The following is a 72,089-nucleotide window of genomic DNA, read 5'->3' as shown; positions in this document are numbered from 1 at the left end:
ACCATCACTGTCATTTGGAGTGCCTTCTTGCCAGTCTTTTTAGATTGGCTTATTGCTATTCTCAAGATGCAAAAAGCCATTAGGGCAGTACCAAATTGGCAACAGAAATTTGAATGCATCTGTCAGCCATGTAGGCATCCAGGACAATAGATGACTCAACCAGCTATCGTCCTCAGTGTCATTTACTTCCTTCTCCATTTTAACATACAGCTCCTTTAAGGTCCCATTCTCCTCCTGTGTGGGTACATATGCCACCCCAGTTGGGTGGAAGCTGCATATACGCTCTCATACCAGAAGCCCAGTAATGGTCCATTAGTACAGCTTTACCGACTTTCATACCTCGCAAATCCATAATGCGTTTGCACCCTTCACTGTCACCAAGCTTTACTGAAACATTATTTCTGAAGCATAATGTTGGTGCTTGCAGTTTGGCTATGGGTAGTGATCCTGCTTCATCTTCCACCCATGTTAAAAATTTTGCAGTTTCTTTTCATTCCTCACGGCACACTCTGTCCGCGTTTTCTAACACTTCTATTGGTGCAATCCATACTGCCTCTGCTTTGCGTCCCATTATTCCATCAACCCATCCGCCTGAGGAATATACTTTCCCTTTTATTTCTAATTGTGGTCTGTCGGCACAATGAGGTATTAAATAAAATTGGGCATCTGTACACCTTAATATTTGGTGATCCACTACTTCAACATCTCCTCTTTTTGGACCTTATAGTATGTTCTTGAGTATCTTACTTTTCATTCTTATGCTCTTCATCATGTGTGCTTCTTTTACATAATTGTCTACGTATGGGAATTCTGATCCTGGGACATACTTTATCATGGCCCATTGTCCCTGAAATTGTCATTTGGTCTGACATACTTGTCGAAATCGAAATAATATTATACCTCCTATCGCATTGTTTGAATGTATGTTGGCCTACGCCAAGTTGTATAAAAACATTGTGTAAATAGATTCCGCTGCAAGGTCTTGACCTTAATGTATTGTGTAAATCGCCATCTTGGATTTAGCCGCCATTTTAGGTTCTCTTGTAGTGTGGAAGTCACCCTGAACAACAAAATGGAGGCCGAATGACATTTCGAGTGGGATTCTGGCCGTTGTGACCTCCGCACACATGAATAAATAATATGCCCGCAGACCACTTGTTAGGGTCGCGAACTGAGACCTTGTCCTATCCCTGACCTATGTGTAAATGAACAACTGTATCAGCGGAACTGATAAAAAATACATACATTATAGGATTGACCTGGCAACAAACTCTAGGCATGGTTCTAAGAATGGTTAACCCGCGAGGGGGTTGGCCAGAGCTGGATAAAAAGTATAAAAACCCGAGTATCCCAATGTACGGTCTCTCACACTAACACGGCGAACTACCGTTGATAGTTCGTTCTGTTACTCTGAGGGCCGAATAGCTATCCGTTTGTCAATTGTCTTTTGAATAAAGCTCTTTGTATGTTCTTTGTAACCTGTGTTGGTGTGTTTCCTTTGGGCTTCCCGGCCTCATATCATTTTCTCTGTTTCCACAGTTGGCGCCCGAATAGGGTCCCTCAAGATTGATGCCGGATCATTGAAGGTTGACGCAGACTATCGAACCGGGATCGGACGGTGTGATTCTGCTGGCCCGACCGATCGAGACGCGATACCTCGGCAGCGCTGCACGATCCGATCCTTGGACGATAGTCGTGTGGTCTGACACGGCATCTTGACGAGGGTCCAATTCTGAGGCGGGCAGATTTTCCGAAACCACCAAACACAAGGTAAAATTCGTTAGGTAAGTTCTTTGGTAAACCGTACGGTCCTCCTTAGGTTTGGTCAGGTGCAGTCGTGACCCGGCTCTTAATTTAACCCTGACAATTTGAATTTGGCGTATTGTATCTGCACACACAATTATTGAACCAGGTAACACCAATTTTTTGTGAAATGCCTGGGAAATTGTCTAGCTGTTTTAGGGCTCTGTTCCGCAGCGATCGACAATCCTTGGAATTTAGCCGCCCGGCACCACAGGAGGGGTCGCCGGCGTGTACTATGTACTGTAAGTATGGCATTGGAAGTATAGTATTTAATGATATTTGGCACAGACAGACCAGACATGCCTCCGAATTTCAGTGGCCAATCAACGGTAGTTTTGAGATCCCCCGTATTGAATACTTAGAATCGATCTTGTTAAAGAAAAAGGCTACACCAGCAGCCTTTGATGTGTTACAGAATTGGAAGAAAGAAGCATTACAGCAGCTTAAAAGTAGGGATAAACATGCACGTCGTCATAAAACAAACGCTGAAAAAGCATTATTATATGATAAAGAAAAGCGGTCAGAATCAGTTAAAAATATGGATAGAGCCTTTTCACTCGGGATCCAGAAAATGTACCCCTCTAAAGATTTCCACGTTTCTGAGGAATTTATTGAGAAGTTATTAAATGAACGCAGGCCCGATGCCTCAGCGCCACCTCTGTATGCCCCTATTTTGGGCGCTCTTCCTATTCCTGTTGTTGCGCCTGTTGTTACTCCTGTTCCCCCTGTACAGCCTATTGTTCCTAGTCCTTTGGTTGTTGTTCCTCCGCCTATCGCACCGCCCCTTCCCCCTGCACCGATAGTTGCACCTTTGTTAAATTGACCTATACCTCTGCTCCCGAGTGGCCCCGTATTGATTGAAGTCGATCCAGGTGCAGGGTCAAAGATTGTGACTCATAGTACTGTTTCTGCAGATAAGAAACAGGAATTGTTTGCATGGGCTAAGCATTGCATGGAGAAAGGTGATCAAGCTAATGTTTTTTCCACATTATCTAATTTGAATAGTTTTCCCGAGAAAAATGTTTTTATCGAAGGTTTGGGGACTCATTTGTGTGTGATGTGGGGTAGATTACGAAATTCGGATCTTCCACAAGGGGTGAGAGATCTGAATGCTTTGGCACTTTCGAGGGACACAGAGCAGAAAGTATATGGACATGTTGAAAGATTGTTTGAGTTTAGGAAAGACTTTGAAAAATCACGAGATGAGGATGATGAAGATGATAGAATATATGTACAGACACGGTTCCTCCCGTGCCGTAGAGCGACACCTGAGGAAGTACGAATTTGTACTAAAGATGCGGTTCGATGGATCTCGGATTCATCGATACCACCAGACGAAGTGTATGACACGTATAGTCAGTATACAGTAGAAATGCAAAGAAAGGTAATTCAGGTGATGGTACAGCACCTGCAAGAGGAATGTGTAAGGAAGAGGGTTAGTTGCCCCATAGAATTATTGGGGATTTGTAAAAGGGCTTTTTCGCCCGACACTTCTACAGCTGCGTTAGCGCTCGACCTGGCTCTATTGCTTAGTAAGCGGCCGGAGGTACCTATATCTCAGTTGCCTATGAGAGAGGTTCCTCCGACCTTTGTCCCAAAAGTTGAGATCCCCGCCAACGCTGGGACTGGTGCCCCCGCTGTGTATATCCCTGCACATTATGTATCGCAATTTGTTCACGTCCCGTTTTCATGTCAGGAAGTGAACACAATTAGACAATCAGTTCCCGATATCAGGAAAAACCCGACGGGGTTTTACAAAGAAATAGAGTCCGTTTTACGGTCCTCTGTGTTCACCTTGAGTGACATTGACTTGTTATTCCCTGTACTCCTACCCGTAGATGTATGGAAACAGGTTCGGACAATAGATGATGTGCCGGGGTTGGGAGATACTTGGGCAAATATGATTAGAATTGATGGAGAAAGACCAGCTGGTGAGAAACCGCCACAGGTAATACTTACTTTACCTGATAGGATTGTCGCTAAACTAAAAACTATAATTCCAGAGAAAAGGATTATTTGGGACAAGCTTACGGCCTGTGTCCAAGGGAAAACTGAAGGCCCCACCGAATTTTTTAATAGATTCGAGCAGGTATTTTCTGACTTCAGTGGACAGGATTTAGGTACAGAGTCGGGGAAGAGGTTGTTCGTGGACAAATTTGTACGTGGATTGTTACCTGACATCCAGTCACAAATTATGTCCTCTGAGAGCGCTTGGCAGGCAAAATCTCAATCTGAGGTTTTGCAGATGGCTCAGTATTATGAGAACCGTGTTAATAATGAGAAGGAAAAAATTGAAAAGAGAAAGGGAGATTTGAAAACCAAAGTATTATCACAGCAAATTGTTAGAAACCCCAGAGGAGGTACGACACAGACTAGAAGTCAGTACGTCCCAAAAGGAAATACTCCTTTGAGTCCTGTGAATATTAATCAATGTGCTTATTGCCGCCAGGAAGGTCATTGGCGAGCACAGTGCCCTGTCCTTCGCCAGAGGTCAAGCAGTGCGTTTGGGGGTATGGGTAGACGACCTAGGGGCCGCCCTGGAGCAGGGGGGCCTGATAGAGGTCAGCTCCTACAAGATTCTCAGCAACCTTTTTCACAGGAAAATCAGACCTCGAGTATGGACTCGAGGAACATATTTGATCACCCTTCTGCTGCCTACCTTTCTGAAGAGATTCCTTCTGATGAGGCTCTATTTCATTAGGATTGCCCGAAACAGGGTTTGAAACCTTCGCCTATTCCCGTTAATCAGAAAGGCCCCTATGTTGAATTATTAGTAGGGAATAGGAAACACCAGTTTTTGATTGACACTGGAGCACAGAAGTGCTCCATTGATCATTCTCTGGTTCCAAACATCCCACTGTCAGGGCAAACAAATGATTCCGTAGGGTTCTCTGGGGTACCAACTGTCTGTCCGGTTTCTGCGCCGGTATCCGTTTCTTTGGGTCCTTTCACGGACCATTGTCCTTTTCTTCTCACTTCGAACTGTGCAGTAATTCATTGTTCTTCGGATGGAGTACGGCTAACGGTTTCACCACAGCAACTTCCTAATTCCCAGTTCTTGATTCGACCTTTACCTCCCGAGTTCAGCATTGTCCCGGAATGTTTGTGGGCGGTGGACGACAATGATGTTGGAGTGTTACAGATTGAGCCCGTTAAAATAGTTCTGAAACATGGGGTGAAACTGCCACGCATCCCGCAGTATAAAATATCAGTCGAAGGCGAACGTGCTTTGAAATGCATTGTCTCCAATTTTGTACATCGTGGGGTGATCGAGGAGATTACAGGTAGTTTGTGTAACAGTCCGATCTTACCCGTATATAAGAAAGGCGACAATGCAATTCCATACCGGTTTATAATTGATCTTCGTGCTATTAACCGAGTGGTCGCCCCACAATTTCCAATTGTGCCTGATGTGACGACGATATCAACAATGATCCCTGCTACGGCTACGCACTTCAGGGTTGTGGATCTAAAAAACGCTTTCTTTAGTATCCCTATACATAAAGAAAGCAGATATCTGTTTGTGTTCACCTTGGGGGGACGCTCATTTACATTTACAAGGGCACCTCAAGGGTATACTGAAAGTCCTAGTATTTATAGTAGAGCCTTGAAAGAGCAGCTCGACACCCTTGAATTGCCACCTACTTGCACGCTGCTTCAATATGTTGACGATTTACTTTTGGCTGCAGACTCTGAGAGTGCCTGTAAAGAAGGCACTGTACTGTTGCTTGTTCATCTAGCTAAAAATGGTCACAAAGCTTCGCTAAAGAAATTTCAATATTGTTGTCAGGAGGTTGCCTATCTAGGCTACCTCCTGTCAAAGGAGGGGAGAAGATTGACACCTGAAAGAATAAAACATATTTCTGGCATGTCTGTTCCAAATACACAGAAGGAAGTCAGAGCCCTGATAGGTATGGCTTCTTACTGTAGGTTGTGGATCCCGAATTCCGCACTAGTGATAAAACCGATGTTGGCTTTGACGAAGAAGGGCATTTCTCTGCCACTGCCATGGGAATCGATCAACAATCATTTGAGCTTCCCAAAACCGCGCTATGTTCGGCACCGGTTCTGGGTACTCCAAATTATGACAAGGCCTTTGTGTTGTTTGTGCATGAATGTGATGGATGTGCTTTGGCTGTGTTAACACAGGAACACGGAGGGAAGAATAGGCCGTGCGGCTACTACTCCTCCGCCCTTGATCCTGTTGCATGCGCTTTGCCAAGATGTTTGCACGCTGTCGCTGCTGCTGCCGCGTCTGTAAAACAGAGTGAGTGAATGGTCCTAGGCCATGATTTAATTTTGATTTTACCTCACTATGTTGATATTCTATTGAACAAAACTCAAACGCAACACCTCACCTCAGCACGGTTATCAAGGTATGAACTAATTCTGTTTGCCCCTCATATTCAAATTAAGAGGTGTTGTGTTCTTAATCCGGCTGAACTCTTACCTTTCCCGCAAAACGCTGTTTGCGGTGACGAAGAATTACATGACTGCCTGTATACCACTGAACAAGAAACGAAGGGCAGGATAGATCTCATAGATACTCCTTTGGATAATGCAGAAGGGGAGCTGTTTTGCGATGGCTCCTGCTTCAAACTTTCGAATGGTACATCTACAGCTGCTTATGCAGTTACTACATTGAGTAAAGTTGTCGAAACTAAGAGAATTTCGCATAACTCCATGCAGGCCGCAGAGATTATAGCGTTGACCCGAGCTTGTGAACTTTCCCAGGGGCATAGAGTCAATATATATACTGATAGCCAGTACGCATTTGGGGTGGCTCACAACTTTGGAAAGCTTTGGTCGGAAAGAGGGTTCCTGACCTCACATGGGACCAAGATTCAGCATGGCCCCTTGATAGTGCAATTACTTTCGGCACTCTCACTCCCTAAACAGTTAGCAATCATGAAATGTGCAGCACATCGCAAGGTCATAGATGATGTGGGAAAAGGGACGCTTTTGCGGATTTGATAGCCAGACAAACGGCCACAGACCTTAGCACGGACATGCATGCCTCGAGGGAAATGAGAGATGCTTGCATAATGGATGAAGGTATTGGGTCTGTGCGAGATATTCAAACTGATGCCACAATGGAAGAATCTAAAAAGTGGGCTGAAGGAATGGGGAAACTGGATGACGAAGGGTGTTGGGTGGATACATCCGAAGGGAAATGGTTGCTTCCTGATTCTTATGTATTGGCAATGGTTACGATGGCACACGGTCCTACGCATGTGTGTGCCCAGCAGATCACGATAATGTTAGAACAGGTTTGGGTAAATGACAAGATTCTGGAAACTGCAAAGAGGCACGTCCAGAACTGTATGATCTGCCTACAGCACAATGTGGGTAAGGGGACAGTGACTCCAAGGGGAAGCTTTGGGCCCCCTTCTGTTCCCTTTGAGGTCATCCACTTTGATTTTATTGCGATGGAACGATGTAATAATCTAAAATATGTTCTTGTAATTATTTGTGCCTTCAGTAAATGGGTCGAGGATTTCCCCGTCAAAGATGCTACCGCCATGACCACTGCAAAGATTATGGTAAAAGAATTCTTTCCTCGATTTGGGCTCCCGAGGATAATCTGGTCGGATAATGGTCCTCACTTTATCGCAGCAGTAATTTTGCAAATATGTGCAGCCCTATGTATTGAGAAACGATTTCATTCAGCTAGGCATCCTCAAAGTGCTGGGCTGGTAGAAAGACACAACAGTATTTTAAAGAATAAACTTGCAAAAACATGCGCTGATACCAAACTAAAATGGCCAGATGCTTTGCCTATTGTGTTATTAGCTATGCGTACCACACCTCAGACTAGAACTGGGCTTTCTCCATTTGAAGTAGTAATGGGGAGACCTGCTAACATTTGGGGTCTCCCGAAACCTAAAGCCCTGAGGGAGGTGGAAAATGTATTGCTTGTAGACTACTGTAACCAGTTAACTAAAAACCTGTATTTCATTTATCACCAGGTGTATTCTGCTTTACCTGCACGGTTCACGGGCCTAGGACACGATATACAGCCTGGAAGTTGGGTCCTCGTGAAGGCCTACGAGAGGTCTTCCTGTCTCGCGCCTCGCTGGCGGGGACCCCATCAGGTGTTATTGGTCACCAGGACAGCAGTGCGGGTGGCTGGAAAGAAGAACTGGATTCACGCGACGCACGTCAAGAAACTTCCTCACCCGACGCCACACGTTACAGAAGAATCAGAACCCCTCGCTGATGCTACAGTCTCTGATCTTGGAGTAGCAAACAGCGCTGTGAGTGCGTCGGAGAAGTTCTCTGAGCCTGAGGAGCTTGGGGAACAGTCCATTTCGTCTCCGCACTCTCTTGAAAAATCACTTCCGGAAAACACTGTTTCGAGCTCTGCGACTTCCGTCGCCACCGACACGTCGCTTCCCTCAGGAAGTGACGATACTTTGCTTCCGGACCAGACAATTTTGGGTACCATCAGGTACAACCTTCGACCAAGGAAATAGAACTACGGCACGAATTTCGTGCATCTGGAAAAAGGAAGTGATTGGAAAATTGTCTTGTTATGAGAAAGTTTTGTTGAACAAAAAGGGATTCTGCTGGCTAGGGTTGGGAAGGACTAAGAAATCACGCGACCGTAGTGTCGCCAGCAACGAACATTGGGGCCGTCGATTGAGAAATTACGATGCCTGCCACCTTCACTGCTGCTCCCGGTACTGAACCTGTAAATAAGGGGGTGACCAAATCGAACAATGAACAATGTGCCTGGGCCCCAAAAACGTACTGTTGTGTTTTGATAATGATTATTGTTATTTTTGCAACTGCTGCTATAGGACTTTGGTATTTCGAAGAAATCTATCCTTTGAAACCTTTATTACCGACCGAGATCGTACTCCCTCTGTACACCTTCACACTCTGTCCCCTAGAGACTCCCAACATAGACAAAAGTATCATAATAACACTCTGATGATAGTAATGAATGCCACTCATGCCATTTTTAATAAGAGTAATTGTTGGATTTGTACTCATTTACCGCAACATGGGAATAAGGGACTGGGATTGTATATACATCCTCTACCTTTAACGACTGCCTGCTATGCCTCTCTTAGAGCACTATTCTTTGGCCGATGGAATGATAGCATCTCAGGGAACTTTGATGGAACTAATTTAAATGATTTCGAGAAACGTGAATTGACTCCCCTGGGATGCTCGCTTTTCGCAAATTGAAGTAAACCTAACGTCGCTTCTATTAGGCCGTCTGACAAACTATCTCTTCCTTTTCAAACTCTGATTTCCTATAAAATGGCTCCGATAGGCAATAAGGACGCTGTACCTCCTTCTTATTCTATAAATCATAGTCCTGACTCAGTTCCCTTCTGTGTACAGAGAAATGGCACTAGGCCAATGGGAGATTTTGAAGCTTGTAAAAACATTGTAAATTTGACTGGGGAAAACAGGCCTCTGTATGTAGGGGGGCCTGTTTATTTTGTTTGTGGTAGTTTAGCATTTCCCTGTCTGCCCAAGGATTGGCAGGGAACTTGTTATTTAGGAATATTGTTACCCGGGGTATTTGTAGCTAGTACATTGGAGGTTTCTAAGGCTCGCCCACGGCGAGACAACAACGGAGATACCCCTGGGCAAGTATTGGGAGACATAGTTAAATCGGTTGTGCCCTTTTGGGGACAAATAGCAAACTCAGAGAACATTAGGGGATTAGCAAGGGTACTGGAGAGAACGATCAACCGGACCACGGACATACTCTACAATATGACCTTAGAGCAAAAGGCGATAAGATTGGTAGCACTTCAAAATCGGATGGCATTAGATGTCATCTTGGCAGAACGAGGTGGAGTATGCAAATTAGTGGGGTCCGCTTGTTGTGTTTTCGTACCAGACTCCTCGCCAACAATTTTTAAAGCAATTCAGAACTTGCATACTCTCAGTTCTGAAGTCCATATCCCTGTAGGAGACTGGAACCTTAGTACTTGGTTCTGGGATTCTTTGCGATCTTGGGGTTGGAAGGTGCTTTCCGTTATTCTGGTTATTTTAGGGATTCTGTTATTCCTTTGTTGCTGTTTTCAATGCCTCCCAAGTATATGTGGAATGATAGGGGGGTGTTGTGCTCAAGCAGTGAGCGCAATAGGGCATAAAATATATACCCCAGATACAGCATCTAAAGAATTCATGTTACAAGAGGTTCTTATGAACGACCTTATGGCTATAGACATTACAGACAATAATGCGGAAGGAGGGTCTGTCGAAATCGAAATAATATTATACCTCCTATCGCATTGTTTGAATGTATGTTGGCCTACGCCAAGTTGTCTAAAAACATTGTGTAAATAGATTCCGCGGCAAGGTCTTGACCTTAATGTATTTTGTAAATCGCCATCTTGGATTTAGCCGCCATTTTAGGTTCTCTTGTAGTGTGGAAGTCACCCTGAACAACAAAATGGAGGCCGAATGACATTTCGAGTGGGATTCTGGCCGTTGTGACCTCCGCACACATGAATAAATAATATGCCCGCAGGCCACTTGTTGGGGTCGCGAACTGAGACCTTGTCCTATCCCTGACCTATGTGTAAATGAACAACTGTATCAGCGGAACTGATCAAAAATACATACATTATGGGATTGACCTGGCAACGAACTCTAGGCCTGGTTCTAAGAATGGTTAACCCGCGAGGGGGTTGGCCAGGGCTGGATAAAAAGTATAAAAACCGGAGTATCCCAATGTAGGTCTCTCACACTAACACGGCGAACTACCGTTGATAGTTCGTTCTGTTACTCTGAGGGCCGAATAGCTATCCGTTTGTCAATTGACTTTTGGTAATTGTTGTATCTTTTGAATAAAGCGCTTTGTATGTTCTTTGTAACCTGTGTTGGTGTGTTTCCTTTGGGCTTCCCGGCCTCATATCAATTTCTCTGTTTCCACATACTGGGAGATGTACCAAGCAGTGTGCTCTGTACTCAGGTACTTCTTGAGGTATGCATACTTGAGAGGCTGTCATGGCATAGGGGATACGTGAGCAAACAAAACAGCTTCTCCTTGATCTTCTCTCTCTTTCCCCACCTTCTCCATTGACCTACACCATGAGTTTCGTTCATATTTATAGAATTATCAAAATAACTTCTCATGAAATACTCATCATCTGTAATACTTCTCCTAGCCCTTACTTTCTTCACAACTGGGTGGAATACCATTTCCTGCTCTAACTGGAAATCTACTTGTTTTCTAACTACTTTACTAACAGTATGCCATAGGGACACATTTATCTTATCAGTTAAATGTAACAGGATATAAAATAAGAAATAAAACATCAAAAGAGAAGGGAAAACAGAAGTACTGCAATAGCCATGATGTCAATTGTTTGAAGAGGGTGTCCTGCAGTGTATTGCTGGGGGTGTTATGGAGATACCAGGAGTATAAGAATATGAAAACATTTGCACAGTTTGCTTAGTATGGGGCAATAGTGAATTAGTATATTTGAAAGTGAGTGAGGTGAGCTGTACATACCTATTTTCAAAACATTTTGCATCCAATGACAATAATAAAATATTTGTTTGAGGATTTTCAAACCACTTTCACTCTTATGTGGTTCATTGAAAAATATAAAAATATAAAAATAGTGCTGATAAAAAACATAAAAATATAACAAATGTGCAAAATAGAAATAGTCCCAATAAAAAATGTGAAGATAAAAAGTAGGAAAAGATGTTGTTATAGATCTATGCTCTTGTGTAAAATAGTATAAAAAATAGTCCCAATAAAATGTAGAGATAGGAAAGTAGGGAAAATAGTGTTATAGATTATTGTCCTTGTGAAAAATAGTCCTCAGCATCAGCAGAAATACCATGTGGGTGATGTATTCAAAATGTCCTCAGCATACTGTCGCCTAGATGTGGCTTGCCGCTTTGTTCCTTTGGGATATAAGCATTAGGAACCTTTAATCAACTTACAGCACCAACTCCTCTCTTATTGTTCTAGTGAAAGTTCAGCTTCAAAGTTCAGCGTCAGTGTTCCTAAAGTGGTGCAATGTGATGCATATGCTCTTTACTCTCAAGTTCCTTATTCCTTTAATCTTCTTTCTCAGCATGCACTTGAGCTCTTGTCCTGGGTCTGGTTTCGTTCTCTTCTCCCTTGGGATCCTGGTAGCTGGGCAGGGAGGCGGCACTCTTTTATCGTATTCATGTTGCTTATGTTTACCCATAGAAACAAAGAAAAATGTTGACAACTGCAGTAGTATTTATTTCTATTTCATCTTTTTCTGTGCCTTTTGCGATACCTCCCAGCCGTTCCTTTCCTGTTAAGAACCGAAAGAGAAAGGTATGATATGATATGATATGACATTTATAACGCGCCTATACACAAGTGTTTCAATGCGCGATGAGGCAAGGGAGGGTAACAGAGGGAAGACAGAGACAGCAATCTTACTAGGCCAGGTGACATTGGGATTGTGCAATTGCAGGGCAACGGGTAAGGGGAAAAGTGCAAGGTTGAGCGGAAGTGCAGTACATAGCATAAACAGTAAATAAATAAGAACAATAAATAAGAACAATAAATAAGAAGTGCGGCCAGCTGGTGGCAGGTGCAAAGCTAAGTGTAGACATCAGGTGTTGAGTGCTGGTAGGGGCTGAAGGGATGCAGAAACAGCCTCAGAATGCAAGGGTTGCCAGGACAGCAGTGCAGGTGTGCAGCTGGCTGGGAGGGGACCTGGGCCCGAGAACAGAGGGTAGCCAGGTGACCAGTGCAGTTTCAGTTTCAGCCAGGAGTTCAGCAGGGGAGAGGAGGAGAATAAGCAGAAGCAAAGAGCAAGGTCTTGAGGTGCTTCCGGAACCGGAGATGGTTCTCCTCAGTTTTCAGAGAGGCAGGAAGGCTGTTCCAGAAGGAGGCCCCAGCTGAAGAAAGAGATCTACCATCAACTTGTTGCTTGGAGAAGCGACTGACCCTGAGGGATTTGGAGGCGGGTGAGCAAATAGCTCGAGGGGAATATTTAGGAAGAGAGTTGAATGTATTGAGGCCCCAGGCCCCAGAAAGCCTTGTGGACAATTCAGAGGGTTTTGAACTTAATCCGCGCCGCCACTGGGAGCCAATGCAGAGTTGTCAGACCTGGAGAGATATGATCCCTGGGTTTGAGGCCAAAGACAAGTCTCGCAGTCCTGTTTTGGATGAGTTGCAGACAGAGGAGAGTAGAGGCAGGCATATTTAGAAAGAGGCTATTGCAGTAGTCCAGTCTAGCGAGAACCAGAGCTCTGAAGACAGTGAGCTTCTGGGGGAAGGAGAGGAAAGGAAGAATACCTCTGAGGAGGTGCAACTGGTAGTGTGACTTCTTTGAGACATCAGAGATGTGAGGAGAGAAGGAGAGTGTAGAGTCGAAGATGACCCCGAGGTTTTTAGCCTCACAGGTGGGAGCAGGAAGAGGGCCCAGAGAGTGACAGGAAAGGAGGGAGCGGGTGTGCAGATGTGGAGAATCTCTGTCTTACTGGCATTAAGGCAGGGATCATTGGTGGCACACCACTCCTGGATAGCAGACAGACAGTCAGAGATGAGAGAGGGAGAAGAGGTGGCCGAAGGGAGCCTGAAAATGAGATCAGTGTCATCCGCATAGAACTGAAAGTTGGGGCAGAGAGCGGCAATGCAGCGGGCAAGAAGTGCCAGGTATTGGTTGAAAAGCCAGGGAGAGATGTTAGACCCCTGGGGAACACCACAGGTAGGGATAGAGACAGAGGAGAGGAAGAACCCAAGTTGGACCTGGCAAGGTCGATCGGAGAGGAAAGAATTCAGCCAAGCCAGGGCCTGATCGGTGATACCAGGTTCTCACGGAGATGGTTTAGCAGGATGGCATGGTTGACCATGTCAAAGGCGGAAGAGATCAAGTAAGATAAGGACACAAGGGGTGTTGGAATCAAGGTTGGAGAGCAGGTCTTCACGGATGTTCAGCAGAGCAGCTTCTGTGCATCTGGCAGCTCTGAAGCCAGACTGATGGTCATGAAGACAACCAACAGATTCAGTGTGGAGATTAAGCTGAGAGATGGCTAGCTTTTCCAGGAGTTTGCCCATGAAAGGGGTGATGGAGATTGACCAACAGTTAGCCAGGCAGGACGGGTCGGCAGATGGTTTTTTAAGAAGAGGGTGCACAAGGGAGTGCTTCAGGGTGGAAGGGAAGACTCCACTCGCGAAGGAGTGGTTGAAGAATTCAGCCAGAGCAGGAGCCAGAGTGTCAATGTGGTCCTTGATGGTTTTGTAGGAACAGAGGTGAACCTGTTTTGATGAGACTTTCATAGATCAGAATGAGAAGGAGGCAGGAGAGGTGGCTGAAGAAGGGCCAGAGGAAGAGCAGGGAGTAGGGGGAGAGGAAGAGACAGAGGACAGGATGACCTGAGTTTAGAGATGAAATGAGAAGCCAGAGCCATGCAGAGGGCCTGGGAGGGACAGGTGAGGTAGAGCCTGCAGCAGGATTGGCCAGTTCCTTGCAGATTTTAAAGAGTTTGGCGAAGTTGTTAGATGCCGCAGAGACACGGGCTTTGATGTAAGCTCTCTTCTTGGAGCGGCCAGAGAGCTGCTATTGCCTTTGGAGCAGACAGCAGGCCAGTTTGTCGGAGGATGTACCGGAAGCACGCCATTTCCTCTCAGCCGCCCTTCCACTTGCGTTTGAGGGGTACGAGATCAGAGTCATACCAGGAGTTGCACTTGGCTTTGGGCTCCAGGCAGATCCTCATGACAGGGGCAAGAACATCAAGAGTATCAGATATAGCATAGTGGAGCATGGAAAGGGCTGTCTCTGGGTGTTAGTCAGCGAAAGCGGCAGGGGGGGAAGTACCGGCGAAAGCCTCAGATGACACACGCTTCATGAGTCGGATAACCGAGAAGGTGGGTGGCAGTGCTGGAGGTGGCTTGGCCAGAGGGGCAGAGAGGGTGAGCTGGGAGAAAAGGAAAAAGTGATCACTCCAGGAGAGAGGAGTGGTGAGAGGGATAGAAAGGGCAAGGTCTGAAGAGATCAGAACATCCAGAGTGTGCCCTGCAAAGTGAGTTGGGCCAGAGGGGAGAATAGAGATTGAGAGAGAGTCACAGAGGTCACAAAAGAGTCCAGAGGACGGAAGGAAGCATCCAGGTGGATGTTAAAGTCTCCAAGAAGGAGGAGTTGAGTGGTCGAGGCCAGGAGGGAAGAGGAGAGGTCAGCCCACTCAGAGAGGAAGGAGGAGATCTGACCGGGTGTCCGATAGATGGTAGCCTCGGTAAGGGAATGGCCAGGAGAGAGAGAGAGCCTTCAGCAGAGGCATTCGAAAGAAGCGCAGGTCTGCGTAGGAATGACAGAGGCAGGGATACTCTCAGGGAAGATCACGGCTACACCCCCTCCAGAATGGTTCGATCTGGGCACGGAGAAGATCTTGTAGCCATCAGGGAGTAGAGGGTCAAAGCTCATGACAGAACTGGCTGTGAAACATGTCTCAGTGAGACCAAGGACATCAAGGTCAAGTTCTTCCAGGAGGTGGCAGATGTCAGAGGAGTGTTTGACAGCAGAGCGAGAGTTGAGAGGCAATATGTAGAAGGTTGCCATCCTTGAAAGACTTCCGGCGAGGGGGACAAATCAGAAGTATGCTCTGCAGAGGTGTAGAAGAAATCCGAGGGGGGAGGAGAGGGCAAGGTAGCCAAGGAGGAGACAGCTGGTGGAGGCAAGGAAGCCGTGGGGGCAAGAGAGGGGACAGTAGGAGAGGAGAGGAAATTGATGAGGCGTGGGAAGCGTCTATTAAAAGAGGAGAAGTTTGGCCTGAGGGCCTTGGACCTCAGGGCCTTGGACCAAGATAGTACCATTCAGGTAGACATTAATGATGACCTTAAAGGAGTGGAAGGTGGATAGGAGGGCCTCCCACCGGGTGCCACCATTAATGAGAGAAGAAGAGAAAGCACAGAGACCATATGAAGAGTCCATAGGTCTGGCGCGGGAATGTCCAAGAGGATGTTGCTGAGGGTTTGCCTGGAGGAAGCACTGGTATAGGTAGCAGCGATAGGGTGGCCTGGGATTGAGACCAGGATGTCCTTTTTAAACTTCTTCCTGCAAGATTCAGTGAGGAGAGTAGGATAGTCAATAGAGAAGTAGTTAGAAAAGATAGGAGAGACAGAGAGCACCATAGATTAGGTAGGTAGACGAGAGAAGGGGAAGGGGGTGGGAGGAGGGGAGACACACTAGGTAAGGACACAAGCAGAAGTGACAGATAGAGACGAGACAATGGTAGACAATTGGACAAGACGACAGGAGCTCAGATAATGGTAGAAAGGTTTGCTAGATGAATGCTTTGCTAGCAGGCAAAAACTTTGGGACGGTGCTACTTACCAATGCAATTTAAATAATGGAGGAAAAACAAACCTAAGTCTGAGAGTCCTGTAAGTGGGGAAAAGGCCTAGGTTTCACAATTCAGTTTTAAATACTTTCAAAATGCAATTTAAATAACGGAGGAAAAACACACCTAAGTCTGAGAGTCTGCTATGTGGCCAGGTTTTCTGGGTTAGAGCGAGGCTCTATCCCAAAGCCGGACCACTCTTACCTTACTTAGTCACTGCTGGTTGACGGCTGGCCACTTGCTTCCCCTGCTGACACCTGCAGACACAATATGGAGCCACCTCTGTGGGAGCCGCCCTTTGCCTTGAGGCCCTTAGACGCAGGGGCTGGCGGGAAAGGGGCTTCCTTGAGGAGGTCCGTCATGGACTTCAACAAGTCCTGTAACACATTTACAAACAGTCGCAGTGTTTTGGGAATCTGTCTGTGCGTGCATGGGTGAGGTAATGGGCACATGCATCCTACAGCCTATCACCAACTCTTACGAACTCAGGTGCAATCATGCTAATCTTGCTAGTCTGTGATGCCCTACAGTGTTGTGCTTTTTATAAGTGTAAAATAAATAAATAAGTAAATCTCCATGACCCTCCCTGAGATTATTTCACTATATATGTACAGAAGTGTTGCAAGGAGGTTCTGATGGCACTGTCACTCCCTGTTTAATGAGCACATTTATTGTTGCATAAAATAACTGTCATGATTCCTGCCGCTCATGTCCCCAGCCCTCCAAGATGTCAGGCTGGAGCCAGGCCACAATCACCTACATGGCCCTCAAGGGCCTCTCCATCCCTCCCAAGACCAACTTGGGGTCTGACTTGGCGCTTGTGGCACCAGACTCACTCACTCCCATAGGATACTATTGGGGATTGGACTTGTAGTGCATTGATGGGGACAAGATGGATACCCCCACATATTTCGGTTCCCAGAACTGCATGTGCAGTCTAGTCTTTTGGGTGTGGTTCAGCCCAGAGACACCTGAGATACCCAGAGACTATTTAAGCCACGCCCAGGCTGAGAAACATGCTTTGTGTTTTCTGCACCTGCAGCGTGACACTCACCATGTTCGGATCGGTCTCCAGTAGGCCTGCATCTTTCTTCTGCGCTCAGCTCCTGCAAGAACATGAACACTGTTAGGAACAGCCTTACCTTGCGGCCCTTCTGCCCATCATTCATCGCTCCTTCTGTTCTGCGTCTTCGGCGGTGTCATTCCCATCCCGTCACGCCGCTTCCTAAGGAAAAGGGAAAAGAACAGCAAAAAGGCATTAGTAAGCATTCAGAAAATCTTTGCTTATTTTTAAAGACTGTACGAGCTTCAAATGCTTACCTGAATCCCAGCCGCTCTGGGGGAACTCTGTATCTGGAACTTCTCATCCATCTGCAAGAGGGAAAAGACACTCCAGGTTAGCATGGAAACATCTAGAGGCGCTGCATACCACGCTTACTCACTGCATTTCTTCTTCATAACTGGCATCCACACTGAAAACGTCGCGGCATCTAAAAGACAGAGATAAAGAACTCAGCTCAATACAAATACGAAAGGGTCGCATCGCGCTCTCACTTACCTTCAGCGCTACTCATCTCAGCAGCACGTCGCCATCCCTGGATGCCGGCCATCATCTGAGGAAGGAAAGGAACGAAGTTAGAGAACTGTTCAAAAGACTCATTATACTTACCTGGCGGACTCTTGCCAGTGAAGTAACTAGGCAGCAACGAGCCTACATCAATCAACGCGCCCCTGTGCTGAAAGCAGGATGGAGAGCACACTTTCTAAGAAAACAAGGTGAGCTGTGAATCAAAGGGAAGGGTTGGACCCCGGGGAAGAAGGGGTTCAAGCACACAGAGACAATAGGGAGTTAAACTCTACCAATCCTGTGTTTCAGGCTGTCACGATCCCTGTCACACGCACACGCACACCTGTACTGGCCCGGAAACTTGCTCTCCATATGGCACGCCCCCGCCCCCCATCCCTTTCTCCCTTCCCACTTCGGGACTCACGTGGACTCACTGGCAGCTCGCGTGCACGGGCGCCCCTTGTCCGCAACAGAGCTCCTGCCAGACTATGGCCATTTCAGCACTGGCAGCTACCTTGGCGCCTGGGATCGCGAAGGACTAATCGGGCTTCCGCGTCGCGGGACTATAAGGTCATGTGACGCGCTTGTCCACTCACGTGATCCAGTAGCGCACCACGTGACCAGAAGCGTGAGTATTTAAACACAGGAAGCCCGGGTACTCGCCGCTTCACAGCTGTGCTTTGCATCCTGTTTGCCGCCAACACTGCTATCCATCAACGCCTTGACAACATACAGAGTGTTAGACACCCTTTGCCCCCAGACGCGGAATTTGGGGATACACCCCCTGTTTCTCAACCTGTTTCACCTCCTTCACCTCCACCTCAGAATCCTATTCCCGTGGTACTACCCACCCCTTTCCTGTTGGCAGCCCCCGAAAGATACCATGGGGATCCCAAGAAATTCAGGACCTTCCTAAACCAATGTAAGCTGCATTTCCGGTGCCGACCTCAGGCCTTCCCGGATTCCACTACTAAAGCTGCATTCACCCTTTCCCATCTAGCTGGCACAGCCGCCGCATGGGCCAACCCCTTGTTGGAGAATGATAACCCGGCCCTATACGATTTCGATCTTCTTGTCACTGAAATGTCCCGGGTCTATGATACCAGACATAAAGTCCAGTCTCGGGACCTGGAAATCCTGGACTTGAATCAGGGTAGGGGTTCCCTTATCGAGTTCATAACCCGGTTTAACCAGCTCTCCGCTGAAACATCATGGCCTGAGAGCAAAAAGGCGGTGGTATTCTATAGGGGTCTCAGTAATCCCATGAAAGACACATTATCGGTAGTCCCCTCATTACCCACTGCATTTCAGGATCTGTTCGACCTGTCCCTTCAGGTGGACGCACGGAGGTCAGGAAGGAGAGCGGAAGCAGGCTTCGCCCAGTCTCCTACACCCCACACGGCACATCCTTCTCCTGACTCTTCCCAAGAACCCATGCAAATTGGGGGTATCAGGAGCCCAATAACTCCCCTAGCAAAGGAACGTAGGAGGGTGGATAACGCCTGCTACTATTGTGGCATAGTGGGTCACTTCGTTAAGGAATGTCCACGTCGCCCAAAACTCAAACCACAGGGTTTTCGGATAGCTCGATCATAGTACCGGGGACGGGATCGTGCTATACCAGTCACACCCCGAACCTGATACCCGCTTTTGGGCGCATCCGGCCCATCCATGTACAAGCCACTCTGCAGCCCACAGCATCAATCACGCATCCAGTTACCCTTATAATTGACTCAGGGGCGACGGGCAACTATATCGACATATCCCTGGCCCGTTCACTGAATCTGCCTCTCTTGACCAAGACCAGGCCCGAACCAGTACACGCTGTAGATGGCTCTTCCTTGATATCCGGTCCGGTGAAACAACAAACAGCCCCTTTGTTATTGACGATTCAATCCAAACACAGGGAGACCATAAGCTTTGATCTCATTACCATGCCACAGTTTGGGCTCATACTGGGAATCCCTTGGCTTCAGGAAAACAACCCCCTCATCGACTGGAAGTTGGGTTTGGTTCACTTTGAGTCGGACATTTGCCAGCATTTCTGTCTACCCACAGATACCACCAGCGACAATCCCGCTCAGGCTATAGCCCAGTTAACAGTGAATGACTCACAGGAATCACTATCAGAACACATAGTTGGGTTAGTGGCTGCGAACGTCTCCCTAGTATACCAGGATTTCGCGGCTGTGTTTGATCGTGGTTCCTCCGAGGCCCTTCCACCACATCGCTCCTACGATTGCCCCATCAATCTACTCCCCGACGCCATGATACCCTCAGGACAAATCTATTCCCTCTCACCATCGAAGGAACTGGCTCTGAATGAGTACATCCAAAAGGCTTTGAGCCTGGGGCACATACGTCCATCCACCTCACCTGCAGCTAGTCCTATATTTTTTGTGCCCAAAAAAGAAGGCGACTTGCGCCCTTGTGTCGACTACAGGTGTCTGAATGCTGTCACGAGAAAGGACCGGTACCCCATTCCCCTCATCACGCCCTTGCTTGACCTACTTGCCCATGCAACCATCTTCACCAAACTGGACCTCTGTGGGGCCTACAATCTGGTCCGCGTCCTTTCTGGGGATGAATGGAAGACCGCTTTTTGCACCCGGTACGGCTTATACGAATACGCGGTCATGCCCTTTGGGCTGTGTAATGCCCCGGCAACTTTCCAGAAGTTCATGAACGACGTCCTGAGTGATATTCTGGATGTATATGTCGTGGTTTACCTCGACGACATCCTAATATTTTCTCAGACTTTAGAGGAACACGTGTGCCATGTCCGTGAAGTTCTGTCACGGTTACAAAAGCACTCTCTGTACGCCAAACCGGAGAAATGCCAGTTCCACGTCAATAACGTCGACTTCCTTGGGTTCTGTATCACTCCCGACGGGTTGTCCATGAACCACTCAAAGGTGAGAGCGGTTCTGGACTGGCCTGTTCCTGTAAATCTGAAAGCCCTTCAGTCCTTTTTGGGTTTCGCAAACTTCTAAAGGAGGTTCATCTCTGGCTTCTCTTCCATGTGTCTCCCCTCACCGCGTTAACCAGTCCTCATGTCCCCTTTCTTTGGTCGGATGCACATCAAAAGACCTTCGAAGCACTAAAAACCGCATTCACCACAGCACCTGTTCTCCAGCATCCTGACCCAGACCTCCCTTTTATTGTAGAGGCAGATGCCTCCTCCTTTGCTCTTGGTGCCGTCTTGTCCCAAACATGTCAGTCCACGGGCCGCCTGCACCCGGTTGCATTTCATTCTCGTAAGTTCACTACCCCCGAGTCCCACTATACTGTGACCGAGAAGGAACTATTAGCAGTCATGGACGCGTTCCGCGTGTGGCGACACCACCTCTTGGGCACCAAACATCGGGTCACAGTGTTCTCGGATCACCAGAATCTGCAGGATTTGACATCACTGAAATGCCTCAACAGCAAGCAGGTGAGGTGGCATCTTTTCTTTGCGGCATTTGATTTTCAAATACAGCATTGTTCTGGGTCTGCACACGGAAAGGCCGATGCACTGTCACGCTCTCCCGGGGGGTTTCTCTGCCGGAGTTTGCTGACACATTGTTAGACAACACCAAGGTAATCTGCCTCTGCACTCCCTCGATACCAATATTGGACGCTGTACGCAAGTGGGTGTCAATGCATCCCGACCAGCTGTCGAAGTGGGATCCGGTGTTCCATGATGGACTCCCATTTGTGTTGAACCGCTTGTTCCTACCCACTGCTGACACACGTAACATGGCCCTTGAATGGTCTCACGATGCCCCTGTGAACGGTCACCCTGGTCAACGCCGTACGTTATCTCTCTTGAAGCGTTGGTGTTGGTGGCCAGGCATGAAGAGAGATGTGGACTGTTACGTCAACACCTGCACTATATGTACACAATGTAAAACCCGTAGGGGACGCCCTTTGGGTCTGCTTCTCCTTTTGCCCGTGCCCCCGAGACCCTGGCATACATTGACCATGGACTTTGTTACGGAACTGTCTCTGGTGCAGGGTTATGACACCATTTGGGTTGTTGTAGACTCCTTCTCAAAAATGGCACGTTTCATCCCCTGTAAGGGTATTCCCTCTGCTTCTGCCTTGGCCACCTTGTTCTTTGATTCCGTTTTTTTTTGTTTGTGTTGCCTTCTGTCCTGATCTCCGACAGGGGATCTCAATTTACGTCTCGCTTCTGGCGTGCCCTGACCAAGTTGATATGAATTGACATCCGGTTCTCTTCAGCCTACCACCCGGAGACGGATGGTCAGACCGAAAGGACGAACCAAACCATGGAACAGTACCTACGCTATCTGATCCTGCAGCAACAGTACACCTGGTTGCGTGCCCTCCGGCACGCTGAATTTGCCGACAACAATGCAGTCCATGCTTCCACTGGGTTCTCCCCCTTCTATGTCCTCTATGGCCAGCACCCCCGTACATTGCCAATACCTGACCTCACGGCCTCCGCCAATCCGGCCGCTAGTGCCTGCCTTAGGGACCTGTCCTCTATCCACGCCCAGACCTTGGTACATCTCCGTGAGGCCCAGTCGTCCATGAAAGCCCAAGCAGACAAGAAGCGCTTGTTGGCCCTGGGGTTCTCAGTGGGTTCTCGTGTTTGGCTTTCTACACGTCATTTGAAGTTGGTGGGTTGCAGGAAGCTCTTACCTCGTTTTGTTGGTCCTTATGTAGTGTCCCGGGTGATCAATCCTGTCACTTACCGTCTTGTTCTCCCAGGGTCTTGGAGGATCCATCCCGTGTTCCACGTCTCCCTACTCAAGCCGTGTCCGGCCCTTTCCCATTTGCGCGCCCCTGCTGCCCTGGTGTCCTTGGCGTCCCCGGATGTTTATGAGGTCTCGGCCATTCTGGACTCCCGGGTCTGCAGGGGGCGTTTGCAGTACCTGGTGGATTGGGTTGGTTATGGTCCAGAGGAGCAGTCTTGGGTCCCTGCTTTTGATGTTCACACTCCTCGGTTGGTGGCTTGTTTTCACCGGGATCACCCTTCCTGCCCACGGGGTCGTGGGCCTTTGGGGGGGGCTCTGTCACGATCTCTGTCACACGCACACCTGTACTGGCCCGGAACCTTGCTGTCCCTATGGCACGCCCCCGCCCCCCATCCCTTTCTCCCTTCCCACTCCGGGACTCACGTGGACTCAGTGGCAGCTCGCGTGCACAGGTGCCCCTTGTCCGTAACAGAGCTCCTGCCAGACTACGGCCATTTCTGCACTGGCAGCTACCTTGGAACCTGGGATCGCAAATGACTAACATCGGGCTTCTGCGTCGCGGGACTGTAAGGTCACGTGACGCGCTTGTCCACTCACGTGATCCAGTAGCGCACCACGTGACGAGAAGCGCGAGTATTTAAATACAGGAAGCCCGGGTACTCGCCGCTTCACAGCTGTGCTTTGCATCCTGTTTGGCGTCACGTATCTCTTTGGACTTCTGGCTACTCTTGGAATCGACCCTGCCTGTTCTACGGACTCCTCTTGGATCAACCCTCTGGCTTTGTTACCTTGGACGTGTTTTTGGCTTTTGATCGCGGACTGTTATTTGGATTGCCTCCCGGATTCTCCATCTTGCATCTGGTTCCTTTTGGACTTCCTGTTTCATAGCTCCATAGCTGACTACCACGCTACCATCATCAGGTGGAAAGTGGACTACCACTCCCTCTAGAGTACAACGGTCCACGTGGGTCCCTGATCTCTCTCTTAGGTTCATTACCTCCTTCTTGACCCCACTTGGTAAGACCTTTTGCATTGTGTCTGGCACTGTGGTTACTGTTAGTTGCTTGGTACTTAACCCGTGTTTTCTTGCAGTAGCTTGGGGTCCCAGAAGTTCGCGGTCCCGGATTTGAACATCTCTGCCTGTGGCCTCAATGGTTGCACAGAGAGTGACTTTGGGTTCTCTCTGTGCGGCATTTGGGGACGGAGGCCTCTTCTGCCTACTCGACACTCAAGTCTCAACACAGGCCCAGTCTCCAGTCGAGTAGACTCCAGGGAAGGGTTCAAGGTCATAAGAGGTCAGACCAGGCTGAGTGACATCCCCGTGGATACCAGGTGAGCGTTACAATAACCTCATCTGCGTCTTTGAACATTTGGGTACTGCTTTACTGAGGTGAAATTGAACCTTTCTTTAATTTTATTTTTACTGCTTCAATTCCTTTTAACAACCCCACAACTTATGGACTGATCATCCATAGTTTGATGGATACCCTTGCCAAATCTTTTTCCATAAATTATGGTACCCTTTTAGCTAGCATTATTTGTTGTGGCACCTCTGTATACTCTATTTTCAATGTAAGGATTGTATGTATTCTTTTGCTGTCTGGAAATATATGCCTGGTGTAGAGCATATTATGATGTCCTTTGTTAATGATATTGACATATTGAGTTTAGCCATAACCTCTCTTCCCAATATGTAAACAGGTGTCTTCCTCAAATACAGGATTTGGATAGCTACCGTCTACTCTCCTACTGTCACAGGATGTTGCTGTCCCAGTGTCAACTAAGAAAGACAGCGTCTGGTCGCCTATATATACCTCTACCCTCTGTTCCTGTTCAGTGTCTGTGGTTGCTAATAGGATAGGGCACATCAAGCTATTCTGTGCGCTGTCCCATTGGGGATACATGTTCAGTCCTGGCCCTGTAAAAGGGTTCCCAGCCAACCGCTGTCACTCCTCCTATCCGTGCTGTCTGTGTCTGTGGCAGAATATTGGTATCCCACTGCGTCACTGCTTACTGTGATTGTACTGCACTTTGTGGTTGCTGTGTCAACGTCTACTGTGGCTGTTGTGTAAATATCTGTGGCCCTCGGGGTTGCTGCACTTGCTGTGCTTGTGTCTAATCTGGTGAATATTGTGGGTAGTCATAGTACTCATACTTTTGCTGGGGTTCACCATATGTGCTGGATACGCCACCCCCCTCTTGGCCCATACTGCATTGCACCTTGCTGCATTGCTCCTCTACTTCTACACACTCATGAAATGTGTCCTATTTTCCCACATGTCCAACATACTGCTCCAGTTCCCCCAGGGCCTCCAAAGTGGGGCTGTCCTCCCACCAAACCCAAGACCTCTCCCTTTGTGAACAAATCCTCTTCCTCCTGTGGGGTAAAAACTACTCTCCCCTCTTCCTGCAAAATCACCACCCATACCCTGCTGTGGCATGATAACTCTCTGTCCATTATTCCTGTGTTCTGTATTTATCAATACCGCTCCTTCTACCGCCCATTTGGATAATGTTTTCTGTACCAATTTTGCCTCTTCCTTTTGCCTTTCCCCTACATTCTTTTGATCCTTCTCCTGTTTTAACCCTCAGTGATGGACAATAGTTAATTGTATTGCTGGCCATGGTCTCATTTCAATCCCCACAATCTTTTTCAACTGTCTCTGTATTTCTTCAGCTAGGCCCTGACACAGAATATGATATAACACTAGTATATTTTTATTCCAATTGTCTTTAGTTTTCAAACACCAACGTTCTTTAATGTCTTGAATATAGGCAGCAGGGTCCTCAGTAGGCCCCATCTTTCTAGTCATTATGGCACTCACGTCAGAATGATCTAGAAATAGCTCCCTCAGTGCCTTCTATACATTAGCTCTGTAATTATTAAAGGGTGACCCGTCATATTTAGTGGTGTTATGTTACTGCAGCTAATGCTATCCCAGCTGTCTCCCAGTTTAGCTTGTAGATCCAACGGCCCGCCCCTACCATAAGTGATGGCAGATTATCCATCAAGTTATTTTTGTCTGTCTGATTCCATGGAGTATAGTAGGGTTGCCCTAATCCCTTGTGGAGCAGTGTGAATTGCGTTAGCACTTTCTTGCGCAAAAGTGATGCTGCAAAAGTTTTCCTTTTCAATGTCTCAGCTACACAGTGTCGCTGGCGTTTTTGCAAGTTTCTTAAAAATATGGTGATTTATGGTCTTAATTTATGGGCAGTACTCAAGAAAGGGGTGGATACATGCTTAAGTTTGGCCGCAGTATCTCTCCCACGTCTGCTCCTGTGGTATCCATTTGTGGGGCTTGTGCTGCCTCTTCTCTCCCTCTTCACCATCCATGTGTACTCCATTTGTCTTCCTGTCACTTTCTCCACTCTCGTCATCGTCAAGTATGAGAACCAAAACGTACTCCCTTAACAGGCTCCCTTACATATGTTCCACTCATTATCTCTCCCAACACATCTCTGCCCCTGGTCTCTGGGGTTATTGTCCTAATCCCTTCTCCCCACATCTTTGGCATCATACCCCTGCTCATTCTTTGGCTCATCTCCTTCCTCATTTTTTCCATGGCATCCTTTTCTCTTGTCATTCTCCTGTTCCTCTCATTTGGCCTCTTTACATACTCATCCCTTTCTCCTACCTCCCTCTTCCTTCTTTGTCTTTTGTGTTCCTCTCTCTGCATCTTCTCTGCTACTTCGCTCTGTTCCCTCTCTTTCTCCCTTTGTGCATTCTGCTCTATCTCGTCCTGTGTCTTCCTCCTGATTTCCTCCCTGGCTGCTTCCTTCATTTCTTCAATCTCTACTACCTTCATATAAATATTTTCAGTAACTTTCCCATCAAGTTTCAACAAGATTTTTCCTCCTGCCCATTTCTCCAGTTTCATCATGGTCTCTTCAATATCCCCATTACTTATAGGTATGCTTTTTGCACTGTGACCATCTATCTGCATGCCTCTTACTCTCTGGAGCTCTTACTTAGCTGCTTTTAGCTGCTTTTCGAAGCTATGTAGCCCTCTATATTATTTCTCCTCCCTTAACTGTGTCTCTGAGCTGTGCCATGCTTCATTCTCCATTTGCACTAATGCACCTTTCCTTTTACCACTTTCACCCTTTTCCTATTTTCATTACTTTCCTCATCAGGGTATTCATACCTGGGATTAGTTTACCCTACAGCTGCTGCCTGCACCGGATATATTCTTGGGATGGTCAAGCCTGTGTGCTCTCCTCATATGGAGGTGGTATTGTGAATTGTGTGTGGCTGCCTGTCTCAGCTGGTGGAGCTGTTGGCTGTGTGTAAGTGCTTTGCTCAGAGGGAGGAGGCGGCGGCGCTGTGGTCTGCTCGCGCTCCCCCTGACACATATTACGCTTGCATTCCTTCCTAGACCCCTCTGTTTCTTCCTCAAAGGCCTTCCAAAGTTCTAATACCATTAGCCTGTTCGTTCTTGAGCTTCCTGCCCTTGTGTGTGGCATGCAAGTATGTGCACATGTGTTTGAGTAGATTTTTACAGTGAGTGCCCTCTTGTGGCCACGACAGGTACATCCTCCCAGCAATCCCTTTCACCCACTCAGCATGATACTTAGTAATTTTGGCATCATATGTAGGGAATGTTTTGCATAGGTGGATTATTGGGGTATCTTACATGGTGACAACTTTTAAGCAGCGCACAGATTGGTACTTACGCAGAATAAACAATGCAAAATAGTGGTCAGTTTACCGAAGATTTAGAAGCAGAAATAGATTTTTATAATTTTCTCACCCTGTTCCCTTAGGGCCATGCCCCAATATCCAAATCCTACCTCTGGATCACAACAAAAAAATCCACTCACAATCTAAATGTTCATACTTACCCCATCAACCTCTATCAAGCTAATACTATCTGCTACTCTCACAACACATAAAACAAAAATCACCTATAAAGGACCTGATTTAATCAACAAAACCACGGTACAACACAATATAATACAGCTGTCTACCGGTTCCCTCTGGGATATCCTTATATCTCTTTTTTATTTTTGCATTTTTAAAGCGCTCACACAGCCCGCGGGCATTGAGGCGCTGTTACAGGAATTGTTTGTTTTTTTCACTTGCGTAATTGTTTTTTTGTCTTAGTTGCGTATTTATAACACGCTTAAACACCCAGAGTTTTCTAAGCGCGGACCTGGGGATCGAACCTGCGTTGCTTCGTGTTGTCTTGCTTCCAAGGCGCGCACGTTGCCGTTAAGCTATCCTCCCGGTATAGCTGTCTCATTTACTTTACCCTCAACAGAAGGTTGGGCCCTCAGTGGCCCTACTGCGAAGTCTTCCAAGGCCATGTCTTGAGCTATCCTTAATCAACTTCAGTTTCTTAAATATCATACAATACATTTCCCACCCTGTGTTGCCGTCCACGTAGCACACTCACGTTTTTCAGTGGATCTTTGAGGGTTCTAGGCTCCTGGGTACCCTCACTTTGCCAGCTCCTTCTGTTGCTTCCAGTGTGCAGTGGGAGATCAGGCAGAGTTCTACTCCAAAGTCGGCCATGCTGTCCTTCCTGTTGAGTTGTGCACAAAAGAAAATCTGCTCCCCTGACCAAACCTGTGCTGAAAAGGAGGGTGGTAGGGCACCGCAAATCCACAAGCTTCAGCCGTCCTCTGCTGCCAAATGATAAGAGGGACCCAAAAAGACAAATTGCCCTCTAACTGCTATTTGTCAAAAAAGGGACAACACAGATTGGTTGTGGTATGCCAAATGCAAGGTAACCAGTTTATTGCAATAGACTGGGGAAAAAAATCAAGATTAAAAGCCAAGCTCTCACTCCAGAATTCTCCAAATTTTGAACAGAAAAGAGGAGTTTATATAGTACAAATTAGTCATTGTGATGTCACAGTTATGAAAACCTATTGCTCCTGGTAATTGGCTCCCTCTACTAGGCTACATATGGAATCCTATATGTGTACAACTACGGATTGGACAATCGTTACATAAAATCCCACCCATGCACAGTCCCCTAAAATGTGCTACGTCATCACATCTAGAAATTAATTGGTAGGCCCTAAATTACTTCTGCAACGAAAAAAGACATGTGCTCATCGGGTACAGTGCGGTCACACTATCCATGAATTGGCTGCATGATGACATGTGTATACAGGTAAGTGAGAGAGAGGGACAAGCGTGTTGCCTTATTTTAATTAAATCAAACAGCCCATGTTATCTCCCATGCCATGAGTCGCCAAGGCTCAAGGCCTTGTTCGCGATCCCTGATCGCCATCCTGCTCTTGACATATTTAGTAATCATTATTTTGTGAGTCATCCTTGTTTTACCCTGCTAAGATTTCATCGCTGTAATTAGTTGTTTTTTTTCTTTTCGTCGCTTCTTGCTCTTCCTGTCATGCCTAACCGGGTTGCAGAAACATTAATTTGCCAACTGCTTCTGATTTCCTGGAATGTTATAAACTTGAAACGGTTTGCCATGTCCTTGTCTGACAGCTGACTGCACACAATAACATCTTGTACCTCCATGTGCACTCCCTGGAAAGAGCTGGCCTTGACATTCCTTGAGATAGATACCATCTAGCCGGCCACAGCATTTTCCCTGATTTGTTCAAGCGTGCTTAACTGAGCTTTTCTTAAAGCAGCAAGCTGAATTCTCTGGTGGTGCAATTTTAAAATGGCACGTTATGTTTCTTCTGCAGGACACATTTGTTCTGCAGTTATTTGCTGCCTAGCGAGCCTAGTGCATGCCTGGCACATAACATTTATACCTATAGGTAAGCTGCAACTTCATCCCTACTGCCTACTAGTGTTGTGAGTCCCTCATCCTTGGTACACTCTTACTTGCCACCTAGTCTATTCTATTTAAAAAGACACACTAATAGCGCAAGTTAATGCCTCCTCTGTACCTACTTTTGTAGCAAAACTAACTATTCTTTGTGCCAGCTGCATTTCAATGAGGATTAAAAGAGCAGTTTCAAATGGGTCTTTCTGATTTTGAAATTCAATTTTTTCTGGGGAAGGCAGGGGTGCACCTGCTCTCTAGCCAACAATTGCCCCACTACACCACTGCCTCCAGTCCACCAGGACCCTATGATTAATGGGAAATGAATACATTTGTTTGTCTGGTATTACATATATTTAAGCATTTCGTAGTGGTGGGACTACCAAAATTCATGGAGGGTAGGGGTAATGTTATGGTGGTTAACTGAGTCCAGGGCCGGTAACACCACATAAATGAGAGTGCCTTGAGAGGAATGAGTTGTAATAGAGACACAATCACCATAAACATAGCACAAAGCAAAAGTTAAGATGCACTCATCCAGGCTAGAACTGCTGTTGAATGTCTAACTCTAATGCAGGAAATACATTTCCAACCATGAGTTTCCCGAGCATGGCACTTGACTCTATTTATAACTTGAATCCCAGGAAGAGTGGACAGGTGAGATCTGAGCTGGAACACAGTGTGTTGGTTATCTTCCTATTCAGAAAGTCAATGTTCACGCACACATGCCTAAAGTTCAGACATGGAAAGGGAATGTTACTGTGGTGTTCAAAACCATGCAAAAACTACACAAGACATTGGAATACCCATACAAATCTATAGCAAACAGAACAGTACAGCACCCCCTACCTGTTGCAGTGTAGTATACAACACTGCACAGCACATACTCATTGTTATGCCTAAATCTCCTGTTATGTGGATCCACATTCCTGAAAGTGTAATTATAGATGGGAGATGGCATTAAAGAAATCCCGCGAGTGTTGGGCCACTGCTGAATTTCATGAATAGTGTTCCCAGCAATATAAAGATTCATTAGTTTGATGCTTATCTCTGGGCTGATGAATTTATGCATTGTGAAGTACTAGAAAAGAGTACATTACAGCAGGTAAAGCATCTCATGAGTTGCAATGATCAACCAACAAATTTGAGGAGGTGGGGCACACAAGTTGAGCAACGATCTGGAGTGTAATTGTGTCATGAAGTGCTGTGCTGAGCATAGCCATCAATGCTTGGTGCCTTAATCAGGGCCTAATGGCATGTGCATTCCGAGTAGGGAGAAATCATCCATCTAAAAAGGCACAAAAACATTGCAAGAGGCAGTGCTTGGTACTCCACAGGAGGCTCCCACCTAATTCCACGTCATCATGACATCCCAGGAAGTACGACATTAGCATTGGAAAGGGTTCTGGAGGCTGCTTCCTTTGCCAAGTCGATCATTCAAATCACAGCAGAACCTTTTGCTGAGAACATGAATTCCAACAAGGAGGCTGTCCACCTGTAATGTGAAGCACAGGGCAGCCCATGCAGACAACTGCTTCCAGAAATCCAAAAATCTCCGCCCATTGGAACAGGAGACATAGGGCCTCATTCCGAGGTTGGAGGTAGCCATGGTGCTATTAGCACCATGGCTACCCCCTTACCGCATACCGGGTCCGGGTTCCCTGAATGGGGAATTAAAGGGCTATTCCTACCTTGAAGGGCCGGTAATTCCTCATTCAAGGAATCCGGACCCAGTACTTCCCCATTTCCATTTGAGCCCCCATAGGGCTCAATGGGAATGGGGACCATGCTAATAACCGGCCCGTTATTAACGGGCCCGTTATTAGCATGCTGGTCCTTTAGCGGCTCCCACTAAGGGCGCCTGGAAAAACCAGGACCTCGTAATGCGGCGGTAAGCGGTTAATGGCACTGGCACCATTACCGGCGCCGTTAACCCCTTACCGCCAACATCAGAATGAGGCCCATATAGTTTTATAAATCAAGTTTTACAAATAAGTAGCATGTAATTTAATAAAGCAGCACATTTAAGAAGTTTTGTATTGTTGTAGGAATTAAAAAGTGTGATACTGTTTACATAGAGGAAACAAAATAGCATTGGTCGGAAAGGGGACCAACCTGCAAGAGGGACAGAGCACGCACCTGAAGTACCCAAGCACACAAATTCCCCTTGCAACCACGACGTGGGGCTGATTGCTTCTATAAATAAAAATAAAACATAGAGTACAGTAAACCATCAATGCTTTTGTTTTAATCCAATTCCCTTAATAAAAAATAGATTCAATTGTACCCCATGAAAGTAAAAAGGGAACCAAAGGCTATATTTGAATGTGGTTTCTGCTCCCTTTTCAGAGACAAATGCTCAACACCGTAAGCAACAGTACATGTGACTAGACCATCAAGTCCATACAAGCGTACACAAGGACATGCATAGCTTGCCATCATCAGCACTATTTGCTCTGCCAAAATCTTGTGGCTGTGGAGTGTATTTTGTGTCTAGCACCACGTAGTGGAAAGAGGTGGGAGTTGCCTTTACTTTCTCTTTTGACCTATAGGAGATGGGTGATAAAGAGAATTCCACAGACAGAGGCCCTCACCGAGGGAGAGGCTCTAATGTCACATAAGCGGGGGCAGTGGCCATTGGTTTACATCACACATGTCAATGCCATGCACTGCACAGAAAGTGTGATCCATAGCACTCTTGCAAAATCTAAAATCAAAAAGGGATGTCTGGGGTACTTATGGAAATAACCTACCCCGGAATAAAAATATCCATAAATTACACAAAAACCTCCCCCTAACACATCCCGTTGAGAAGTCTGAAATTATTTAAATTGTGTTTTTTATTGATTTACAATGGTTGAAAAAGATTATAATAAAACTTACTTCCTTCACAATTCGGGTATATTCTTCAAACACACATAAGTGCACACAATGGCCAGTTCACATACATGTTTCGCATTAAAAGACTACATGTATCAATCCTCCCTACCCCCACACTCCATTAGTGAAAGTATTAAAACCAAAACATACCAAAAGCCTTTCCATCGCCAAGTGTATCTACCTCACAATATGTATCGAGTGGGGCAAGTCAGAAAGAGCAGACGGGTGGTTTTGACCATAGATGCATTCTGAAGTCAGCTGCGAGCTGTGGAATAGGGTCCCAGCTGGTTGCGATGGTCCTATGCTTTTTAGGAACTAAACGCATGATGCAAAGAGATCACGGGAAAAGTTTAAGATTTCCCAACCACAGGGTTGCCATCTCACCACAAGTGCTGCCTCTCAATGCCCGTGCCAGGGGTTTCAGGAGCTGTGTTTTCAAGCATGCACTGACTTTACGTTGGAATGTTTTTTTGTGGGTTTGGTGTTTTGCCTTTACGAGGGCTCTTAAGACTCTTGAGGTGAACTTGTTGATGCAATACTGATTTAGTAAGAGTTTAAAATAATATATTTTTTTAGCCTCCTGTAACTTACATTGCATTTTCCTGCATTATCGTTTCATTTGCATTCTTCTCCCCTGGCCTAGCCAGACTTTCAGACAGATGATTCGCCAGATGAAACACTGCAAACCTAACAGTCCAGTCACTGGCTGCATCCCTGGCTTAGGCCCGGGCCACTCCGCTTTTTGTAGATGTAAACTGTGGTTCAACTGAGGGCTGCTTCCTGGGAACACGATTTTGGAAGCAGTGGGACACTGGCTTTGCGGCTGTGGTGTTCGCAACGTTAGTTTTGGCTGAGCACACAGGCAGGGAAGGCACCTCCGTCCCCCCAATACTTATTTTCATATGGCAGGCAAAACATCTTTGTGGCACTTGCAAAGGGAGGACCATTGCAGAGTGGAACTCCGAGTGGATCTTGGGCCACAATAAGGCACAGCTGTCGCAGGTGTGTGGCTTTATATAGGACCCACTGATCAGTCATCTTGAAGGTAGTTAGGATCGACTGTCTTTTTTAAAAGATTGGGTGACATTCCAGGTGAGCCATCACACCCTGGATGGTTCAATCTATCCATGTGTAGTGTGTGCTGCATGGGATGGAGAGCTACATATGATTAACAGGATCAGCTGATAACACCCCTTCAACCCACCACCAGATTATTCAACGATGTGAAAGCCCTTCATGTGTGTGTACTGTGGGAGTAGGGGCTCAGAATTTTAACAGTTTGTTATCATTTCAGTATGCACATGTTAGCGTGGGTTTCAACTTCAACTGGGGCCTACGGTGTGAAACTCGTTACTGGAGTGTGAGTCTCAGGCAGAACTAAATAGATGCCAATGCACAGAGCAAATGATTGAAATTGCACTTTGCTTCAGGATGATGTTTCAATGAACTGAGATGCATTAAATATAATACTAACATAAATTAACATACTAATTAACCCAAGCCCAGTTAACATGTAACAAATTCCCATAATACCATTTAGTGCAAATTAGTTCATGAAATAAACTGAATGAAGTGATGGAAATGCATGATGCTCTGAAAATGGAAGAAAAAATGACTTTAGACGTACAGGCTGGATTTGCACTGTGTGGTAAGCTGAACAATGTGAAGTTCTGTTATGCTGCAACATAATTTGTTTTTGAAGCAGGAAGCGCAAGAGAAAATTGTTTCATTTTTCTACAGCAATGCAGTTAGTTTAATGAGGAAAACACACAGAGGCAGATCATGTGATTCTTAGTGGGTTGATCTGGTCAAGGAGAGGTGTCTTTCTAGATTGACAATGCGGTTTGTTAAAAAGGGTTTTGAAACAGAGTAGGAGGCAGTTCCTCTTGGGACGCTGGGAGACGAAGGAGCAGAGTGCTGGCTGGGCAGACAGTATTCAGTGCTGGCAAGCTGATTGATGCTTAAGCTGTCCTTATCTGGGTTGACCCTGTGCGAGGCAGGCAGAATGACTGGGGAAGATTTCCATGCCAAATTGAGTCGGAAATACTCCCAACAAATCTAGGTTAATATGAGGGTAAGTGAGGGGCTGGTGATGTGAATTATAACAGGTAGCTTAGGTTAAATAGTTCATGTCATTTTAGGTGCTGTATTAGGGATCCCATTTGTAATGTGCATGCACTACTGAGTTTATATTTCTCAAAGTCTTACTGTGTTTTTTTTAAGTGTATTTCTCTTGCCAAGTTCCACGATGCCAGGGCAGTTGGCAAGGCTTTGCACAGATAAAGCACTGAAAGTTATTACAAGAAATGTACTTGCACTGTGAAGTACAATGTGGGCATGAGTGTTTCTCTGTGTAATTTGCATATTTCTATTTTACGATAAAAAAACAGATTAAAAAAGTAACTTATTCTCATTATATTTATTCCGCATTCAGTCCCTTTTATTTGACATGCATAAGGAGACAGAGGTGTGGTAAGGAATTTCTCAAAGTAAAGTAGCCACCATGAGCTGTTTATCTAGAGACATTGAATGAATGTGCAGTATTTCAAGTGCATGCTGTACAATTGTTGAAACTCTGCCAAAAGGGCATAGTGTTGTATTGTACATAAGGTACCACAGAAGGGCATGAACCATCTCTTCCAGAGTGTATCAAGTGCAGCATTTTGTTTGTTGTTAGTGCCCATGGTAAAAATAATTATTAGGCAGTATTCTGAAATCAATCTCATCACTATAAAAATACCCAAACAGGTTACCACAATATATTGCCAAGGATTATAAAATACCACCAAATACCACAGTAATATAAAACACCAAGTCATAGATATAACCCCAAAATATCTCCAACAGTACTTGACATTCCAGCTGTCATCTTTCAGTAGTGTTGTCTAAGTGGAAATAACTACTATTAGCACTGGCAGCGCAGAAGAGAGATATGTTACAGACTATATACACTTTTATTCCAGGTATGCTGTGAAAGATGTTTTGTGCTAATCGTTAGATAGGAAAAAGTCACTTGAGCAAAACCAATCTATCTAACTATCCAATTAATTGTCAATGGACAACTTGTTCAGCGACTTTGACCAGCCTTCCTGGCAGGGTAATTGCACCTGTCATTTTGTCATAACTATTTTATCAATCATCAAAAAGGAGACACATGTATTAAAAAAATAAAAGAAAAATCCATTGCCTTCTAATAGGGCCTAATTAAATTAGATTTCTGATTGACCCTAGTGGCGCTGCCTTTCAGACCCCCTTTTTACATGCTGATGCATGTCAAAAGTGGGCTATCGCTCAGTACAGTAGGCATTTGGATTTGTCTAAAAGTTAGTTTGGAGACAAAGTAGCCAGTACCTTTCTTTAAATCCTCCTGCAGAAGCATCTTCCTAGTAATCAATGTGTGTGGAGAATACTCCTACAATGACTCACAACACGATTCTCATCATTTAGTGTCCCTTACTAAGAATAACTTTGTTCCAATGATTTTTTCAAAGTAAGGATGAGAAAGCACACACCATCCCCTTTTAAATTGGCAGCCAATCCAATGTGGATTATTTTAAACATTTTGTTGAACCTTTTGCTGTAAGAGGGAATGCACTATGCTGAGTATATGTGGGTAACGATGTATTTGTGTGTGCATGTTTTACATCCAGGCATCATTCACTAACCTTTTACAAACCTAATCTACAGACTTTAGGGGGGCACACATCCTAATATTTCACCCACGCCCCCAGCAGAGCATTTTCTCCCGGCCATTCAGTCCTGCAGATGCAAACATTGATAAACCTGCCTACTGCCGACGGACCCTCCCTAGTTCATCCCTGTTTTCCTCCAAATCCAAACCCTCCCCTGCCCATCCCCAATCTGGCCATAAACCTACCTTCCCACGCTAGCTCACCCCTGCCTACCCATCTGCCCCAGCACACCCAGCCCATCCCAGTTAAGCCGTGCCTATCCCAGACTACCCTCTATAGCTCCCCATCTTCCCCATCCACCTTTGCTCACCCCAGCCTTTCCTGTGACACCCAACATTCCCATGCCCACCACCAACCACCTTTTCCAACATCCACATATCTAAGCTCACCCCACCTACCTAGATGACCTCTCCCAACCCCCGCCACCTATTGTAGTTTAACCCTGTCTCCGTCTGACTGCATTCTTGCCTGTTATAAAAACTGCAATCATCAAAAATATTCTCTTTGGCACAGCTTGTTCTATTTTACCAACTGCACCTTGACACAGATTCATATATATTGAATGTAAAACTTTGTTGTAAATACAATGTATCTGTTAACATTACATTTCTATACATACAGCTCTAAGAATGTTTGCCCATTGAGGCCTGGACGTGTGCACAGCTAACCTTATCATGAGAGCAAGCTTTCCTGTCCAGCCCCTCCCCTATCCTCTTCTAACATTCTGAGAGACCTTTGGGCCAAGTCATACAACAGATGTTTCAGCCATGTTATCCTCACATCCACATCCAAGTGTGTCTCAATTAGTACATATGGATCATGGATGTAGACACTTTAATTTTAGGGTGAGTGTTGTGAAAAAAGAAATGAGCACCAAGCCCATTGTGCATTGTTTACTTAGAGATGGAAGTAGGAATTGGACTGGTGAGGGGTGGCTCAACCATACAACTTCCCACCTGCTAAACGGTTCAGGAACATACCACAGAACCGAGCTTCTGAAGATAAAACAGAACACCTTAGTGGAATCCAGTGGCTTTCCAATAAATATTGTACAAAGAAGAAAAACCGAAATGGGAATACAATGGAATCCTTAGAAAGTGACTCACATATGTGTTATCTTCAGTTTTAAAACATGCCTTGCCTAACTTGTAAGGGATTAAATGGTTCAGGTGAGACATTATTTCAAAGGTGTGGAAAAGATGGACTGGGACAAATCAATCAGGCACCAAAACCTTAAAGATGAATTAAAAAAATGTGTAACAAAGAATATGCTCCGTATGTAGATTAGGGAGTCACACTCAAACCCTGAGCCATCTAAAGAAAACAATTGGTGAACATTCCTGGTCAAATTAGAGCATCATTGTCTAACTAATTATTGCTTATTTCATGATAACTCCCAACTTCATGTATCATTTCAGTCTCATAAAGAACAATCAGTATTTGATGAAAGAATGCTTTTGAAATATTTATTATGTGGAATACAGAAAATAATAATACCAATTGTAGACACAGAGTATTGAATACAATCAGCAATTAAGCTTTCTTTGTCTCAAAGGTCAAAAGACGATTCAAACAATGTCCTAAAAATGCAAAATATCTATGGAATGTTGTCTAAACAATGTTCTGTTACAGAGTGTCGAGTAGACAGTCACTGAAGGACCAGTGGGCGACATGTGTTTCGCCCACTGAGCTTTCTCACTTCCATATCAATAGGGAATTCTTTATCAGATTCTAGCTCATACAGTTCTATTCAGTTATAAAACATGAATTGATACTCCTCTTCTATTAAGAAAAAGCAAGTTGGCCATTGAACTTGCGTATTATGTAAGTACGAGTAATTAAATTGGTTTCAATATTACATCTACCTAAGAGGATACTTTGTCTGCAGAAGCCACTGGTAGCAGGCCTTAATAAATAAGATCATTTTAGACTCTATTCTATTCCGACGGTGGCTTGTTGTCATTTTTCATTCTTGACATGTGTTTTTGATAGGGGCCAAGGTATAAGTGCAGTTATTTATTGTCTTAAGTTAATCTGTCTTCTTCAGTACCTCATTTCTATTAAATGGTTCATACTATTTTTAGTGCCCTTTCTTACTACCAACTATGCATGCAATGAAACATCAGTTTACCTGCACAGTTTCACATCCTTTCCTGGTTCAATATATGGTTTTCCTGTAACTATACGATCAGGTTTTGTCTTGCCAAGTATGTATGGAAACATAATGCACTGGTTGACTTGTACTGTTTTCCAATTGTGCATGTAATATTTAGGAAATCTGCATGTAAAGTGTTGCAGAGCTCTCATCTGCCATCTGTTGCTCTAAGGTTAGATAGTGCCGCTTTTACACATTGCTCAATCCATATTTTAATGTAGCTTCCCCATATTATGCGCAGTAAGGGGATGCCAGAAAGAGCATGCCAAGAAAATGTGAACTAAAAAATAGGAGCAGATAGAGAATAATTTGAACTTTGTATTTTGAACAGCTAATTTTAACCTTCTAGTGTGTTTAATATATTTTGTAAAACTCTTTTAGAAATTGCCTAAATTTGATTTCTGAAGATCAATTGTACTGCTCTGTTTCTGGGTTTTACTCTCTTATTAATTTCAAAGCGTGTTCTATGCTGCAAGGGCTTCTATTAACTGCCTCACTAGCTGAACGCCTTAGAAATGTAATTAGAACTACAGTTCCCTTGAATCTTGTAGTCCTTGCAACATTTTTAATCCAAGCACAGGTGCATCAGCTCCGTTGCGTCCAAGCCGGTTTGTGCTGGTTCATGCGTGGTACAGGATTATCTTGATACTAGAAAGACAAAGCTCTGGGAAACGTAGGTTTTTTATAAGTAGATTATTCTCAACGTAGCTGTGTAGAATGTCCCACATGGATCTGCTTTCTAAAATCACAAAGCACCAAAATGCTAGAATAGAGGCAGCTGTGGCTGCTACGCTCTTGAAGACACATTGATTCACAATGCTCAGTTTAGCTATATCCCTTGATACTAGAGACTAATCAAGCTAGCTTTAGTCCGGACGTTAGCCCAAAAATTCAAAGAAGTCAATTAAATACAACTGATTTATTAATTAATAGAGAACCAGTGTCTGTGTCTGGAAGTTACTTACTATTAGGTGACTTTGCATTGACATTAAAAAAAAGTCTTACTGAATACCCACTCACTTGTATGCATGCTATGGAACTGTCAGATTTCACATGCAAGTCAAAGATCAATCTAGCCATTATAACTGAGACCTGGTTGCAAGAAGCAAGTCTGCATGCTAAAAAAATTGCTACCCCGCTATAAGATATAAGATCTTGCATACATATTGTGTCTGCCAGAGAGGAGGGGGCGAGACAATAATATTCAGAGACCACTTTAACGGCGTTGGATTCTTGTGAAGCCATGCTGGTGAAAATTGGATTAAAAAGTATTTTTATACTCTATTATCCACCAATGGCGACCCCTATTTTTGAACAACATTTAATGGCCTTTGTGGGATCTATCATAAAACCTTGCGCGCCACTTACAGTCCTAGGAGACTTTAACTCGTGGGCACATCATCAATCAGATCAAGTTGTTAGCACACTGTTGAATCTCCTAGAAAGTCTGGGATTGAAACAGGTAAAAATAGCCACACATTGTGGAGGACATATTGTTGACTGGATTTCAACAAAAAATCAGGCCATTTCATTAATCGTTGTCGAAAAATGTATATGGTCTGGTCGTTCTTCCCCGATATTTGAAATTCAACTTCCAAATTCGCTAATGAAAAATAGTCAAGTAGGGGATAAATCTTCTCTCTCTAGAAATACCCAGAAAGCCATATATGAGGCTTTCAAATCTATTACTATTCCTCAATTAAGTTCCCTTGAAGAAAATATTTTGCTCGAGTCTCTCACTAACCATTTTGTACTATTAGCAGCAAAGCTTTCGAGACTTTGGCACCACTACGCCTTAGGTTAAAAAAGGAAACAAACTTAAAGCAGTGGTTTTCTACTGAAGTCTTAGCTGCCAGGAAGGTCAAGCAGATAGCTGAGTGGAGCAGAAACACACAGGGAATTTGGAGAAGAGCTAGAATTTCGAAGGCTGCTAAAAGGGTACTCCCTTTTCCCAACGGATGAGTGCTCAGCTTGTATAATATATATAGGTGATGGGGCTTTGTTCTTGTGGAAAACTGAAGCTTATTTTACCTGAGGCAGACCTGCTTTCTTATATGGAAAAATAGGCCAGAAGGGACCCAAATGAGTGAGAATTGCCTGGAAACCCTTGAAGAATTATTCAAAAATGAGTATGAAAATTCCCCAAATGCAATTGATGCATGCCCTCTACCACAATTTCTCTACTAAGCCCCATGAACAGGTGAACTGAGAGGGATTTCCACTCGAGGGGCTCATTCCAAATGCGATGTGTTAACATGTTAGTGTGAAATGCAACATTGCTATATTTATAGGTAAGTGAAATCAGATTAATTGTAGAACACATAGCATTATCTTGTGTACATTGCACAGCAGATGATAAACGTTGATCAACACAATGGGAATAGGACATAGTAGATTGTTAGTGTGAATTGTATGCTGTTATCAATAGATTCAAAGTTGAGCAAGATCACATTTAAATAAGAACAAATATCATTTTGTTTTTCCCTCTGCTGTGCATGCAGTGTAAAACAGAGAGCATTTCCTAGCACTTGCAGTGCAGCATTTGGTGAACTTAACTAAGTAAATCTAATCATGTGGTTCTCACAGCTGTAGTCAGAGAGTCAGGAACTCAACCTGAGAGCGATGCTTAACAGCTGACAGTGGATTCATAAATAAAGGCAGCTGAGGGTCCAGTCATTTTAAAAAGGTAAATACTGTGAAGAAATGATGCTTTTCTATGGCATTTCCATAGATAAAACACCACTTCAAGTGGACTGTAAACGTTCACCAAAGACTTTGGATAGTGGTGAAAGGGCCAATTTTATAAGTACTTGTCAATTTTATAAGTATATTACTCAATAAAAACCTTTGTTAAAGAGATGTTATTGTTACATGTAAAACCGAAAAACATGAGAAATTCACCAGTTATGGTAAGCTAAGGAAATATAACTTGCACCACCACTGTGCACTACTAAAAATAACACCCAGTGCATCAAAGATGACATCACAAATGTAATTTGCAATGTAAAAAGCATAAAACAAGCATTAAGCAACTGTAGACTTCGGGGATCACAAGGCACCCCAGGAGAGGTGACACCAGCCAAGACCTACTCACACCGATGGGCAGAGAAAAGGGAGCCATGGCGTGAAAAGAAGACATGCAAAGCTGTTTCAAGGAGTTCTAAAGTCAATTCATGGCCTCCTTCCATTCACAATTTGAACCGCTGAAAGACGAAATTAAGCATTCAGTACAAGAACTGAATATCGATGTAGCAAAACTAGAAGAAAGAAAGGATACACTGGAGAAATCAGTCCAAAGCATGGAAGAGGACAAGCAAACAAGTGATGAATCATTAGAGCACTGAATTGAGTTAAATCTAATGTATAGCTCACATTTATTTTTCTTGACATTTTAAATTAGGACTTTTGTACACATATCAGTGACTATCTATGTTAATGTGTTTTTCACTGATTAATGGAGAGGTCTGTTTACCAAATTCTGACCACTGAATTCCTTCTCTGCAGAGCTGGAACCTGGAGAAGCCGATCTCAGGTTTAGCCAGAGTTAAGTTGAACAGATCATTTTAATGTTACATGTAAAAAGGAAAAATGCACTGTGTAATTCTTATTGGTAATGACAGTTTAATGCATGTAGGCCTCATGAACAAATTTAACTTAATCTATATAACTTACATATACACATGGTATCGTATCATCTCCTTGCAGAATGTAAAACATTTATAACTATGTATATTTTCCATACACATGTTTGCACAATCAAAATCTCTTTACATAAAGCAATTTTGTTGGGAAAAGAATGTTGTATTTAAAATTTAAGGAACATCATTTGAATATTGGAGTTGATTTAAAATGCACCTTTTTAATGTGCTGTGTTATATGTATTCAAATAATCTCTAAATGTATGAGAAATGCAAAATATCACTACTGAGAAGATTTGTAAGGTGATTTGGAGGAGTTTTGTGGTAAAGTATAATTTGGGCCCTAGGAAAACAGGTGATATTCTTCTAAGATCACTTAATAGCAGAAGCAAGGAACCTCTAGGCATAGTGTAGGATGACACTGAACATGGGTGACACTGGCAATGCTATAGCATGAAGTTTTTTGTGAGGTCCTAACTAGTGATTAAGCACCTGATGACCCTCTTTGCCTTGCATTCTGTGGAGCAACCCCCTGGGAAATCCCCTAAGCAAGAAAGAGTCTGCTTTCAGCTAACAAGCATACTTGAGAGTGAAGACTTGTCGCACTGGGAAAAGACCCAAACATGAAGGCCTGTTAAGCATGTGGACAAGTTAGCAAGACCAAGTGCCCGTGCTCCCCCAGCATCAGTCTTGCTCTGCACCCCATCGACATCTATTTCACACTACCACCCAAACACACTGAGCTGTATACAAGGAGGGCTCGTGGTAAGGGATTTCTAAGACCAAGTGCAGGGGTGGAGGAAGCTGTTCTGTTTGTGAAAGGGTGCACTTGGTTACTGTCCCGTTCCCAATCTAGCATATGATCACTGGTGAGTGCTAATCAGAGAGCTATTAAAGAAAAGACTGGAGAACACATGCGGAAGTGGGAATGGAGCCTGTATTCATGCTATACTTGTTTTTTGAGAATTAAACTTGCAGTGACTCTGTCCATGTTGTGCCAATTGTTTGTGTGGAGGAAGCTGTGGATTTGACCATATGATCTGTATTTTTATCCAACTTTGAGGAAAGTTTACAATGAGATCCATTGCCCATTCTGTAATTGTGTCTGCAACTGTGTTGCTGTTAGGGAAGCCTCCACTTGCCATGCTCATGCTCAGAAATAAGCACTGACCTTGACCATGTTCTACTTGCATCTGTGTCTGATGGAAGCTTACTCTCTCCCTGTTTACCCTGCCTGTGCTGTACATGGATATGCTTGTCTGGTTACTATGCACAGACATTTTCCATGCTTTACCCAACACTTTGTGTGAAGAAAGCTGGAAGTGTTCAAGTTCATGCTATAACTATAACCATTTGTTAAGGAACTTTGTATTGCCACGGCCTCTGCTCTACACATATCTGTTCATGGAGGAAGCTTGCCTTGGGTTTGCACATGCTCTTCTTATATCCATAGATGTGGTGAAGCATGCACCAAACCTGTCTATAGTTCACCTGCTATAACTAGGCTCTGCATATACCCATATATGGGAGAGGCTTTTACTGCTACTGCCCATGCTGTTCACATGCTTGTTTGTGGGGGGAGATTGACTTTTGTTTACCAATGATATACTTCTATTCTTACAATTTGGAAATAGTGCACTGGGCCTGACTACTCTGTACCTGCCCCAAATATACTGTGCATGTTCCCATATGTGAGAAAAGATTGCACTGGCATTGTCCATGCAGTATTGTTTTCAGGAAAAGTGTGCACATGCCCTCGCTGCAACTGGTTGATATTAAAACGTGCATTGATCATGTCACTGATAAACCTTTTTAATGACAGAATACTGCTCTAGCCTGGTCCTTGCTGCGTCTCTACTTGTTTTTGTTGGGAGATTAAACTCTGTCTGCCCCCCATGCAGTCATTGTTTGATAGGGACACTTGCAGACATCAATCGTACAATGTATCTCTTCACAATTAAACCTTTCCACTACCCCATACAATACCATGTGCATGAAGAACGCTTGAAATGGCCTTGCTCATGCTCTACCTGTTAGCGTGGGAAGCTTTTAATGATCCTGAACAATGTTGTAGATATCTTATTTGGCTGACAATGTTAGTGCTCGACATCTGCTGTTTGTACCAGTTCTGTCTCTAAAAAACAATACAAAAGTCCTGACGTTTTGGGACGATATGGGTTTCTCCAATGTGTAGTCAGATGAAGGAGCAAGAACTAACTGCTCATCTTTATGTGATTTCATGCCCCACTCCAATAATTCTTCTTCAGTGTAGAGTATTTGCAGCTTGCGGATATGTAAAGTGGTGTGCAATAGCTCCTGGAGTATTCCAAGTGTCAGACGGAATTAGCAGTAAACAAACTCAGACCCAAATAGCTGGAAACACTCAAAGAATATGGCAAAATACTACTTTATTATCAGCTCAAATAAAGTAGGGAATCCTGGTGAACAAAGAGATTGCAGCTCACTCACTCACATCTACATTTCAATTACACAAAGGCTTTATACCTCGATGTACATCAGCTATGATGTCACCCTATGCGGCAAACAGAAAAAACCTATTGGAAGGAGGAATTGGTTAAGGGAACCTATATATCGATACTTCATTTAGGTTCTACTAACATAATTGACTGCCCTTCATCTGGTAGGCATGCCTAAAACTACTTCTAACTACATATAATACAGATTAATAGCAGAACAACAGCAGCGGATTGGCACTTGCAACAATGTATGGTTCATCTCTACATATTACCTCATGATTGGTTGCCATTCTCTCACAACATTAGACATTCGGATCGTTAGGAGCATGCAAGCAAAACAAAACCCAGATGGCGAGAACAATGTAAGACCACTGCCCACCTGGTCAATTAGCCTACAATCTCTCATCAGTTAAGCCCTAGGCCAAGACATCTTCTTAGTAGTTGACCTTGCTGACTGTTCTCTTCCTTGGGACTTTTAAGGGAGTGTAGGTACAATGCTAGCTTCAGTTGGAGCTTAATGAATAGGCCTTGTTTTCCAGTCCTGAATCGTGTGTGAGCAGACAATGATATTGACCTTTTATTTAATGCCATAAGACTCAATTATGCTGGGTGCTTTTACTCCTCTTGGTCTTTGGAAGCTTAGTTGCTCCATCTGGCATATGCTTTCTAAATCTTTGACTATTCAATACATGGCACTTGCAAATGTTCTCTCCTTTACTTAATCAAAGAGAACAATGTTGTGGGTATGTAGCTTATCCTCTTTTGACTCCCTATGTGCCTTGCAGTTGAGTGGCATCCTTGATCCCAAGCCAAATAGATATTCGGTGTTCTTTGCATGAAGCTGTTTTCCAGCGCCTGTCAGCTCCTGCAGCCTTGATGTCTCTCATTCATGCTTCTTAGCTCACTAATATAGAAAACCAACGTCCATCTTTTCATCATGGCCGCTTTACCTGTGTTATATTTTCTACTGCAGCAAGTTTCTATATTTCTTAACTACCTTGCATGTGTGTTTATGAACATCTAATGATTTGATTCTTCTTAGTATACATGATTTTCTTCGGATTTGCATACATGTTTACTTTGTCACTTCAGTTACATCTTCATTCTTGAAGTATTTGCATATTGTTTCAGTGTGTGTTTGTGTCTTCTCTTTATGACATCACTTTACTATGGTCTGATATCACTTATAGCTCTTCTACATCTAATGGTGTATGCAGCCCTCCTTCCACCACAACAGTGTGAGGGTACATTCAATACGTTTTCCTGAGTGCATAATGTCTCTCGTATCTTTGATGCAGTATGGGGATAATACCTGGTGTCATGCACTGTGCCTTCTTGCTGTTCTTCCAATATGACGTAGGTGAGAGGGTGGGCTCTAGAGATGATGCGTATATCTGCCTCTCTACATACCCCCCCTCTGGTCAAGTCCTTGACCACCTCCTCAATCTTCTTTACCTTTTCTTCATACTTTGGTTTCTTTGGGATCCATATCTTTGTCACCCCCTAGGTCACCTGTATTTTGTATGTGCTCATCCACACTCCAGGTCATATGGCAACAATCCCCAGTTGGTTGACAAAATACCCAACATCCTACATTGTTCTTATGATCCTTGGGGTAATAAAATGTTGTTCCTGTGGGTGCCAGTGGACTTCCTTTCAGGTGCTCACGGGTGGTGCTTTCAGTCTGTGCATTCCCATCGATCATCATCTTCATCCCAATAGCTTTATTTGAAGTCTTCTTGCACTGTCCTATGAGTAGTCTCACAATACAGAATCTTAGCAATACTAACACTTGCATTGCTCCAAGCAATGTATAGGCATTCACCAGCCAGGCTGCAAACCACGAGGACAGGGATGAGAATCAGTGATCATCTTCGGTATCATCTACTTCTTCCTCCATCTTCGTATGCAGGATTGACAGCATAGTTATTGCCTCTGTCAGGGTTCCATTTTCTTCATCATGGGCAGGTTTGAATGTGCAACAGGAAGGCCCAATCTTGACGCAAATGCCACCTTCGAGTGCTGTAATCAAGTCCAGCACACACCTGTTCTGGAGGGTCATGACTCTGATAGCCCTCAATTCTTCTCACATTGTATAACAACTTTTTATTTTTGTGTTTATTGTTTGTAATAGCTCACACCTGGTTATTTGTAACCACTTGGCATTTACTGCAGTCTGATTTTCTGGCATGACTATAGCTGTAAATATCACTGCCATTGTACTGGACAGCTTATGCTCAGCTGGAATGTCATGATAGTTTTCTATCGATTTTGCTGAGAAATAGTTTTCTCTTTTCAACTGAAGGAGGTTAAGCGACTTCTTTCTTTGGTGTGCATTCATTTTCAGAAAGTCATTGATATGGAGATCAGTGTGAGGAATCACCAATGCAGGAACATGTATGATCACTATAGAGCATATTCCTCCCCAATTTTTAGGCAGCTGCATATAAGCTCTGGATCCACAGAAATATCAGGGAAAATATTACTTGTGCTATTGTTAGGGATACACATATATGTCTCACTGCTTAATACTTCATCTGCATTATTGATCATTATTTGATGAAATGCCATAATAATAAGGGAGAAAAGACACATCATTGTACAGAGTGAGGTTAAAATAAGTGTTCCAAATAAACATATCAATCTCCTTGCTGGTAGTGTATCTCTTATAACTTGGACAATTCCCATTTTACTTCAACGTGCCATTTTTGTCACCTTAATAAACCACACCATTTATATCAAAAATTGTAAAATGATCGCAATCATGATCCTGAAACGAATAGTAGGATTGTTTTTAGGATTGTCAAAGAATGTAACAAAATCATCGTGTTGTCTTACTGAAGTGGGGTAAGACGACAATATGTAAGTGAAAGCAGCATATAAGAATGTGTGCAACGTTATTGTTATACGTAACATAAAGTGTTGTGTGTTGTTCTTCATATATTTAAAAAACAACAAATTGTGCCTCATTATGAGTGTGCCAGTCTTGTTTCTGCACCGCCACACTACGAGCCTGCCTGCCAGACCTGCTGCGTTCGGCAGGTCTGACCCTGCCGGGCGCAACGGCCCCAGTAGCCAGAGTCATCACGGAAGCACTGGCACCATCAGAGACGGTGCCAGCGCTTCTGTGAACCCATTCCCGTGGAATATGGGGACTTACAGAATATTGCGCCTGACTTCCTGCACCACCAGGACTTGTAATGTCCCGGTGGCACCGGGAAGTCAGGTGCTGGATTCAGTGTTACGGGGTTGGGGGCAACCCACCAGTATTGCCGGCGTGTTACCACCAACCTCGTAATGCGGCCCATTGTCTCTTTCTGCCTATCTAGAATATTTTGGAACTGCTGCAAAAGTTATTTGTTCTTTCCCCTTAGACATGGGAATTTTAAATGTTCAAATTGTCTATATGTTGATATGTCCTTGTTTTGCCTCTTGGTAGCCAATCTTGTCATAATTCGTGGACCTTCTTCTCTTGCTTCACTCTCAACAGGTGCAGGAGGGGTCAGGGTCTCTCCTTTATGTGGCTTTACATCACTCATATGCAGCTAGGCTCTTCTTCCTTCAAGTTTCACTGCAGTGCGAGGGACCCCTTCTACTAGGTGCGGTCCTTCAAAATGGGGCTTATTCCAAGTCCATACAAAACTATTTACACGCACTTGGTCCCCTGAGTACAAACAAGGCTGTTTAAGCAAGTCGCTGGGAAACACTAGCGGTCATATTTGTTATGATCATGCATCTAATAACCTAATGTTTTTGCTACACTGTGGGCATACGTTTCTATTTGAGTGAGAGGAGCAAGAGGTACTCTCATTCAGTGTCAGGTCACCAACTCATGAGGAGTAGAGTGGTGATATGAGCCAGGATGATTTCTCAGAGCAAACAGAGCAAGGGATAGGCAATGTAGCCATACCTTCTTCAGAGTTAACTTGATCTTAGCTATCCTTTCTTTAAGGAGTCCATTTAATCTCTGACAAACAAAATTTGCTTATGGGTGATAGGCAGCTGAGAACTTGTGCTTTATACCCAAAAAACAAGTGATCTGTTCAAAAGGATAATTTACAAAATGTGGCCCATTATCAGACCACAAGACTTCACACACATCCCATCTAGGAAACATCTAATGTATGTGAAACTTGGCAGAAAATGTAGCATCCGGGTGCGTACATGGACTTGCCTCAATCCACCTACAAAAGGGATTAATCTACCACTAATGTAAATCTTTAACCTTTGCATGTTTGCAACATGTCCACATAATAATAAATTTAGATGCTGAAAAGGACCACTAGGTCTGGGGATTGTTCCGCTCACTGTTCTCAAAGTGTGCCCTGCTGTGAACTTCTTGCATAAAATGCAGTTCACATTAAACTGTGTGACGTGTTCTAATAAATTTGGTGAGAACCAGTCCTCTGCAATTTATGCAGCAAAACCCTCTCTTGTTGTGTGTGTGTGGTAGTGAAGTTACTCCACAGCCACCTTCATAATGCTAGAGGCATTATTGTCTCCATCTTGTCTCCATAAAGCCTCTCTGTGGGATAAAGAACACCCCTGTCTCTTTCATAAATCATGTTCTTCTTAAGAGGCTCAACCTTGTAACTCAATTAACTGTACGATAGATAACATATTAAAACCATTCTTTACCATCATCCATCGCTCTGACATCTGCTGAACTCTTTCTATTTCAAAATCAGAAATGTTCGGAAAGTATACCTCCCTTTTGGCTTCAACATCTGCAACTTCATTACCGTGAGAAATTATGTCTGCCTTCTTAGAATGGGCTGCACATTTAACCAAAGCAATAGCCAATGGGAGCTTTAGTGCCATAATGAGTTCATCCAACAGAGACACATGTTGCACTGGTGTGCCCACTGCACTGTAACGCTCACCTGATTCCCGCAGAGGCGCCGGTCTTGACTGGGTGAATGCCGTATCTTCAAAGGTGATGTGTAACACACGGTTGGCTCTTTGGGCTGGACCTCTGTGCACTGTATGTCTGACTCGAAGAGTAATATGTCTGCAGATAGAAAATATGGGATTAATGAACTGGCATTATTGGGTACCTCTCTCCTCTTCCCTTTCTCTTCTCCTGTAGAACCCCAAAGGTTAACACCCTCACCTTAGGTAAGTGAACGCCGAGCTCTCCATCTGCCTCGGGGCAGGGTGCCGTAACCAGTTTCTTCACTGGATAAGGGTGCAGGCCTCTTGACCTCAGAGGACTGCTGTCTGTCGTTAACTGCACGAACGGTAAGTTCTGGGCACTTCAAATGTCTTAAAAGTCTTTTGTAATGATATCTCTTGTTTTGCAGGGTTCCGGCGATGGCGGATGGCGGGCTGATGAGAGTTGAGGATCGAACCCGCGTGAGGAATAGAAGCGCATGGAAGCACGTAAGTAAGCGCTTGTAGCCTGCTTCACGATGCGCACTAACTGTCCCTTTTATCTTGCAGGTACAAGTTCAGAGCTTTAGAGAAGCTGAAGGGTGCTGGAATACCCACTGGATTCGGCGTGGGAAGGAGTAATGGCGCGTGAGTAATAAAGTTGCCCAAAGTCTTTAAACGCACCTTCTTTTGTCTTTCAGATGCGGGATGCAGCGCCGAAAGGCCTCCGGAGCGTGCGAAGAGCTGGTAAGCTTTTGTCTTTCAGATGCCGGAATGCAGTGCAAGGACCTCCGGAGCATGCGAAGAGTAGGTAAGCCTTTGTCTTTCAGATGCCGGAATGCAGCGCGAGGCGTTGGTGACAGCCGATGGACCAGGTAAGAGATGCGCTGCCACTGAAGACCGTAGTGCTAACCTGTTCTTTCTTTGTCTTTACAGGTGCTGCTGAAGACTGGATTCCAGGATGGTAAGCCTTTGTTCCCTTAGGCCCAGGATCAGAAGCAGAAGACACGATGAGCGTTCTGCTGCAGAGAATGCAGAATAACGCAAAGCAAGATTCATCCATCGGGTGTGGTTTAAATAGCCTCCTATAGTGCTTAGGTGTCTCCTTCCAGAGCCACGCCTAGGTAAGAAAAGAGTTCCTGCTTTCCAGAAGAGTTCCAGTGTTCTGAACCTAGGGAGTGGCTCCTGCCCCACCCAACAGGAAAAGTAGTCCCAAACAGAAGAGGATCAGGGGTTCAACTGGCAGGTAAGTAAGCAGCATGGTCTGCTGCAGGTAAGTCCACCCAAGCATTATGAGCCCGGCGCTTCCAGCGCTGGGACTGGGCATCTTTATGAGCCTGGTGCCACTGGCGCCAGGACAGGGTCCAAAAGGTCCCAATAGGGACTGGCTGGCACTCGGAACCGGGGTTATGGGTCTGCTTCCAAGGGAGTCGGGCAAGTCCTGATCTTTTGGAAGCAGAGATCATGACAGCACCCCCCCTCAAGGCCCCTCCCAAACCGGGCTTCTCCGGGGGTTTGGGCTTGTTAGGAAATGTCCGATGAAATCTTTTGATTAGACGAGGCGCGTGGACATATTCTGCTGGTTCCCAGGATCTTTCTTGGGGACCGTAGCCTTTCCAGTCAATCAGGTAAAATAGTTTAGATTTGGAGATCTTGGAATCCAGGATGCTTTTGACTTCAAACTTGAGTTCTCCGTCAACTAGAATAGGTTTTGGAGATGTAGTTAGTCGGGTTTGAGGTTGCACGGGTTTTAATAGAGAGACGTGGAAGACCAGATGTATCTTCATGTGAGGGGGCAAGTCCAACTTGACCGCTACTGGATTTACTATGGTAGTGATGGAATAGGGACCAAGGTATCTTGGGTTGAATGTGCGTGGTCCTTTTAGAGGTAGATATTTGGTGGATAACCAGACTTGATCTCCTTCTTGATATTGGGGGGCTTCCTTCCGATGTTGGTCTGCTCCTTTCTTGTATTGTTCTTTAGCCCTTTGAAGGTGAGAAACGGCTTCCTTAAAGGCTTGGGTGATTGTAGAATGCAGGTGGTCTACTGCTGGTGTTCCAAGATCTTGGAGTGGATCCAACTCCGAGGTTCGAGGGTGACTACCGTATAAAAGAAAAAACGGGGTCTTCCCAGTTCCCGAGTGGACAGAGTTATTGTAGGCATATTCGGCTATCCAAAGGATATCTTTCCAAGTTTTTTCAGTTTGTTGTAGCATGCAGCGCAAATACTGTTCCAGAGTTTGATTGGTCCTCTCGGTTTGTCCGTCGGTTTGAGGGTGGTGGCTGGTCGAAAGACTCACATCAATTTGAGCCGACTGACAGCAACTTCGCCAAAAATGAGAAAGAAATTGACTACCTCGATCCGAAATTAGAACTGAAGGAAAACCGTGCAGTCGGACGATGTTTTCGAGAAATTCTCGGGCCAGAGTTGCTGCTGTTGGTAAGCCTTTGAGTGGAATGAAATGCGCCATCTTGGAGAATAGGTCCACGATTACTAGGATCGTATTGTATCCGGAGCATGGAGGTAGATCGGTGATGAAGTCCATAGAAAGCGTATGCCAAGGGCGAGGCGGGATGTCAATAGGGCGTAAGAGGCCGGCTGGTTTTTCCTTTTGACTCTTGTTTTGGGCTCATACTCCACAGGACATTATAAAGTCTCTGATATCTTTTTTCCAAGACGGCCACCAGAAGTAGCGCTTGATCTTTTCCGAGGTCTTGGTCATACCGGGATGTCCTTCCATTAAAGAATCGTGATAACAAGAGATTACCTTTTTCTGTAAATCTGTGCTGGGCAGGTATAACCGTTCTTGGAAATATAATAGGTTGTCCTTCACCGTAAAGTCCTTTCCCTGCAGATGCCAATTCTGTATGTCTGCTGGAGTTACCAGTAGCCTGGCTTTATCCTTAACTTCCTCTATGGATTGTGTGGCGATTACACCTAGAATTCTTTGTTCGGGAATGATAGGTACAGGTTTAGGATTGATCAAATGTTCTTCCACTCCCATCCGAGAAAGGGCATCAGCTTTACCGTTTTTTGTACCAGGTCGATAGGTAATTATGAAGTCAAACTCGGCAAAGAATAGTGCCCAACGGAGTTGCCTAGAGGATTGAGCTTTTGCGGTTTTCAAATATTGCAGGTTTTGGTGATCTGTAATCACAGTAACGGTGTGTCGGGCCCCCAGAAGATAATGCCGCCAAGCCTTAAAGGCGGACTTGATAGCTAGAAGTTCCTTATCAGTAATAGTGTAATTGATTTCAGGAGGCGAGAATTTGCGGGACCAAAATGCCACGGGATGCAACTGATTGGTTACTGGGTCCTTTTGTGATAGAACTGCCCCCATGGCAAGGCTCGAAGCATCAGTTTCAACGATGTAGGGGAGTTCTGGGCGAGGATGTTTTAAGATCGGTGCAGAGATAAATCTAGTCTTCAAATTCTGGAAAGCTTGTTCCGCCTCGGTAGACCATTCAAAACGTTTGTTTTTCTTTAACAAGGCGGTGATGGGCTGGACTATTCGAGAGAATTCGGGGATAAACCTGCGGTAAAGGTTAGCGAAGCCTAACATGCTTTGAACACCTTTTACGGAGGATGGCGATGGCCATTTGAGAATTGCATCGACCTTCTTTGAATCCATACGCACTCCGCTAGGTGATAATATGAATCCCAAGAATTCAACTTCAGTCACGTTGAAAACACATTTGTCCAACTTAACGAAAAGTTTGTGTTGACGCAATCTCTCGAGGACCATTTTCACGTGTTTCCGATGTTCAGTTTCCGATGAAGAATAAACGAGGATGTCGTCAATGTAAACAACAACACACACGTCTTCCATTCATCGCCCTCTTTTACTCGTACCAAGTGGTAGGCTCCTCTAAGATCCAGCTTTGTATATATGCATGCTTTTCTGACTTGGTCCAGGAGTTCAGGGATCAAAGGTAACGGATATCTATTCTTAACGGTGATCTGGTTCAGGGCGCGATAATCTATACAAGTTCTAAGGTCCCCTTCTTTTTTGGAACGAAGAACAAAGCTGAGGAAGCAGGGGACTTGGAAGGACGAATAAACCCATTCGCTAGGTATTGATCCAGGTATTGTCGGAGGTGAAGATTCTCAGGCTCGGTGAGGGCATAAATTCTACTACAAGGAGGAGTAGATCCAGGTATCAGGTCTATCTGGCAGTCATAAGACCTATGAGGAGGTAGAGAGTTAGCCTGATCCTTCCAGAAAACATCTTGGAATTCTAGGTATTCAGGAGGTAACTGGGGAGCCTCCGAGGAAATTGCTGCCAGTGCAACACCAGGTCGAGGGTGACAAGTAGAGACACATTCTGGAAACTGAACCGTTCTTGCTCGCCAATCGATCTGAGGATTGTGCTTCTCTAACCAAGGAATTCCTAGAATAATCTGGAACTGAGGGGCCTTGATCACATCGAACACGATCTTCTCATGGTGTCCATCTTGACTTACTAGCGTCACTTCTTGGGTGGTATGCGTTACTGGTCCGGAGACTATCTCCGTACCATCCACCGTAGTAATGACGTCCTTTACAGCCTTTGGACAAAGAGTCAGATTCATCCTCAAAACCATTTCATGATCCACATAATTGCCGATGGCACCGCTGTCGACGTAAGCTTCAATCGCATGTAATCGATCCGGATGTTCAGGGCTAATGAGGACCATAGGTATCACGAAATGCGAGGTCACGGAACTGGTTTTAACGCTCGGCAAGAGGACCTCTATTCTTGTCGGGCGAGGTCGTTTCCCTGCTCAGAGTTTGTGACCCTGGTAACTGCAGCTCCTACTGCCTTCTTGGCTGGTTTCACCGGACAGTCTCGAAGAAAGTGCCCCGAGTTTCCGCAATAGAGGCATAATTGCAGCTGTTTTCTCCTTTCCCGCTCCTTTTGTGTTAGTGGTCCTTTCAGGCCCCCTATTTGCATGGGTTCCCCGGAGTCTACTCCTTTGGTAGGAGTTGGTGGTTTGGAAAATACTCGAGCATCAAACTTGGAACGATCGGCCTTCCTGTTCTGCAGTCTGTGGTCAATTTGAACGACTAAGTCAATATAGTCCGAACAGTCTTGCGGGGGATTCACTACTTGGGCTAACACATCTTTGAGCTCTCCACGTAGACCTCTATAAAACAGCGTAATCCTTTTGTCCTCAGGCCATCGAGTTTCCACTATCAGTCTGTTGAAAGACGCAATATAAGCCAAAAGGTCTTGATTACCCTGTCGCAATGAAAGGAGCTCATTGTCCAAGGCCTGCCCCTGTGAATGTCTTGCAAACAGTTTTTCCATACTGAGCTGAAAAGCTTGAAAATCATGGAGAACCGGATCATCTTGATTAACTAGAGGGATCGACCAGTCTGCCGCATTGCCACTAAGGTACGAAAGCACGAAAGCTACCTTAGCTTGATCAGTTGGAAAGGCTGCTGGCCGGCATAAGAAGTGCAACCGGCACTGATTAATAAATACTGCAAACCTCTTTGGGTCACCACAAAATCGTTCGGGCGGAGCCAGAGGTACATTCCCAGGTAGGTTGATCTGCACTGGGTTCGTAGAGGATTTTGAAGGAAGATTTGCCCCTGATGCGGGTAACGGAGTTTGTCCGGCTTGTGACTGTAGCAATTGTCTAGCGAGATTGTCTGTTCGCTCCTTGGAAATAATCAGTTCCCTTCTTAGAGCATTCGTTTCATGACGGGCTGCATGCACTTCTGCTCTTAGTTCCCCAAGTAACTGGGCTAGCTGGTCGGTATCCGAGGTTTCCATAGCGCCTGGGTGGGAGTTTTGCGATAGGCTTTGCGTTCTGTAACGCTCACCTGATTCCCGCAGAGGCGCCGGTCTTGACTGGGTGAATGCCGTATCTTCAAAGGTGATGTGTAACACACGGTTGGCTCTTTGGGCTGGACCTCTGTGCACTGTATGTCTGACTCGAAGAGTAATATGTCTGCAGATAGAAAATATGGGATTAATGAACTGGGGTTATTGGGTGCCTCTCTCCTCTTCCCTTTCTCTTCTCCTGTAGAACCCCAAAGGTTAACACCCTCACCTTAGGTAAGTGAACGCCGAGCTCTCCATCTGCCTCGGGGCAGGGTGCCGTAACCAGTTTCTTCACTGGATAAGGGTGCAGGCCTCTTCACCTCAGAGGACTGCTGTCCGTCGTTAACTGCACGAACGGTAAGTTCTGGGCACTTCAAATGTCTTAAAAGTCTTTTGTAATGATATCTCTTGTTTTGCAGGGTTCCGGCGATGGCGGATGGAGGGCTGATGAGAGTTGAGGATCGAACCCACGTGAGGAATAGAAGCGCCTGGAAGCACGTAAGTAAGCGCTTGTAGCCTGCTTCACGATGCGCACTAACTGTCCCTTTTATCTTGCAGGTACAAGTTCGGAGCTTTAGAGAAGCTGAAGGGTGCTGGAATACCCACTGGATTCGGCGTGGGAAGGAGTAATGGCGCGTGAGTAATAAAGTTGCCCAATGTCTTTAAACGCACCTTCTTTTGTCTTTCAGATGCGGGATGCAGCGCCGAAGGCCTCCGGAGCGTGCGAAGAGCTGGTAAGCTTTTGTCTTTCAGATGCCGGAATGCAGTGCAAGGACCTCCGGAGCATGCGAAGAGTAGGTAAGCCTTTGTCTTTCAGATGCCGGAATGCAGCGCGAGGCGTTGGTGACAGCCGATGGACCAGGTAAGAGATGCGCTGCCACTGAAGACCGTAGTGCTAACCTGTTCTTTCTTTGTATTTACAGGTGATGCTGAAGACTGGATTCCAGGATGGTAAGCCTTTGTTCCCTTAGGCCCAGGATCAGAAGCAGAAGACACAATGAGCGTTCTGCTGCAGAGAATGCAGAATAACGCAAAGCAAGATTCATCCATCGGGTGTGGTTTAAATAGCCTCCTATAGTGCTTAGAGGTCTCCTTCCACAGCCACGCCTAGGTAAGAAAAGAGTTCCTGCTTTCCAGAAGAGTTCCAGTGTTCTGAACCTAGGGAGTGGCTCCTGCCCCACCCAACAGGAAAAGTAGTCCCAAACAGAAGAGGATCAGGGGTTCAACTGGCATGTAAGTAAGCAGCATGGTCTGCTGCAGGTAAGTCCACCCAAGCATTATGAGCCCGGCGCTTCCAGCGCTGGGACTTGGCATCTTTATGAGCCTGGTGCCACTGGCGCCAGGACAGGGTCCAAAAGGTCCCAATTGGGACTGGCTGGCACTAGGAACCGGGGTTATGGGTCTGCTTCCAAGGGAGTCGGGCAAGTCCTGATCTTTTGGAAGCAGAGATCATGACAGCACGGAGGAAACCCCTGCTTTTCCAGCATTGCAATCATGTGTGTATGGTTGATGTCAGAGTACAATATCAGTTTCTCATCCTCATAACTCTGGTGTGTGGCAATAAGCACCACCAATCCTGCAGCCTGTGTTGAACAATGAGAAGGCAGTCTTGCACTTGTGACTACTTCAAATTCACCACTCCTGTTTAACATCACTACTGCCATTCCTGTATGCCTTTCTCCAGTCGTTTGGTCAATTTTTGAAGAACCGCCAATGTATAGAATTTCCTCCCCTCCAAGAGCATTTTCTCTAACATGGAGAACATTATCATAGAATTCATTATACGTTGTCCAGTCATGTACAGGCAATTTACTTTTTTGCTTCTTTAAAATGGAAAATAAGGAATGCTCGACAAATACCATCATTCAGCACCCCATAGTAATACTTATAGCTTTTTCAATCGTGAAAGCAACTGCAGCTTGCACTTGTTCACAAGGATAATGTCCTTTCATTACTGGGTCTATAATCCCAATATAACAGGCTAATGGTTTATGGCCCTGTCCTAATGTTGTCTTCTGTGTGAGGACTGCTCTCATCAGTAGAACTCATCATTATAGTCTGTAATTCCAGACACAGGGGCTGTACAGATCACCTGTTTTTAATTCTTCACATCCTTCAGTCATCACATCGATCCATGTTATCTTACTTTTGCCTACCTGTGCGTCCTTGAGCACTTTTAAAAGTGGTTGAATATATGTGCTTTAATCAAAAACCCAGGCCCTACCATAATTACATAGGCCTAAAAATGGTTTCATTTCCCTCACTGTCTCCATGATTGCTTCTGTTCTCTCAGGTGTCAATGTTCTCCCTTCTTGAGAATGTACCTGTCCTGTGTACAGGACCTCTTCCTGGCAATATTGTAATTTCTCTTTGTCTACTTTATATCCTTTCTCTGCTAGTATGATCATTGATTGGACTGAATATTTTCTGCACTTTTCTACTGCCTCACTGAACACTAGTATATCATCTACATACTGAATGTATGTGCTCTCAAGTTGTATGTTACGTAGGTCCATCTGAAGGATCCTATTAAAGATCAAGGGGGACTCACGTTACTCCTGAGGCAATCTTGTGTGTCTCCATAGCTGGTTATTATATGAAAATGAGGTCAAATCTTGTGAGATCTCATGAAGGGCAATTGAAAAAGAGGCGTTCTTTAAGTCAATTCATTTAAAATACTTGGCTGCCGTGGACTATTGCATAATATCATGGCAATATTTGGAACTAGAGGAAACTCTGCTTCAAAAATATTGCTTATGGGATGGAGATCCTCAATAAATCTCCACCACCCCCTGTTGCTTTCTTCTCTGGGTACACATCCCTGCTACATGGGGATTCTGATGGCAATAGTATTCTCTGCTGTGCTAAAGCAGAAATAGTTTCAAATATAACTTTGTCTGCCTCTCTGCACATGGGATAGTGTTTTTCTCATGGCAAAATTCCTCCTGGTTTAAGCTTAATTTTAACTGCCCCTGCTCCACTCAACAGACCCACGTCAGATGGACTGTTGGTCCATAAGATGTTTGGCACCTTTTCTAAACATTCCTGGAAAAATGATGGTTTCATTTTTACCAATGCCATTCTCTATGGTATTCTCTATTCTTTAAATCAATCCAGTAAATAAGTCTTATGAAAAATACTAATTCATCATCTGAATAATCATCACTAAATAGTTCTTCATCTGTCAGGTCTGTTAATCTATATCCTTCACCAAGAGCTATCACTGCTCTCCATCCTCTTACCTCATCACCTGTCCCATGGACAACCACCCGTTCCTATCTGGCCAGTGCTGCTTTTGACTCTAAAGGGATAACCTTTCTTTCTTCGTCATCCACAGCTATTTCTAGCCTGAACAGAAATTCATCAGGTATTCTCAATATTTTACCTACCAGTCTAGGAAGCCATGTTAACAAAATATTTAACCATAAAAGAATCCTTCTGGGTCCAAAGGAACACCTTGTAATGCTTTTTGGCCTGTAAACGCCAATATGAATCCCCTTACATTCATATAATGTACCCCTGGAGTAGAACGCACTTTCTCTTTGTCAGTGAAAGAGATCATCATGTTTAATTGTGTCATCAAGTCACGTCTTATTATGTTAACTTGTGTGTGCTGAGAATACAATAATGGCATAGACAAGTCATGTTCTCCTATGGAGAGTGGTAACTTGTCAGTAAAAGGAATTAGACCCATAGCCCCAGAGAATCCCTGTGCATTCATGGCAATGCCAGACTTGGGTACTAACACTGGAATGAGTCACGACAGTGTCTACAGGAAAATAAATGTCTTGCCTCCTATCATTACGCTGACCCTTGGTTCCTCTTGGGGGGTCCAGTGTCACTGATAGTACTGAACACATCAGGCCGCTTTTTGGGCTTTCCTATTGTGGATATAAATTCATCCCTGTACCCGTGAAAGAATTTCCTCCTTTCACAGTCACACTCTCTATCCTGGGTGTGGATGCTTGTGGGACTCCTGTATTCACATTTCAATGTGGCACCATTGATTGCTGTGTATCTGCTTAGTGGATCTGCATTGTTGTGTTTGCATAGGATTTGCTGTGGTTGCCCTTGAGGCCACTGTGCTTGCAATGGTACTTGCTGTGCTTGCTGTATTTGCGGCACATCTGTCTGAGTCTGCCTGTTATCTTGGGCATAATATTCTTGCAGTTCTGTATTATACTGTGCAAACTAGCCCACCCCCTCTTGGAGCTTTCCAGTTCTGCTGCATGCCCCATCTACCTTTATATGTCTGGTTCATATGTCCTGTACTCCCACAGTTCCAACATTGCTGTGGTTGTCCTTCATTAAATCCTCCTCCCCCTTGAAGGTTTTGAAATCCACCTCGTCCTCCTCTAGATCCATTCCCTCTACCTTGTGGCAAAACATGAATTCCACTTTGATCAATAGGGTACCTTTACATTGCTTAGCTTTGCTGGCTGTAACTTGTGTGTTGCTACACCTTCACCATTTGTTATTACTTCTCCTTCTATAGCGAATTCTGATTTATTTTCTGAACTAACTTGCCTTCCCCTGCTTTCTACTCTCAGCTTTCTTCTTATTATTCTCTTGTAATAATGGACAATGGTGTACTATCGTCAAATATATTTCTGCCCATGGCTTTGCTTCCATCCCTCGCTATTTCTTCATTTGCTACTCTACTGGCTCGAGCAGTCCCTGACATAAAATATGATAAAATAATGCCACTGTTTTATCCCACGGTTCCCTTGCCTCAAGACACCAACGTTGTTGAATCTCTTGAATAAATGCAACAGAATCTTTGTCTGCACCCATTCTCCTTGTCATAATCGCACCATTGTCTGATGTGTCAGGATACTTTACTCTGAGAACCCTCCATACATCTGTTCTGCAATTATTAAATGGTGCTCCATCGTGTGTCGTGTTTTGTGCTGTTTGACTTGCATACTGCGCTTGTCTCTAAGTGTCATCACTTCCCCCCCTAGGATAGCTGCTAACAGGTCTTTTATGTCACCCACTGTTAACATCATTCCCGCTGCAATTCTTTCTAACGCATAAATTCATTTTACCGCACATGCCGTCAAGCTAGGTCATTTACATTTCAGATTGTCTTTATCCATATCTGGCCATGGTACATATTGTGATTGTCCTCCCCCTTTCTCTAATAATGGGAATTGGGTAAATCCTGGTCCACAATTATACCCACCTACACTTCTTGTCTTCCATTTGGGGCTAGTTTCACCCATTTGTCTCTATCCTGACAGCAATCTTATTCTGCTTACATATGGTGGGGATATATACCCTGCATTGCGCAACCATGTTGGTGGTAATTCCGAATATGGTGTTGGTTCTGGAGTTTTTTTCTTTTGGGTCTTCTAAATCCAACTACTTTACCCCTCTTTCTATGATGGGGTCTATGGAAAAAATGCATGCACCTTCTATTCGCGCTCATCCATTTCCCTCAGTTTCTTCATTTGACATCATTATACTCCAGCTTGTATGAATGTCATCCCTTTCTTCATCATCAAGGTCTACCTAAGGACAGTGTTCTATACTCATCCGTCGTTATGTCATCTAGACTATCTCCTGTTTCTTTCAATGGAGAACTTTCAATGCTCCCTTTGGTTTTATAACCATCTTTCTCCCTCATTTGCCTATATAAATTCCCAATCATTTTCCCAATGCCTTCTGCCTCATGCTCATCAGCCCATGTCTGTATTCTCGGTATCCCTTGCAGATCCCTGCAGGACTGTTGTGATCTTCTATCTTGTTCCCATCGTACTTGTGCTTCAATTGCCACTATGCATCTATTGACGAGATGATCTTTTTTGCCATCCCTTTGTCCTTTATTCCTTCTCATCACTTCTTCCATTTTTCTTATGTCCCTTTTCTATTCTCCCTCTCGTGTTCTTTCAAACCTATGTTATTTCACTCTCTGTGTTTCTATTTCATCATGTTTCTTCTCCTCTAGTCTCTCTTTCTATTTCTTTTGTTCCTCAAAACTTTTTCGTTCTCTCTTTCACTTTCTCTGTTTTTCCTTCTCCTATTTGTATGTTCTATCTCATTCATGTTCCTTCTTTCCCGTTCCTCTCTTTCTTCTCTCTATCTAACACCATCAATACCCTTTCTATCTAACTTGAGTAATATCTGTCCTCTCTCCCTCTCGTGTGCTTTCAAACCTATGTTATTTCACTCTCTGTGTTTCTATTTCATCATGTTTCTTCTCCTCTAGTCTCTCTTTCTATTTCTTTTGTTCCTCAAAACTTTTTCGTTCTCTCTTTCACTTTCTCTCTTTTTCCTTCTCCTCTTTGTATGTTCTATCTCATTCATTTTCCTTCTTTCCCGTTCATCTCTTTCTTCTCTCTATCTAACCCCATCAATACCCTTTCCATCTAACTTGAGTAATATCTGTCCTCCCATCGATTCATTTTGTACCATTGTCACTTTGTTAGCTTTGTCCTTCCCTTCTTTTTGTCTCTTAGCTTCTTCCTCTATTTTTTTCTGTCAGTCCCTTCTTTCACGCTCTTTATATTCATTGCGCGTTGACATATATTTGTGTTCTTTAATCTTGCTTTCTTCCATGTTGTCCTCAGTATCATAAGGAGGGGTCTTTAATGCTGGATTAACATACCCCGCTGCTGCTTTTAACTCCTTTAAAGGATCAAATTCCTGTTTCTCAGTGTCTGTGCTCCTATTGTCAGAAGGAGAAAGAGGAGCCGAGTGTGTTGCGTCATCCCAATTATGCTGATTAAACATCCGCTCCTTTTCGGGCAGGTTTTCCTTCTCGCTCTAATACATTTTCCACAGCTCTAATATGGCTAATCTTTTCTGTAACTTCTTCCCTGTACATGGAGCATGTAACTATGTTGTCATGTGTTTCAATACTGTTCTTTATAATGAACCTTCTTGAGACCACCGCATGGACATTTTGTCAGCTGTGCCATTTCCTCACTCAGCATGGTACTTCCTAATCTTGAGTGTGTATCTCGGTAATCACTTGCATAAATGTTGCAAGTGAGTGTAATTTTTTAACTGTCAATACTTACTGGTTCTTATTTCTTTCTTACTTTCATCAATTATACCATAATAATCAATTCAGGCAAGCACTGTCAAACGTCGCCTATTTACAAAAACACAATTCTTTAATCAATTTTAAAGCCTTTACAATGATGTTCACTTTATTCCTTCATTTATAGTTTTATCGATTCTTGCTGTCCTCCTGTTTTATTATTGACACTCTAAAAATCTTATTTCATCTACTATTTTTTCTCAACTTTTATCCTCCTCTGATTGACGTCAAATGCTTGATTTTAGAGTCTAATAACTGTTAGGACATATTTTCTATACTCTGGCCTGGTGGACAGAAGTATAGAAGGCCAAGCTATATTGTGACAGTGACAGCTCTGGGGAGCTGTAGCCAAACCAGTTCAAGGTAGCAGTGATGAGGGTTTAGGCTAACTCTCAAGAGGTGATGAGCTTGTAAAGTGTCCACAATGAGTACACAGAATGGAAGTCACAAATTACACTTGCGCAATATGTTTAAAGTACAGTTATTTAATTATGGCCAATACACAGTTTGGAAATTACTCCTAACAGGTAGAAGTATCACACAACACATATAATATAGTATATATATACACATCACTTATTATAGGGCATAATACAAATCAAACTCCTGTAAGGGAAAGTAAAGGATAAATTATGTCCTGTAGGTCCACAAAGAATTAAACCTAGCTTAAAAAGTCCAGCTCTAAGTTGTCTGGGGCCTTTTGCCCAAAAGTTCGCGAAAGAATCCACAAAGTTTGTAGCACTGGAACAAATGATGGTAGGGTCTATGGGGTCCAGGGAACAATTCCAATGGTAAGAGAACAAGTTAAACTAGCTAACTAAAGTATCCCCAACTTTCGGAAGTCTTGCAGGATCAAGTAATGGCAAAGTCAAAGTGTTATTAAAAGTTATTAAAAGTTAGCAAAACTTTTAAAGGGAGTTTAGTGACAGGCAAGAACCACTGTAACTCGCCACCAAGCCCTGTACTCTGATTCTTTGCAGGACTTTTCAGGTCATTGGAAGAGGGTCCAAGATCGCTTTTCCCACCATCACAGGGTTTGCAGGTTATAGCAGCTCTCAGGTTGGTGTCTTTGGCTGGTGCAAGGACTCTCAGTGGAGGAACTCACCAAAACACAATGCAGAGCCCCTCTCCGGACTGGACTCGACTCAGGTGAGCTGTTCGGATGGTGGTCACTGCAGCATGGCACCACAAAGGGACTCACAAGCTGCGGTTGGACTTTCCCTCCTATCTTGGGTCCCCTTGAAGCTAGGACTCAGAAATGTTACTGACGTAGGTCTTGTAGGCCAAACTGAGGATCTCCAAAGTTCCAGGCCTCACTGTGGAATGGCAGCATTTGCAACGCAATAGCCCAAACCCGGAGCTGACAGCCACTGGTTGGTCCAAGGGCATTTCTGACGGCTCTTCTTCACTGGTTCCAGAGTAGACATCAGGAATGGATGGTCCCTCCACTCCAAGGGTCGCAGCTCCTTCGCAGGACATCTAAAGATTGACAGGGAGACAGCGCTCCTCCAAGACACCAGCAGAAGTTGGTCACCAAGCCTCCTTCAGATGGGTCTCCATTATCTTCACGGGTCTCATAGAAGGACAGGAGTCTTGGGTCCTTCAGGTTTCTCCAGGATCTCTGAAAACTGGGTGCAGAGGCCCTCTTCCTATCCTAAAAGCCAGGTAAGAGCCGCAGCCCCCACTAGCCAATAGCAAAACTAGCCCACACACACACCCCAACAGTGGTCCATTCAGTACCACTGGTGGGAACACTCATTCATACCCCTCAGACATATTGGCACCAGTATTTGGATTGGGACCAGACAGTCACATCCCACTTCCTGGCAGCAAATACACATAGCCCTCCAGTAGCCCGCACCAAGCTTCTGATTTCCTGGGCACTGGAAGTCCTTATAAGGATGTTCCTGGCCTCTTAGGCCAGGAAGAAGGCTAAAAGAAAGATGGCCAGAGGACAATCAAAAACCTTGTGGCATGGCCATATTGGACCAGTAGCCACAGTTAGTAGCCAAACATGGTAAACACAGTTAGGCTAACACGAAAAAGTCCCAAAAAGTGGCAAAAAGTCACTACTGCAACCAGTTTGTCCTTTTAGCCCACCTAGAGTAACCAAAAATCTTCTGAGTGTTAATCTAGGGCAAAACAAAATGTGTACCCCATTGTACTGCATTGTAGGATGGTTTGTACAGTGATAAAAGTGACCAAAAGTGATACAAAGTAATCAAAAGTAGCAACACTGTAGCAAGACTAAGGGGAACAATGTTTCCCATTACTGACAGCCTGAAGGACATGTCAGTTTCCCCATAATAGATTAGCAAAAGCCAGTATAGTGAAGCTTAAGGCTTCACTGCACTGCAAAAAGAACAGGTCAGACACAAAAATGAAATAAAAAGGTTGGGGTCCATATAAATGGAAGGGAAAGTGCACTAAAGGAAAATCTTGTTTTAACAATGACCTGCTAGATTATTACCTTTGTTTTATGTCTGCTAGTTTAAACAAAATACCATTTTTATACAGACATTTTTATAACTCCAAACAAATGTGCACTTTTTATTTTCTGTGGTCGCCTTCCTTTACTTTCTTTAGTAAATTCATCTCATCTCAAGTTTACCCCATTTTGAAGTTTGGCACACATTCTTCTTGGCCTGGAGTCAGGAATGCCTAAAAATATCCCTCTTGGAGTTTAATTCCTGTCCTTCCATCCCCTTGGAACCAGGAATGAAGGTATCTCTATTTCTTTCTTAACACAACTCCTGTTACTATACATATATTTACACGTATAATACAATCCCTCACCTTTATTTGCCACTATGGATGCTCTACTTACATCCATTGTGCAGCTCAATTCCCTCGGTATCAACTGTTCTCCAATCAACCAGTTAGCTGTCTGTCCCTGGGGCGCCTGCAGGGACCGGACAGGAATTTCATCAAAGGGGCACCTGCCAACTGTCTCTTTTTCACACAGGAAACTCTGCAATCTTCTGGCTAATGGTGGAAGACGTCAAAAATGAGAGAGTCTGGGTCTGGGCCCGGGAGACTGGATCAGAACCATCCACAACGCTACCAAAATGTGCAGTAGCACTTGAAGCATTCCAAGTGCCAGATGGAATTACCAATAAACAATCTCAGAACCAAATCACCGGACAGACTCAAAGAATATGGCAAAATACTACTTTATTATCAGCTCAAATAAAGTAGGGAAACCTGATGAACAAACAGATTGCAGCTCACTCACTCTCATCTACATTTCAGTTACACAAAGGCTTTATACCTCGGAGAATGTCAGCTATGATGTCACATTACGCGGCAAACAGTAAAAACCTATCGCAAGAAAGGATTGGTTAAGGGAACATAAATACCTATAATTAATTTAGGTGTTAGTAACATAATTGGCTGCACTTCATCTGGTAGGCACTCCTTAAACTACCTCTAACTACGTACACTACAGATTAATAGCAGAATAACAGCAGCGGATTGGCCTCTGCAACAGTGTATGGTTCACGGCTACATAGACCCTCATGATTGGTTGGCATTGTCTCCCAACCTTAGACATTCAGTTTGTTAGCAGTACATAAGCAAAACAAAACCCAGGTGCAGAGAATGACATCAGACCACTGCCTGCTTGGCCAATTAGCTTACCATCTCTCATCAGTTAAGCCCTAAACCAAGGCTTCATAGTTGTAGTTCACCTTGCCGAGGGTTCTCTTCCTTGGGACTTTTAAGGGAATGCAGGTGCATCGCTATCTTCAGTTGGAGCTTAATGAATAGGCCTTGTTTTCCAGTCCTGAATCACGTGTTAGGAGACCATGATTTTGTCCATTTTTACCTTTTATTTAATGCTATTTGATACAATTATGCTGCATGCTATTGCCCCTCTTTGCCTCTGGAGAATTGGTTGCTCTGTCTGGCATATGCTTTCTGCATGTTTGATTATTCAATACTTCGCCCTTGCAAATGTTCTCTCCTTTACATAATCTAAGAGAAATATGTTGTGCATATTTAGCTTATCTTCTTTGACTCCCCTTGTGCCTTGCACTGGTCTCTTTTGTGATGGCATCCTTGATCCCAAGCCAAACAGATATTCTTTGTCCTTCACATAAAGCTGTTTTCCAATGCCTGTCAGCTCATACATCCTCAACCTCGCTCGTTCAGGTTTCTTAGCTCACTATTATACAAAACTAGCATCCACTTTTTCATCATGGCCGCTTTACCCACGTTATATTTGCTACTGCAGCAACCTTCTATATTTCTTATCTACCTCGTGTTTCTGCTTGTGTACATCTATTGATTCTCTTCTCACTTATCTTCTTAGTATATATTATTTTCTTTGAAGTCTCATAAATGTTTAGTTTGTTACTTAATGTAAATCTTCATTCTTTATGTATTCGCATATCGTTTAAGTTTGTCCTCATGTCTTTTCTTTATGAGGTCACTTTACTCTGGTCTGATTTCACTTATAGCTCTTTATGTTCAATGGTGTATGCAGACATCTTTCCACCAAATCAGTGTGAGGGTACTGTAGAGGAGCAGCTGAATGCCTCTGCAGGAAAATCCCACCCCTATTCTTCCTATATGTTGGAAACTGGAAATCGAGACATGCACAACATCAGTGATTGTGCCAATTCCACAGAGAGTATTCGAGAAAAGGTATCCATTGAGAGGATCCTATATGATGTATCCCCGCAGAGATGACATTCTCATGAAGGAAGTCCCTGAAGGAGTTGAAGACAAGAGGAAAGGAGGCTGGTGACATCACAAGAAATGATCGTCAAAGGAAATGATGCATAGACCTTATAGAATCTGATGACAAATTAAAGAATTGAGAAAACTTTCATATGCAGAATGATGATTGCACATGTGAAGAACACTGCAGAAAATGCAAGCCATTTTATAACTGTACAGATGTAGCAACACAAGTAGACTAAGTAATCATATAGGCTGACTATACGTAGTGAATAGACTTCAAGCGGTGCCACCATTATATAGAATCTCGACATCGGTGTCACACATTGAGTAAGCTCAGACCCTTGAAGAAAGAATGATTGAAAAGCTGTGTCACAGTAAGAAAGCTGAAGCTCTAGGAAAGGCCTGCAATAGCTGTCTGGCCTGGTGTCAAAGATGGAGCAGCCAAGAACCGGTTATCTATCCTTGAAGAACAGAGAACGTGAGAATCTGAATCAGCCCTTGTTAAGGTGCAAGAAAGAACACCATGAGGGCCAGGTTTATCACTTCAAACAATTAAATGCTGCAAAACAGGCTGAAATATGGTCTCCTGTCATGGGAGTTGAAACTAAAGGATGGGTGACCCCTTCATCGTGGACCTGGGGTGCATATGAAATCAAAGAACGAAGAGACATATTCATACGGGCAAATAATTGTATAAAGAAATGAATTTGATTCGATATGCGAACAAAAGGGGATAGGCTTGGTCAGTGAGAAATTACATATTCATATTTTATTCATCAAATAAACGCAATAGTATAAAAAAATAGCAACAACACATGATTGATTATAAAATTAATGAAAATACATTATAAAAGACATAAAAATGTGATACTGCCTAAAGCTAAGATAATTGATCTGTATGAAGAGACAATACAAAACTAGAGTAGCATGAATTGCTAACTAAGCCTAATTACATATGACCCTGCTGTAGTCCAGGTTAATGGCTATATTTCTCTCAAATTTCTGTCAAACAGATCAATTATCTTCATTAGTTTTATTATCAATCATGTGTTGTTGCTATTTTTATACTATTGCGTGTATTTGATGGATAAATATGAATATGTAATTTCTCACTGACCGAGCATATGCCCTTTTGCTCGCATATCGAAGTTGAATTAATTTGCAAACATTTGTTTACAATTATTTGCCTGTGTGACTATGTTTCTTGGTTCTTTGATCTCCTGTAATGGGAGTCCAGGATGGAAATAGGAGTTGGGTGTACAAACTTGAACTGCGATAAAAGTGTGCCTACACTCCCTTTTATTCTCAGGGGCAGTGATACTTTGCAAGGACAAGGTCAAAGACAATCTGGATGGCAGACGGCATGAGCGATGACAGATGTTGGGTTAATAGGGTGAGGAGATACGGTCAAGTCTACCCACTGGAACATGGGGTACCAGCTTACGTGTTACTAGTGATTCAAATGTTCCAGAAGGGTACAAGCATGCCCACCAATTGTAGAGGGTCCATATAATGAAGGGCCTTATAGGTTGATGGCCAATGGTGTACCGTGTATCTAGTAACCGATGAAGGTGACTTGCACTAGGGGTGGGCATAAGATCACTTGACTGACAATCACAACCCGATCCCTTAAGGAAAGTATACTTAGATGTTCCCCTTAGTCCGATCACAACTCCCCATAGGTTTTCTTAGTTTGCGACATAGTATGATGTCACGTGTGACATATTTTTGCTATAAAATAACAGTTTTTTATTAAATGCGTTGAGATCATGCTGTGTAGTGTTCGTTGATGTCCATTGTAACTCCCTGTTTTAGATAATTGAAAATAAAACAGTCAGGGGAGACTTTTTGCCAACTTCCTGAGTCGGTAAGAGAGCTCAGTGGGTTGAGCACTCGCTGCTGCGATCTGAGTTTGATCTGCAGGTCGCAGGTCCGGATCCCGGCAAGGCCAACTCAGCCTTTCATCCTTCCGAGGTCGATAAATGAGTACCAATTTCGGTTGGGTGATATTGTATGTAAATATGAGCTCTGTAAAGCACTTTGGATTAAGGCGCTATATAAATAATACATCGTTATCATTATTATTTGGTGTAAGAGTTATTCTGCATCCCACCCTGAGTATGAGGTGTTACTAATTTAAAGGGTCCCCTAAGAGTTCAGTACATTTTATATGGTTGTCTGAGTGCATAATATCTCTCGTATCTTTGATGCAGTATTGGGATAATGCTTGTTGTCATGCACAGTGCTTTCTTGCTGTTCTTCCAATATGACCGGGCTGAGGGTGCTGGAACTGGAGATGACGTGTATGTCTGCCTCTCGACATGGGATGGTGTGAAGGTTTTCTCTGAATTGACCTGGGCAAGCACACCTGAACTGATCCAGGAAAGGTTTGGACAGAGCTTTTCCTTAGAAATGTTTTAAAATAATGGAATGAAATCTGCCATTTCTCAACAAAACGTTCTGAAAAATTGGGTGGGCACGTAGAATATATGTTCCATTCTGCATGGCAACACATGAAACATTCACTCCAATAAATGCCAAGTCACCACCAGTACACAGAAGAAAAAACATGAGGCCTGGCACAACAATATTTGCCAGCACTGTAATGCTGTCATGCACGTTCTGTCCAAATCAAATCAGGTCCGACACTTTAATGTTTTTGGTGTCCAAAGAAAGTAATGAGGTTGCACTCTCTCACAAACACACATACACACAGGCAAACACACACTCAAACTAACAAACGTGCATGCACAATTTTTGTGAACAGACCCTTTTTTCTTTTTTGTGTATCTAATGGGCACAAATTGGTAATTACATCACAAAAGACAAAGGCACACAAAAGACCTCCTTTAACTGTTCTATATGTCTTGATAAGTTCAAGATTTAGGTACCCTTAGAATTGCCTTTGCGATAAACCCATCTGCTTGTAGTGATCATTTGATCAAGGTATGCATCATGTACACAACATTTTCAGATCAAACATTCAAGTATTGCACTTAAAAGAACTGAGCTTTTTGAGAGGAAAGGGCTATCCTTGCATTTCTTGCCATGTTTGTGACCATGGCAAACAAATAGACAGAAAGTAGTGAGAAGGTGGTGACTAATGTTTCAAATGGTAAGGACGGGCTACCGTCTGCGCAGGACAAACATACTTGTATGGAGCCCCTTCCCATTCTCAAGGTCTTTAGGAAATAGTGTTAGATTAGTCACAAATGGTACAATTAAAGGATCAATGATAGAATGCAAAATGTCAATGGTACCTGCCAGATTGGCAATGCTCTGGATGTAATGTGGTGCAGTGTTGGCTTTGTGAATTGCTACTTCATTGTTCGTGTCCCTTTGTACCATAATCCTATGCAAGACTGAGTTCCGCTACAGTTGGACTGTCTTTGAGGTGTCAGTGGGCTGTCAGGAGGGAAGTCTTGGGCAACTCACTAGAAACTCTAGGCCTTGCATTTATGCAATGGCATAGTGTCATCTGATATAGCATCACTTATTCAGGCATCACGTAATATGGCATAGAAAGCTGGAGAAACAATGTTCTGCGTGGATATAAACAAATAAATACAAAGTGAAAAAGGTTACCCCAATTAATTGGGTGGATTGTTCTGCAAGGCATGGTAACAAACTCATTCTACCTTACACTCTAACCGACAAAATATCTTGACATACGATGCTAGAAAAAAAACAAGCACCAGAAAACACATCTACACTACATGTGTCTATGCACCACACTAACACACCACAGCTAGACCAACACAATAGTGCACACTCCTTAAATACGAATCTGAGAGACACCACAAATTACCACACAAGAAATGTATGTTAGCAATGTAGACCACACATTAAACAATGCTTCAGAAAACCTGCAACATTCTAAAATGTGTACACTAAAGACAGTCTTATCTTTTCAGATCTGCGCACATTAACATTGCAACAAAGCAACCTTGCCCTGCTCCATGTTAGTCCCCTCTCCCACCACTTGCGGATCATACAGCTCCAGGAACCCATGAAATGCACTGTACAAGAGTCAATAATATAGCATTAGAGGGCATACAGAAGAGTTTCGCTGATTGCCCTGTGGGGCAGTATACCTTGGACATCCACAGCAACTCCAGTGATTGGTAGCAATAGGGAAGGGAATTAATGTTGGCTCTGGCCCAGTCACTATACTCTGCTAGAATCTCTGATGCATATAATGGCTCATGAGACTATATTTCTGCCTGTCAAGGCAAGTGATATGGGACGTATGCAGAGCTAGTTAAACAATAAAGCAATTCTACATGCCTCAGGGGCCCCTAACAAAGGAGCACAAGGGTACCCAATTTCCTTTCCGAAATCATTAAATCTTCCCTATTGTAAGGGAGTCTTTTTTTATGAATAGTGTGAGCTAATAAGTAAAAATGTTTGCATTTAAATCACGGTGAGATTAAATGATGTGCCCAGGATCACACACTTTGGTTAAGCAGTGAAAGTGGGATTTTAGCCCACCTCATAACTTAGGCACTTGATCACATAATTGCTGAGCTTTACCTGGTACATATATATAAGTTTTGACTTTCAAGGACTGCAATATTACTGTCTCATAGTGTTTATTGCAAAATACACAAATCACATTGTAAAGCAACTTGACCATGTGTAAATCATTATACAAGCATTTTAAGCCAAAATAATATAATTGTGGCTTTATTTCCACATCATTATTAGACAACTACTAAGCCCAGAATACAAAATGATGCAGGTCTAAGAATCTCTTGTTTTGCACTACTGTACATTTCTCACTTTCAAGATAGAGTAAAAAAATATGCAGTGATGTTGCCATGGTATAGAGATTTGTTTTCTTTTAAAGTGATGGATCCGATTCTTAGGCCATCTACTCCAAATCCACACCACCCCCTTCCTGCCCCTTGCTCAATTAATGCCCTTAAGGGCTCTGATTGTGTTCAATCAGTGTTCTTAATTTCTCCATGCCTGATTCTCCTCCTACATGTGATCCCCTTTTCCATTAGCTCCCACTTGTCCACTCATCTGCATTTCTGCTCCCGAAGTTGCTAGGCCATTGTGGAAATAGGGTGTGGCAGCTCGGAACTGTGTATGCATCTGTAACACATGCAACAGAAGCGTCCTTGGCGATATGATACAGCAGATCAAGATCAATGGTAAGGCAACCCCATTGTAGAGCCCCATTTGAATGCACTTCCTTGTTGAAGCAGATGCTGTTTTTCACAGACTTGCCCAAAATGCAGCAGTGAGGGGGAGGGGGGAGTTCAAACATCTGAAACTACTGTGAACAGGCACTCTCTGGCACTGGCCCTTTCAATATTGTAACTGTGACACTCAGCATGCAGAGATTCTGCCACTAATAAATCCCATATTCGATGCCTGCCTGAACAGCAGGGTGGAGCCCAGCCATATCAAAGCTCACGCTGGACCTCTTACTGCTTAATCCGCAGCACGCCGGTTCTAATGCATCTTCCGAGGTCGCCATTTTGAAGCAACATGATTGGCTCGTGACTTCCTCTAAAGGCCTTCCTCTTTGATCACTATGTGGATGCTAATAGGGGAAAACGACTTTAACCTTTACTTGGACTTCTTCGCATAACTTGAACAAGTGACCTCATTAAAACGAAAAAAGTTTAAGTGACTTGACAAGTGTGTTCAGGCTAATTGCGAGCAAGTGCCACATCCCGTGG

This window comes from Ambystoma mexicanum, chromosome 4p (assembly GCF_040938575.1).
Source record: "Ambystoma mexicanum isolate Mex_15411 chromosome 4p, UKY_AmexF1_1, whole genome shotgun sequence".
Lineage (NCBI taxonomy): Eukaryota > Metazoa > Chordata > Amphibia > Caudata > Ambystomatidae > Ambystoma > Ambystoma mexicanum.
The sequence above is the reverse complement of the archived record's forward strand: the minus strand, read 5'-3'. Positions refer to the sequence as shown.